Here is a 72,089-nt window from a genome sequence, read left to right as displayed (position 1 = left end):
ATGATTTCACAGAACACAAAGAATTTTCTCAGAAAGCTTCTTTCTCTTTGTTATCGGAGGATATTTCCTTTGGCCCTACAGTCTTCAAAGGGATCCGAAATATCTGGTCTCAGATTCCACAGAAATAAGGCTAGCAAAGAGATCCACGAAATACAGATGTAACTCTGTGACATGAATTAACAGAACACTAAGCAGTTTCTCAGAAAGCTTGTTTCCAGATTTCATCTGAGGATACTTCCTTTTTCACCATAGCCCTCTATGGGCTTCCAAATATCACTTTGCCAATTCCACAAGAACTGTCTTAGAGAAAGGCTTCTTGAGGGGAAAGCTGTAACTCTGTGAGATGATTTCACAGAACACAAAGAAGTTTCTCAGAAAGTTTCTTTCTCTTTGTTATCGGAGGATATTTCCTTTGGCCCTATAGTCTTCAAAGGGATCCGAAATATCTGTTCTCAGATTCCACAGAAATAAGGCTAGCAAAGAGGTCTACGAAATACAGATGTAATTCTGTCAGATGAATTAACAGAACACTAAGCAGTTTCTCAGAAAGCTTCTTTCCAGATTTCAACTGAGGATATTTCCTTTTTCACCATAGCCCTCTATGGCATTCCAAATATCACTTTGCCAATTCCACAAGAACTGTCTTAGCGAAAGGCTTTTTGAGCGGAAAGCTGTAACTCTGTGAGATGATTTCACAGAACACAAAGAAGTTTCTCAGAAAGCTTCTTTCTCTTTGTTATCGGAGGATATTTCCTTTGGCCCTATAGTCTTCAAAGGGATCCGAAATATCTGTTCTCAGATTCCACAGAAATAAGGCTAGCAAAGAGATCCACGAAACACAGATGTAACTCTGTGAGTGGAAGTCACATATAACAGAGCAGTTTCTCAGAAAGCTTCTTTCCAGATTTCATCTGAGGATATTTCCTTTTTCACCATAGCCTTCTATGGGCTTCCAAATATCACTTTTCCAATTCCACAAGAACTGTCTTAGCGAAAGGCTTCTTGAGGGGAAAGCTGTAACTCTGTGAGATGATTTCACAGACCACAAAGAAGTTTCTCAGAAATTTTCTTTCTCTTTGTTATCGGAGGATATTTCCTTTGGCCCTATAATCTTCAAAGGGATCAGAAATATCTGTTCTCAGGTTCCACAGAAATAAGGCTAGCAAAGAGATCCACGAAATACAGATGTAATTCTGTGAGATGAATTAACAGAACACAAAGCAGTTTCTCAGAAAGCTTCTTTCCAGATTTCATCTGAGGATATTTCCTTTTTCACCATAGCCCTCTATGGCCTTCCAAATATCACTTTGCCAATTCCACAAGAACTGTCTTAGCGAAAGACTTCTTGAGGGGAATGCTGTAACTCTGTGAGATGATTTCACAGAACACAAAGAAGTTTCTCAGAAAGCCTCTTTCTCTTTGTTATCGGAGGATATTTCCTTTGTACCTAGAGTCTTCAAAGGGATCCGAAATATCTGTTCTCAGATTCCACAGAAATAAGGCTAGCAAAGAGATCCACGAAATACAGATGTAACTGTGTGAGATGAATTAACAGAACACAAAGCAGTTTCTCAGAAAGCTTCTTTCCAGATTTCATCTGAGGATATTTCCTTTTTCACCATAGCCCTCTATGGCATTCCAAATATCACTTTGCCAATTCCACAAGAACTGTCTTAGCGAAAGGCTTTTTGAGCGGAAAGCTGTAACTCTGTGAGATGATTTCACAGAACACAAAGAAGTTTCTCAGAAAGCTTCTTTCTCTTTGTTATCAGAGGATATTTCCTTTGGCCCTATAGTCTTCAAAGGGATCCGAAATATCTGTTCTCAGATTCCACAGAAATAAGGCTAGCAAAGAGATCCACGAAACACAGATGTAACTCTGTGAGTGGAAGTCACATATAACAGAGCAGTTTCTCAGAAAGCTTCTTTCCAGATTTCATCTGAGGATATTTCCTTTTTCACCATACCCCTCTATGGCCTTCCAAATATCACTTTGCCAATTCCACAAGAACTGTCTTAGCGAAAGGCTTCTTGAGGGGATAGCTGTAACTCTGTGAGATGATTTCACAGAACACAAAGAAGTTTCTCAGAAAGCTTCTTTCTCTTTGTTATCGGAGGATATTTCCTTTGGCCCTGTAGTCTTCAAAGGGATACGAAATATCTGTTCTCAGATTCCACAGAAATAAAGCTAGCAAAGAGATCCACGAAATACAGATGTAACTCTCTGAGATGAATTAACAGAACACTAAGCAGTCTCTCAGAAAGCTTCCTTCCAGACTTCATCTGAGGATATTTCCTTTTTCACCATAGCCCTCTACGGCATTCCAAATATCTCTTTGCCAATTCCACAAGAACTGTCTTAGCGAAAGGCTTCTTGAGGGGAAAGCTGTAACTCTGTGAGATGATTTCACAGAACACAAAGAAGTTTCTCAGAAAGCTTCTTTCTCTTTGTTATCGGAGGATATTTCCTTTGGCCCTATAGTCTTCAAAGGGATCCGAAATATCTGTTCTCAGATTCCACAGAAATTAGGCTAGCAAAGTGATCCACGAAATACAGATGTAACTCTGTGAGATGAATTAACAGAACACTAAGCAGTTTCTCAGAAAGCTTCTTTCCAGATTTCATCTGAGGATATTTCCTTTTTCACCAAAGCCCTCTAATGGGCTTTCAAATATCACTTTGCCATTTCCACAAGAACTGTCTTAGCGAAAGTCTTCTTGAGGGGAAAGCTGTAACTGTGTGAGATGATTTCATATTACACAAAGAAGTTTCTCAGAAAGATTCTTTCTCTTTGTTATCGGAGGATATTTCCTTTGGCCCTATAGTCTTCAAAGGGATCCGAAATATCTGTTCTCAGATTCCACAGAAATTAGGGGAGCAAAGAGATCCACGAAATACAGATGTAACTCTGTGAGATGAATTAATAGAACACTAAGCAGTTTCTCAGAAAGCTTCTTTCCAGATTTCATCTGAGGATATTTCCTTTTTCACCGTAGCCCTCTATGGCATTCCAAATATCACTTTGCCAATTCCACAAGAACTGTCTTAGCGAAAGGCTTCTTGAGGGGAAAGCTGTAACTCTGTGAGATGATTTCACAAGTTTCTCAGAAAGATTCTTTCTCTTTGTTATCGGAGGATATTTCCTTTGGGCCTATAGTCTTCAAAGGGATCCGAAATATCTGTTCTCAGATTCCAGAGAAATTAGGCTACCAAAGAGATCCACGAAATAGAGATGTAACCCTGTGAGATGAATTAACAGAACACTAAGCAGTTTCTCAGAAAGCATCTTTCCAGATTTCATCTGAGGATATTTCCTTTTTCACCATAGCCCTCTATGGCCTTCCAAATATCACTTTGCCATTTCCACAAGAACTGTCTTAGCGAAAGGCTTCTTCAGGGGAAAGCTGTAACTCTGTGAGATGATTTCATAGAACACAAAGAAGTTTCTCAGAAAGATTCTTTCTCTTTGTTATCGGAGGATATTTCCTTTGGCCCTATAGTCTTCAAAGGGATCCGAAATATCTGTTCTCAGATTCCACAGAAATTAGGCTAGCAAAGAGATCCCCGAAATACAGATGTAACTCTGTGAGATGAATTAACAGAACACTAAGCAGTTTCTCAGAAAGCTTCTTACCAGATTTCTGCTGAGGATATTTCCTTTTTCACCATAGCCCTCTTTGGGCTTCCAAATATCACTTTGCCATTTCCACAAGAACTGTCTTAGCGAAAGGCATCTTGAGGGGAAAGCTGTAACTCTGTGAGATGATTTCATAGAACACAAAGAAGTTTCTCAGAAAGATTCTTTCTCTTTGTTATCGGAGGATATTTCCTTTGGCCCTACAGTCTTCAAAGGGATCCGAAATATCTGTTCTCAGATTCCACAGAAATAAGACTAGCAAAGAGGTCCACGAAATACAGTTGAAATTCTGTGAAATGAATTAACAGAACACTAAGCAGTTTCTCAGAAAGCTTCTTTGCAGATTTCATCTGAGGATATTTCCTTTTTCACCATAGCCCTCTATGGGCTTCCAAATATCACTTTGCCAATTCCACAAGAACTGTCTTAGCGAAAGGCTTCTTGAGGGGAAAGCTGTAACTCTGTGAGATGATTTCACAGAACACAAAGAAGTTTCTCAGAAAGCTTCTTTCTCTTTGTTATCGGAGGATATTTCCTTTGGCCCTATAGTCTTCAAAGGGATCCGAAATATCTGTTCTCAGATTCCACAGAAATAAGGCTAGCAAAGAGGTCCACGAAATACAGATGTAACTCTGTGAGTGGAAGTCACATATAACAGAGCTGTTTCTCAGAAAGCTTCTTTCCAGATTTCATCTGCGGATATTTCCTTTTTCAACATAGCCCTCTATGGCGTTCCAAATATCACTTTGGCAATTCCACAAGAACTGTCTTAGCGAAAGGCTTCTTGAGGGGAAAGCTGTAACTCTGTGAGATGATTTCACAGAACACAAAGAAGTTTCTCAGAAAGTTTCTTTATCTTTGTTATCGGAGGATATTTCCTTTGGCCCTATAGTCTTCAAAGGGATCCGAAATATCTGTTCTCAGATTCCACAGAAATAAGGCTAGCAAAGCGATCCACGAAATACAGATGTAACTCTGAGTGATGAATTAACAGACTACTAAGCAGTTTCTCAGAAAGCTTCTTTCCAGATTTCATCTGAGGATATTTCCTTTTTCACCATAGCCCTCTATGGTGTTCCAAATATCACTTTGCCAATTCCACAAGAACTATCTTAGTGAAAGACTTCTTGAGGGGAAAGCTGTAACTCTGTGAGATGATTTCACAGAACACAAAGAAGTTTCTCAGAAAGCTTCTTTCTCTTTGTTCTCGGAGGATATTTCCTTTGGCCCTATAGTCTTCAAAGGGATCCGAAATATCTATTCTCAGATTCCACAGAAATTAGGCTAGCAAAGAGATCCACGAAATACAGATGTAACTCTGTGAGATGAATTAACAGAACACTAAGCAGTTTCTCAGAAAGCTTCTTTCCAGATTTCATCTGAGGATATTTCCTTTTTCACCATAGCCCTCTATGGCGTTCCAAATATCACTTTGCCAAATCCACAAGAACTGTCTTAGCGAAAGGCTTCTTGAGGGGAAAGCTGTAACTCTGTGAGATGATATCACAGAACACAAAGAAGTTTCTCAGAAAGCTTCTTTCTCTTTGTTATCGGAGGATATTTCCTTTGGCCCTATAGTCTTCATAGGGATCCGAAATATCTGTTCTCAGATTCCACAGAAATAATTCGAGCAAAGAGATCCACGAAATACAGATATAACTCTGAGAGTGGAAGTCACATATCACAGAGCAGTTTCTCAGAAAGCTTCTTTCCAGATTTCATCTGAGGATATTTCCTTTTTCACCGTAGCCCTTTAGCGCCTTCCAAATATCACTTTGCCAATTCCACAAGAACTGTCTTAGCGAAAGGCTTCTTGAGGGGAAAGCTGTAACTCTGTGAGATGATTTCACAGAACACAAAGAAGTTTCTCAGAAAGCTTCTTTCTCTTTGTTATCGGAAGATATTTCCTTTGGCCCCATAGTCTTCAAAGGGATCCGAAATATCTGTTCTCAGATTCCACAGAAATAAGGCTAGCAAAGAGATCCACGAAATACAGATGTAACTCTGTGAGATGAATTAAAAGAACACTAAGCAGTTTCTCAGAAAGCTTCTTTCCAGATTTCATCTGAGGATATTTCCTTTTTCACCATTGCCCTCTATGGGCTTCCAAATATCACTTTGCCAATTCCACAAGAACTGTCTTAGCGAAAGGCTTCTTGAGGGGAAAGCTGTAACTCTGTGAGATGATTTCACAGAACACAAAGAAGTTTCTCAGAAAGCTTCTTTCTCCTTGTTATCGGAGGATATTTCCTTTGGCCCTATAGTCTTCAAAGCGATGGGAAATATCTGTTCTCAGATTCCATAAAAATTAGGCTAGCAAAGAGATCCACGAAATACAGATGTAACTCTGTGAGTGGAAGTCACATATAACAGAGCAGTTTCTCAGAAAGCTTCTTTCCAGGTTTCATCTGAGCATATTTCCTTTTTCACCATAGCCCTCTATGGCGTTCCAAATATCACTTTGCCAATTCCACAAGAACTGTCTTAGCGATAGGCTTCTTGAGGGGAAAGCTGTAACTCTGTGAGATGATTTCACAGAACACAAAGAAGTTTCTCAGAAAGCTTCTTTCTCTTTGTTATCGGAGGATATTTCCTTTGGCCCTATAGTCTTCAAAGGGATAGGAAATATCTGTTCTCTGATTCCACAGAAATTAGGCTAGCAAAGAGATCCACGAAATACAGATGTAACTCTGTGAGATGAATTAACAGAACACTAAGCAGTTTCTCAGAAAGCTTCTTTCCAGATTTCATCTGAGGATATTTCCTTTTTCACCATAGCCCTCTATGGGCTTCCACATATCACGTTACCAATTCCAAAAGAACTGTCTTAGCGAAAGGCTTCTTGAGGGGAAAGCTGTAACTCGGTGAGATGATTTCACAGAACACAAAGAAGTTTCTCAGAAAGTTTCTTTCTCTTTGTTATCGGAGGATATTTCCTTTGGCCCTATAGTCTTCAAAGGGATCCGAAATATCTCTTCTCAGATTCCACAGAAATAAGGCTAGCAAAGAGATCCACGAAATACAGATGTAATTCTGTCAGATGAATTAACAGAAACCTAAGCAGTTTCTCAGAAAGCTTTTTTCCAGATTTCATCTGAGGATATTTCCTTTTTCACCATAGCCCTCTATGGGCTTCCAAATATCACTTTGCCAATTCCACAAGAACTCTCTTAGCGAAAGTCTTCTTGAGGGGAAAGCTGTAACTCTGTGAGATGATTTCACAGAACACCAAGAAGTTTCTCAGAAAGCTTCTTTCTCTTTGTTATCGGAGGATATTTCCTTTGGCGCTATAATCTTCTAAGGGATGGGAAATATCTGTTCTCAGATTCCACAGAAATTAGGCTAGCAAAGAGATCCACGAAATACAGATGTAACTCTGTGAGTGGAAGTCACATATAACAGAGCAGTTTCTCAGAAAGCTTCTTTCCAGATTTCATCTGAGGATATTTCCTTTTTCACCATAGCCCTCTATGGCGTTCCAAATATCACTTTGCCAATTCCACAAGAACTATCTTAGCGAATGGCTTCTTGAGGGGAAAGCTGTAACTCTGTGCGATGATTTCACATAACACTAAGAAGTTTCTCAGAAATCTTCTTTCTCTTTGTTATCGGAGGATATTTCCTTTGCCCCTATAGTCTTCAAAGGGATCCGAAATATCTGTTCTCAGATTCCACAGAAATAAGGCTAGCAAAGAGATCCATGAAATACAGATGTAACTCTGTGAGATGAATTAACAGAACACTAAGCAGTTTCTCAGAAAGCTTCTTTCCGGATTTCATTTGAGGATATTTCCTTTTTCACCATAGCCCTCTATGGGCTTCCAAATATCACTTTGAAAATTCCACAAGAACTGTCTTAGCGAAAGGCTTCTTGAGGGGAAAGCTGTAACTCTGTGAGATGATTTCACAGAACACAAAGAAGTTTCTCAGAAAGTTTCTTTCTCTTTGTTATCGGAGGATATTTCCTTTGGCCCTATAGTCTTCAAAGGGATCCGAAATATCTGTTCTCAGATTCCACAGAAATAAGGCTAGCAAAGAGATCCACGAAATACAGAGGTAATTCTGTCAGATGAATTAAAAGAACCCTAAGCAGTTTCTCAGAAAGCTTCTTTCCAGATTTCATCTGAGGATATTTCCTTTTTCACCATAGACCTCTATGGCCTTCCAAATATCACTTTGCCAATTCCACAAGAACTGTCTTAGCGAAAGGCTTCTTGAGGGGAAAGCTGTAACTCTGTGAGATGATTTCACAGAACACAAAGAAGTTTCTCAGAAATCTTCTTTCTCTTTGTTATCGGAGGATATTTCCTTTGCCCCTATAGTCTTCAAAGGGATCCGAAATATCTGTTCTCAGATTCCACAGAAATAAGGCTAGCAAAGAGATCCACGAAATACAGATGTAACTCTGTGAGATGAATTAACAGAACACTAAGCAGTTTCTCAGAAAGCTTCTTTCCAGACTTCATCTGATGATATTTCCTTTTTCACCATAGCCCTCTACGGCGTTCCAAATATCACTTTGCGAATTCCACAAGAACTGTCTTAGCGAAAGGCTTCTTGAGGGGAAAGCTGTAACTCTGTGAGATGATTTCACAGAACACAAAGAAGTTTCTCAGAAAGCTTCTTTCTCTTTGTTTTCGGAGGATATTTCCTTTGGCCCTATAGTCCTCAAAGGGATCCGAAATATCTGTTCTCAGATTCCACAGAAATAAGGCAAGCAAAGAGATCCACGAAATACAGATGTAACTCTGTGAGTGGAAGTCACATATAACAGAGATGTTTCTCAGAAAGCTTCTTTCCAGATTTCATTTGAGGATATTTCCTTTTTCACCATAGCCCTCTATGGCGTTCCAAATATCACTTTGCCAATTCCACAAGAACTGTCTTAGCAAAAGGCTTCTTGAGGGGAAGCTGTAACTCTGTGAGATGATTTCACAGAACACAAAGAAGTTTCTCAGAAAGCTTCTTTCTCTTTATTATCAGAGGATATTTCCTTTGGCCCTATAGTCTTCAAAGGGATCCGAAATATCTGTTCTCAGATTCCACAGAAATAAGGCTAGCAACGAGATCCACGAAATACAGATGTAACTCTCTGAGATGAATTAACAGAACACTAAGCAGTTTCTCAGAAAGCTTCTTTCCAGATTTCATCTGAGGATATTTCCTTTTTCACCATAGCCCTCTATGGCCTTCCAAATATCACTTTGCCAAATCCACAAGAACTGTCTTAGCGAAAGGCTTCTTGAGGGGAAAGCTGTAACTCTGTGAGATGATTTGACAGAACACAAAGAAGTTTCTCAGAAATCTTCTTTCTCTTTGTTATCGGAGGATATTTCCTTTGGCCCTATAGTCTTCATAGGGATCCGAAATATCTGTTCTCAGATTCCACAGAAATAAGTCGAGCAAAGAGATCCACGAAATACAGATGTAACTCTGTGAGTGGAAGTCACATATCACAGAGCAGTTTCTCAGAAAGCTTCTTTCCAGATTTCATCTGAGGATATTTCCTTTTTCAGCGTAGCCCTGTAGCGCCTTCCAAATATCACTTTGCCAATTCCACAAGAACTGTCTTAGCGAAAGGCTTCTTGAGGGGAAAGCTGTAGCTCTGTGAGATGATTTCACAGAACACAAAGAAGTTTCTCAGATAGCTTCTTTCTCTTTGTTATCGGAAGATATTTCCTTTGGCCCTATAGTCTTCAAAGGGATCCGAAATATCTGTTCTCAGATTCCACAGAAATAAGGCTAGCAAAGAGATCCACGAAATACAGATGTAACTCTGTGAGATGAATTAAAAGAACACTAAGCAGTTTCTCAGAAAGCTTCTTTCCAGATTTCATCTGAGGATATTTCCTTTTTCACCATAGCCCTCTATGGGCTTCCAAATATCACTTTGCCAATTCCACAAGAACTGTCTTAGCGAAAGGCTTCTTGAGGGGAAAGCTGTAACTCTGTGAGATGATTTCACAGAACACAAAGAAGTTTCTCAGAAAGCTTCTTTCTCCTTGTTATCGGAGGATATTTCCTTTGGCCCTATAGTCTTCAAAGGGATGGGAAATATCAGTTCTCAGATTCCACAGAAATTAGGCTAGCAAAGAGATCCACGAAATACAGATGTAACTCTGTGAGTGGAAGTCACATATAACAGAGCAGTTTCTCAGAAAGCTTCTTTCCAGATTTCATCTGAGGATATTTCCTTTTTCACCATAGGCCTCTATGGCGTTCCAAATATCACTTTGCCAATTACACAAGAACTGTCTTAGCGAATGGCTTCTTGAGGGGAAAGCTGTAACTCTGTGAGATGATTTCACAGAACACAAAGAAGTTTCTCAGAAAGCTTCTTTCTCTTTGTTATCGGAGGATATTTCCTTTGGCCCTATAGTCTTCAAAGGGATCCGAAATATCTGTTCTCACATTCCACAGAAATAAGGCTAGCAAAGAGATCCATGAAATACAGATGTAACTCTGTGAGATGAATTAACAGAACACTAAGCAGTTTCTCAGAAAGCTTCTTTCCGGATTTCATCTGAGGATATTTCCTTTTTCACCATAGCCCTCTATGGGCTTCCAAATATCACTTTGAAAATTCCACAAGAACTGTCTTAGCGAAAGGCTTCTTGAGGGGAAAGCTGTAACTCTGTGAGATGATTTCACAGAACACAAAGAAGTTTCTCAGAAAGCTTCTTTCTCTTTGTTATCGGAGGATATTTCCTTTGGCCCTATAGTCTTCAAGGGGATGGGAAATATCTGTTCTCTGATTCCACAGAAATTAGGCTAGAAAAAAATCCACGAAATACAGATGTAACTCTGTGAGATGAATTAACAGAACACTAAGCAGTTTCTCAGAAAGCTTCTTTCCAGATTTCATCTGAGGATATTTCCTTTTTCACCCTAGCCCTCTATGGGCTTCCAAATATCACTTTGCCAATTCCACAAGAACTGTCTTAGGGAAAGGCTTCTTGAGGGGAAAGCTGTAACTCTGTGAGATGATTTCACAGAACACAGAGAAGTTTCTCAGAAAGTTTCTTTCTCTTTGTTATCGGAGGATATTTCCTTTGGCCCTATAGTCTTCAAAGGGATCCGAAATATCTGTTCTCAGATTCCACAGAAATAAGGCTAGCAAAGAGATCCACAAAATACAGATGTAATTCTGTCAGATGAATTAAAAGAACCCTAAGCAGTTTCTCAGAAAGCTTCTTTCCAGATTTCATCTGAGGATATTTCCTTTTTCACCATAGACCTCTATGGCCTTCCAAATATCACTTTGCCAATTCCACAAGAACTGTCTTAGCGAAAGGCTTCTTGAGGGGAAAGCTGTAACTCTGTGAGATGATTTCACAGAACACAAAGAAGTTTCTCAGAAAGCTTCTTTCTCTTTGTTATCGGAGGATATTTCCTTTGGCCCTATAGTCTTCAAAGGGATGGGAAATATCTGTTCTCAGATTCCACAGAAATTAGGCTAGCAAAGAGATCCACGAAATACAGATGTAACTCTGTGAGATGAATTAACAGAACACTAAGCAGTTTCTCAGAAAGCTTCTTTCCAGATATCATCTGAGGATATTTCCTTTTTCACCATAGCCCTCTATGGCGTTCCAAATATCACTTTGCCAATTCCACAAGAACTGTCTTAGCGAATGGCTTCTTGAGGGGAAAGCTGTAACTCTGTGAGATGATTTCACAGAACACAACGAAGTTTCTCAGAAAGCTTCTTTCTCTTTGTTATCGGAGGATATTTCCTTTGGCCCTATAGTCTTCAAAGGGATCTGAAATATCTGTTCTCAGATTCCACAGAAATAGGGCTAGCAAAGAGATCCACGAAATACAGATGTAACTCTGTGAGATGAATTAACAGAACACTAAGCAGTTTCTCAGAAAGCTTCTTTCCAGATTTCATCTGAGGATATTTCCTTTTTCACTATAGCCCTCTATGGGCTTCCAAATATCACTTTGGCAATTACACAAGAACTGTCTTAGCGAAAGGCTTCTTGAGGGGAAAGCTGTAAGTCTGTGAGATGATTTCACAGAACACAAAGAAGTTTCTCAGAAAGCTTCTTTCTCTTTGTTATCGGAGGATATTTCCTTTGGCCCTATAGTCTTCAAAGGGATCCGAAATATCTGTTCTCTGACTCCACAGAAATTAGGCTAGCAAAGAGATCCACGAAATACAGATGTAACTCTGTGAGATGAATTAACAGAACACTAAGCAGTTTCTCAGAAAGCTTCTTTCCAGATTTCATCTGAGGATATTTCCTTTTTCACCATAGCCCTCTATGGCCTTCCAAATATCACTTTGCGAATTCCACAAGAACTGTCTTAGCGAAAGGCTTCTTGAGGGGAAAGCTGTAATTCTGTGAGATGATTTCACAGAACACAAAGAAGTTTCTCAGAAAGCTTCTTTCTCTTTGTTATCGGAGGATATTTCCTTTGGCCCTATAGTCTTCAAAGGGATCCGAAATATCTGTTTTCAGATTCCACAGAAATAAAGCTAGCAAAGAGATCCACGAAATACCGATGTAACTCTGTGAGAGGAAGTCACATATAACAGAGATGTTTCTCAGAAAGCTTCTTTCCAGATTTCATTTGAGGATATTTCCTTTTTCACCATAGCCCTCTATGGCGTTCCAAATATCACTTTGCCAATTCCACAAGAACTGTCTTAGCGAAAGGCTTCTTGAGGGGAAGCTGTAACTCTGTGAGATGATTTCACAGAACACAAAGAAGTTTCTCAGAAAGCTTCTTTCTCTTTGTTATCGGAGGATATTTCCTTTGGCTCTATAGTCTTCAAAGGGATCCGAAATATCTGTTCTCAGATTCCACAGAAATAAGGCTAGCAAAGAGATCCACGAAATACATATGTAACTCTGTGAGATGAATTAACAGAACACTAAGCAGTTTCTCAGAAAGCTTCTTTCCAGATTTCATCAGGATACTTCCTTTTTCACCATAGCCCTCTATGGCGTTCCAAATATCACTTTGCCAATTCCACAAGAACTGTCTTAGCGAAAGGCTTCTTGAGGGGAAAGCTGTAACTCTGTGAGATGATTTCACAGAACACAAAGAAGTTTCTCAGAAAGCTTCTTTCTCTTTTTTTTTTTTTTTTTTTTTTTTAATTTATTATTATTATACTTTAAGTTGTAGGGTACATGTGCATAACGTGCAGGTTTGTTACATATGTATACTTGTGCCATGTTGCTGTGCTGCACCCATCAACCCGTCATCTACATCAGGTATAACTCCCAATGCAATCCCTCCCCCCTCCCCCCTCCCCATGATAGGCCCCTGTGTGTGATGTTCCCCTTCCTGAGTCCGAGTGATCTCATTGTTCAGTTCCCACCTATGAGTGAGAACATGCGGTGTTTGGTTTTCTGTTCTTGTGATAGTTTGCTAAGAATGATGGATTCCAGCTGCATCCAAGTCCCTACAAAGGACTCAAACTCATCCTTTTTTATGGCTGCATAGTATTCCATGGTGTATATGTGCCACATTTTCTTAATCCAATCTGTCACAAACAACAGGTGCTGGAGAGGATGTGGAGAAATAGGAACACTTTTACACTGTTGGTGGGATTGTAAACTAGTTCAACCATTATGGAAAACAGTATGGCGATTCCTCAAGGATCTAGAACTAGATGTACCATATGACCCAGCCATCCCATTACTGGGTATATACCCAAAGGATTACAAATTATGCTGCTATAAAGACACATGCACACGTATGTTTATTGCAGCACTATTCACAATAGCAAAGACTTGGAATCAACCCAAATGTCCATCAGAATGCTTCTTTCTCTTTGTTATCGGAGGATATTTCCATTGGCCCTATAGTCTTCAAAGGGATCCGAAATATCTGTTCTCAGATTCCACAGAAATAAGGCTAGCAAAGAGATCCACGAAATACAGATGTAACTCTGTGAGTGGAAGTCACATATCAAAGAGCAGTTTCTCAGAAAGCTTCTTTCCAGATTTCATCTGAGGATATTTCCTTTTTCACCATAGCCCTCTATGGCCTTCCAAATATCACTTTAACAATTCCACAAGAACTGTCTTAGCGAAAGGCTTCTTGAGGGGAAAGCTGTAACTCTGTGAGATGATTTCACAGAACACAAAGAAGTTTCTCAGAAAGCTTCTTTCTCTTTGTTATCGGAAGATATTTCCTTTGGCCCTATAGTCTTCAAAGGGATCCGAAATATCTGTTCTCAGATTCCACAGAAATAAGGCTAGCAAAGAGATCCACGAAATACAGATGTAACTCTGTGAGATGAATTAAAAGAACACTAAGCAATTTCTCAGAAAGCTTCTTTCCAGATTTCATCTGAGGATATTTCCTTTTTCACCATAGCCCTCTATGGGCTTCCAAATATCACTTTGCCAATTCCACAAGAACTGTCTTAGCGAAAGGCTTCTTGAGGGGAAAGGTGTAACTCTGTGAGATGATTTCACAGAACACAAAGTAGTTTCTCAGAAAGCTTCTTTCTCTTTGTTATCGGAGGATATTTCCTTTGGCCCTATAGTCTTCAAAGGGATCCGAAATATCTGTTCTCTGATTCCACAGAAATTAGGCTAGCAAAGAGATCCACGAAATACAGATGTAACTCTGTGAGATGAATTAACAGAACACTAAGCAGTTTCTCAGAAAGCTTCTTTCCAGATTTCATCTGAGGATATTTCCTTTTTCACCATAGCACTCTATGGCGTTCCAAATATCACTTTGCCAATTCCACAAGAACTGTCTTAGTGAAAGGCTTCTTGAGGCGAAAGCTGTATCTCTGTGAGATGATTTCACTGAACCCAAAGAAGTTTCTCAGAAAGCTTCTTTCTCTTTGTTATCGGAGGATATTTCCATTGGCCCTATAGTCTTCAAAGGGATCCGAAATATCTGTTCTCAGATTCCACAGAAATTAGGCTAGCAAAGAGATCCACGAAATACATATGTAACTCTGTGAGACGAATTGACAGAACACTAAGCAGTTTCTCAGAAAGCTTCTTTCCAGATTTCATCTGAGGATATTTCCTTTTTCACCATAGCCCTCTATGGCATTCCAAATATCACTTTGCCAATTCCACAAGAACTGTCTTAGTGAAAGGCTTCTTGAGGCGAAAGCTGTATCTCTGTGAGATGATTTCACAGAACACAAAGAAGTTTCTCAGAAAGCTTCTTTCTCTTTGTTATCGGAGGATATTTCCTTTGGCCCTATAGTCTTCAAAGGGATGGGAAATATCTGTTCTCAGATTCCACAGAAATTAGGCTAGCAAAGAGATCCACGAAATACATATGTAACTCTGTGAGACGAATTGACAGAACACTAAGCAGTTTCTCAGAAAGCTTCTTTCCAGATTTCATCTGAGGATATTTCCTTTTTCACCATAGCCCTCTATGGCATTCCAAATATCACTTTGCCAATTCCACAAGAACTGTCTTAGCGAAAGGCTTCTTGAGGGGAAAGCTGTAACTCTGTGAGATGATTTCACAGAACACAAAGAAGTTTCTCAGAAAGCTTCTTTCTCTTTGTTATCAGAGGATATTTCCTTTGGCCCTATAGTCTTCAAAGGGATCCGAAATATCTGTTCTCAGATTCCACAGAAATTAGGCTAGCAAAGAGATCCACGAAATACAGATGTAACTCTGTGAGATGAATTAACAGAACACAAAGCAGTTTCTCAGAAAGCTTCTTTCCAGATTTCATCTGAGGATATTTCCTTTTTCACCATAGCCCTCTATGGCCTTCCAAATATAACTTTGCAAATTCCACAAGAACAGTCTTGGCGGAAGGCTTCTTGAGGGGAAAGCTGTAACTCTGAGAGATGATTTCACAGAACACTAAGAAGTTTCTCAGAAAGCTTCTTTCTCTTTGTTATCGGAGGATATTTCCTTTGGCCCTATAGTCTTCAAAGGGATCCGAAATATCTGTTCTCATATTCCACAGAAATAAGGCTAGGAAAGAGATCCACGAAATACAGATGTAACTCTGTGAGATGAATTAACAGAACACTAAGCAGTTTCTCAGAAAGCTTCTCTCCAGATTTCATCTGAGGATATTTCCTTTTTCACCATAGCCCTCTATGGCCTTCCAAATATCACTTTGCCAATTCCACAAGAACTGTCTTCGTGAAAGGCTTCTTGAGGGGAAAGCTGTAATTCTGTGAGATGATTTCACAGAACACAAAGAAGTTTCTCAGAAAGCTTCTTTCTCTTTGTTATCGGAGGATATTTCCTTTGGCCCTACAGTCTTCAAAGGGATCCGAAATATCTGTTCTCAGATTCCATAGAAATAAGGCTAGCAAAGAGATACACGAAATACGGATGTAACTCTGTGAGTGGAAGTCACATATCACAGAGCAGTTTCTCAGAAAGCTTCTTTCCAGATTTCATCTGAGGATATTTCCTTTTTCACCATAGCCCTCTATGGCGTTCCAAATATAACTTTGCCAATTCCACAATAACTGTTTTAGCGAAAGTCTTCTTGAGGGGAAAGCTGTAACTCTGTGAGATGATTTCACAGAACACAAAGAAGTTTCTCAGAAAGCTTCTTTCTCTTTGTTATCGGAGGATATTTCCTTTGGCCCTATAGTCTTCAAAGGGATCCGAAATATCTGTTCTCAGATTCCACAGAAATAAGGCTAGCAAAGAGATCCACGAAATACAGATGTAACTCTGTGAGATGAATTAAAAGAACACATAGCAGTTTCTCAGAAAGCTTCTTTCCAGATTTCATCTGAGGATATTTCCTTTTTCACCATAGCCCTCTATGGGCTTCCAAATATCACTTTGCCAATTCCACAAGAACTGTCTGAGCTAAAGGCTTCCTGAGGGGAAAGCTGTAACTCTGTGAGATGATTTCACAGAACACAAAGAAGTTTCTCAGAAAGCTTCTTTCTCTTTGTTATCGGAGGATATTTCCTTTGGCCCTATAGTCTTCAAAGGGATGTTAAATATCTGTTCTCAGATTCCACAGAAATAAGGCTAGCAAAGAGATCCACGAAATACAGATGTAACTCTGTGAGTGGAAGTCACATATAACAGAGCTGTTTCTCAGAAAGCTTCTTTCCAGATTTCATCTGAGGATATTTCCTTTTTCACCATAGAACTCTATGGCCTTCCAAATATCACTTTGCGAATTCCACAAGAACTGTCTTAGCGAAAGGCTTCTTGAGGGGAAAGCTGTAATTCTGTGAGATGATTTCACAGAACACAAAGAAGTTTCTCAGAAAGCTTCTTTCTCTTTGTTATCGGAGGATATTTCCTTTGGCCCTATAGTCTTCAAAGGGATCCGAAATATCTGTACTCAGATTCCATAGAAATAAGGCTAGCAAAGAGATCCACGAAATACGGATGTAACTCTGTGAGTGGAAGTCACATATAACAGAGCAGTTTCTCAGAAAGCCTCTTTCCAGATTTCATCTGAGGATATTTCCTTTTTCACCATAGCCCTCTATGGCGTTCCAAATATCACTTTGCCAATTCCACAAGAACTGTCTTAGCGAAAGGCTATTGGAGGGGAAAGCTGTAACTCTGTGAGATGATTTCACAGAACACAAAGAAGTTTCTCAGAAAGCTTCTTTCTCTTTGTTATCGGAGGATATTTCCTTTGGCCCTATAGTCTTCAAAGGGATCCGAAATATCTGTTCTCAGATTCCACAGAAATAAGGCTAGCAAAGAGATCCACGAAATACAGATGTAACTCTGTGAGATGAATTGTAAGAACACTAAGCAGTTTCTCATAAAGCTTCTTTCCAGATTTCATCTGAGGATATTTCCTTTTTCACCATAGCCCTCTATGGGCTTCCAAATATCACTTTGCCAATTCCACAAGAACTGTCTTAGCGAAAGGCTTCTTGAGGGGAAAGCTGTAACTCTGTGAGATGATTTCACAGAACACAAAGAAGTTTCTCAGAAAGCTTCTTTCTCTTTGTTTTCGGAGGATATTTCCTATGGCCCTATAGTCTTCAAAGGAATCCGAAATATCTGTTCTCAGATTGCACAGAAATAAAGCTAGCAAAGAGATCCACGAAATACCGATGTAACTCTGTGAGAGGAAGTCACATATAACAGAGATGTTTCTCAGAAAGCTTCTTTCCAGATTTCATTTGAGGATATTTCCTTTTTCACCATAGCCCTCTATGGCGTTCCAAATATCACTTTGCCAATTCCACAAGAACTGTCTTAGCGAAAGGCTTCTTGAGGGGAAGCTGTAACTCTGTGAGATGATTTCACAGAACACAAAGAAGTTTCTCAGAAAGCTTCTTTCTCTTTGTTATCGGAGGATATTTCCTTTGGCTCTATAGTCTTCAAAGGGATCCGAAATATCTGTTCTCAGATTCCACAGAAATAAGGCTAGCAAAGAGATCCACGAAATGCATATGTAACTCTGTGAGATGAATTAACAGAACACTAAGCAGTTTCTCAGAAAGCTTCTTTCCAGATTTCATCAGGATACTTCCTTTTTCACCATAGCCCTCTATGGCGTTCCAAATATCACTTTGCCAATTCCACAAGAACTGTTTTAGCGAAAGGCTTCTTGAGGGGAAAGCTGTAACTCTGTGAGATGATTTCACAGAACACAAAGAAGTTTCTCAGAAAGCTTCTTTCTCTTTGTTATCGGAGGATATTTCCATTGGCCCTATAGTCTTCAAAGGGATCCGAAATATCTGTTCTCAGATTCCACAGAAATAAGTCGAGAAAAGAGATCCACGAAACACAGATGTAACTCTGTGAGTGGAAGTCACATATCAAAGAGCAGTTTCTCAGAAAGCTTCTTTCCAGATTTCATCTGAGGGTATTTCCTTTTTCACCATAGCCCTCTATGGCCTTCCAAATATCACTTTGCCAATTCCACAAGAACTGTCTTAGCGAAAGGCTTCTTGAGGGGAAAGCTGTAACTCTGTGAGATGATTTCACAGAACACAAAGAAGTTTCTCAGAAAGCTTCTTTCTCTTTGTTATCGGAGGATATTTCCTTTGGCCCTATAGTCTTCAAGGGGATGGGAAATATCTGTTCTCTGATTCCACAGAAATTAGGCTAGAAAAAAATCCACGAAATACAGATGTAACTCTGTGAGATGAATTAACAGAACACTAAGCAGTTTCTCAGAAAGCTTCTTTCCAGATTTCATCTGAGGATATTTCCTTTTTCACCCTAGCCCTCTATGGGCTTCCAAATATCACTTTGCCAATTCCACAAGAACTGTCTTAGGGAAAGGCTTCTTGAGGGGAAAGCTGTAACTCTGTGAGATGATTTCACAGAACACAGAGAAGTTTCTCAGAAAGTTTCTTTCTCTTTGTTATCGGAGGATATTTCCTTTGGCCCTATAGTCTTCAAAGGGATCCGAAATATCTGTTCTCAGATTCCACAGAAATAAGGCTAGCAAAGAGATCCACAAAATACAGATGTAATTCTGTCAGATGAATTAAAAGAACCCTAAGCAGTTTCTCAGAAAGCTTCTTTCCAGATTTCATCTGAGGATATTTCCTTTTTCACCATAGACCTCTATGGCCTTCCAAATATCACTTTGCCAATTCCACAAGAACTGTCTTAGCGAAAGGCTTCTTGAGGGGAAAGCTGTAACTCTGTGAGATGATTTCACAGAACACAAAGAAGTTTCTCAGAAAGCTTCTTTCTCTTTGTTATCGGAGGATATTTCCTTTGGCCCTATAGTCTTCAAAGGGATGGGAAATATCTGTTCTCAGATTCCACAGAAATTAGGCTAGCAAAGAGATCCACGAAATACAGATGTAACTCTGTGAGATGAATTAACAGAACACTAAGCAGTTTCTCAGAAAGCTTCTTTCCAGATATCATCTGAGGATATTTCCTTTTTCACCATAGCCCTCTATGGCGTTCCAAATATCACTTTGCCAATTCCACAAGAACTGTCTTAGCGAATGGCTTCTTGAGGGGAAAGCTGTAACTCTGTGAGATGATTTCACAGAACACAACGAAGTTTCTCAGAAAGCTTCTTTCTCTTTGTTATCGGAGGATATTTCCTTTGGCCCTATAGTCTTCAAAGGGATCTGAAATATCTGTTCTCAGATTCCACAGAAATAGGGCTAGCAAAGAGATCCACGAAATACAGATGTAACTCTGTGAGATGAATTAACAGAACACTAAGCAGTTTCTCAGAAAGCTTCTTTCCAGATTTCATCTGAGGATATTTCCTTTTTCACCATAGCCCTCTATGGGCTTCCAAATATCACTTTGGCAATTACACAAGAACTGTCTTAGCGAAAGGCTTCTTGAGGGGAAAGCTGTAAGTCTGTGAGATGATTTCACAGAACACAAAGAAGTTTCTCAGAAAGCTTCTTTCTCTTTGTTATCGGAGGATATTTCCTTTGGCCCTATAGTCTTCAAAGGGATCCGAAATATCTGTTCTCTGACTCCACAGAAATTAGGCTAGCAAAGAGATCCACGAAATACAGATGTAACTCTGTGAGATGAATTAACAGAACACTAAGCAGTTTCTCAGAAAGCTTCTTTCCAGATTTCATCTGAGGATATTTCCTTTTTCACCATAGCCCTCTATGGCCTTCCAAATATCACTTTGCGAATTCCACAAGAACTGTCTTAGCGAAAGGCTTCTTGAGGGGAAAGCTGTAATTCTGTGAGATGATTTCACAGAACACAAAGAAGTTTCTCAGAAAGCTTCTTTCTCTTTGTTATCGGAGGATATTTCCTTTGGCCCTATAGTCTTCAAAGGGATCCGAAATATCTGTTTTCAGATTCCACAGAAATAAAGCTAGCAAAGAGATCCACGAAATACCGATGTAACTCTGTGAGAGGAAGTCACATATAACAGAGATGTTTCTCAGAAAGCTTCTTTCCAGATTTCATTTGAGGATATTTCCTTTTTCACCATAGCCCTCTATGGCGTTCCAAATATCACTTTGCCAATTCCACAAGAACTGTCTTAGCGAAAGGCTTCTTGAGGGGAAGCTGTAACTCTGTGAGATGATTTCACAGAACACAAAGAAGTTTCTCAGAAAGCTTCTTTCTCTTTGTTATCGGAGGATATTTCCTTTGGCTCTATAGTCTTCAAAGGGATCCGAAATATCTGTTCTCAGATTCCACAGAAATAAGGCTAGCAAAGAGATCCACGAAATACATATGTAACTCTGTGAGATGAATTAACAGAACACTAAGCAGTTTCTCAGAAAGCTTCTTTCCAGATTTCATCAGGATACTTCCTTTTTCACCATAGCCCTCTATGGCGTTCCAAATATCACTTTGCCAATTCCACAAGAACTGTCTTAGCGAAAGGCTTCTTGAGGGGAAAGCTGTAACTCTGTGAGATGATTTCACAGAACACAAAGAAGTTTCTCAGAAAGCTTCTTTCTCTTTTTTTTTTTTTTTTTTTTTTTAATTTATTATTATTATACTTTAAGTTGTAGGGTACATGTGCATAACGTGCAGGTTTGTTACATATGTATACTTGTGCCATGTTGCTGTGCTGCACCCATCAACCCGTCATCTACATCAGGTATAACTCCCAATGCAATCCCTCCCCCCTCCCCCCTCCCCATGATAGGCCCCTGTGTGTGATGTTCCCCTTCCTGAGTCCGAGTGATCTCATTGTTCAGTTCCCACCTATGAGTGAGAACATGCGGTGTTTGGTTTTCTGTTCTTGTGATAGTTTGCTAAGAATGATGGATTCCAGCTGCATCCAAGTCCCTACAAAGGACTCAAACTCATCCTTTTTTATGGCTGCATAGTATTCCATGGTGTATATGTGCCACATTTTCTTAATCCAATCTGTCACAAACAACAGGTGCTGGAGAGGATGTGGAGAAATAGGAACACTTTTACACTGTTGGTGGGATTGTAAACTAGTTCAACCATTATGGAAAACAGTATGGCGATTCCTCAAGGATCTAGAACTAGATGTACCATATGACCCAGCCATCCCATTACTGGGTATATACCCAAAGGATTACAAATTATGCTGCTATAAAGACACATGCACACGTATGTTTATTGCAGCACTATTCACAATAGCAAAGACTTGGAATCAACCCAAATGTCCATCAGAATGCTTCTTTCTCTTTGTTATCGGAGGATATTTCCATTGGCCCTATAGTCTTCAAAGGGATCCGAAATATCTGTTCTCAGATTCCACAGAAATAAGGCTAGCAAAGAGATCCACGAAATACAGATGTAACTCTGTGAGTGGAAGTCACATATCAAAGAGCAGTTTCTCAGAAAGCTTCTTTCCAGATTTCATCTGAGGATATTTCCTTTTTCACCATAGCCCTCTATGGCCTTCCAAATATCACTTTAACAATTCCACAAGAACTGTCTTAGCGAAAGGCTTCTTGAGGGGAAAGCTGTAACTCTGTGAGATGATTTCACAGAACACAAAGAAGTTTCTCAGAAAGCTTCTTTCTCTTTGTTATCGGAAGATATTTCCTTTGGCCCTATAGTCTTCAAAGGGATCCGAAATATCTGTTCTCAGATTCCACAGAAATAAGGCTAGCAAAGAGATCCACGAAATACAGATGTAACTCTGTGAGATGAATTAAAAGAACACTAAGCAATTTCTCAGAAAGCTTCTTTCCAGATTTCATCTGAGGATATTTCCTTTTTCACCATAGCCCTCTATGGGCTTCCAAATATCACTTTGCCAATTCCACAAGAACTGTCTTAGCGAAAGGCTTCTTGAGGGGAAAGGTGTAACTCTGTGAGATGATTTCACAGAACACAAAGTAGTTTCTCAGAAAGCTTCTTTCTCTTTGTTATCGGAGGATATTTCCTTTGGCCCTATAGTCTTCAAAGGGATCCGAAATATCTGTTCTCTGATTCCACAGAAATTAGGCTAGCAAAGAGATCCACGAAATACAGATGTAACTCTGTGAGATGAATTAACAGAACACTAAGCAGTTTCTCAGAAAGCTTCTTTCCAGATTTCATCTGAGGATATTTCCTTTTTCACCATAGCACTCTATGGCGTTCCAAATATCACTTTGCCAATTCCACAAGAACTGTCTTAGTGAAAGGCTTCTTGAGGCGAAAGCTGTATCTCTGTGAGATGATTTCACTGAACCCAAAGAAGTTTCTCAGAAAGCTTCTTTCTCTTTGTTATCGGAGGATATTTCCATTGGCCCTATAGTCTTCAAAGGGATCCGAAATATCTGTTCTCAGATTCCACAGAAATTAGGCTAGCAAAGAGATCCACGAAATACATATGTAACTCTGTGAGACGAATTGACAGAACACTAAGCAGTTTCTCAGAAAGCTTCTTTCCAGATTTCATCTGAGGATATTTCCTTTTTCACCATAGCCCTCTATGGCATTCCAAATATCACTTTGCCAATTCCACAAGAACTGTCTTAGTGAAAGGCTTCTTGAGGCGAAAGCTGTATCTCTGTGAGATGATTTCACAGAACACAAAGAAGTTTCTCAGAAAGCTTCTTTCTCTTTGTTATCGGAGGATATTTCCTTTGGCCCTATAGTCTTCAAAGGGATGGGAAATATCTGTTCTCAGATTCCACAGAAATTAGGCTAGCAAAGAGATCCACGAAATACATATGTAACTCTGTGAGACGAATTGACAGAACACTAAGCAGTTTCTCAGAAAGCTTCTTTCCAGATTTCATCTGAGGATATTTCCTTTTTCACCATAGCCCTCTATGGCATTCCAAATATCACTTTGCCAATTCCACAAGAACTGTCTTAGCGAAAGGCTTCTTGAGGGGAAAGCTGTAACTCTGTGAGATGATTTCACAGAACACAAAGAAGTTTCTCAGAAAGCTTCTTTCTCTTTGTTATCAGAGGATATTTCCTTTGGCCCTATAGTCTTCAAAGGGATCCGAAATATCTGTTCTCAGATTCCACAGAAATTAGGCTAGCAAAGAGATCCACGAAATACAGATGTAACTCTGTGAGATGAATTAACAGAACACAAAGCAGTTTCTCAGAAAGCTTCTTTCCAGATTTCATCTGAGGATATTTCCTTTTTCACCATAGCCCTCTATGGCCTTCCAAATATAACTTTGCAAATTCCACAAGAACAGTCTTGGCGGAAGGCTTCTTGAGGGGAAAGCTGTAACTCTGAGAGATGATTTCACAGAACACTAAGAAGTTTCTCAGAAAGCTTCTTTCTCTTTGTTATCGGAGGATATTTCCTTTGGCCCTATAGTCTTCAAAGGGATCCGAAATATCTGTTCTCATATTCCACAGAAATAAGGCTAGGAAAGAGATCCACGAAATACAGATGTAACTCTGTGAGATGAATTAACAGAACACTAAGCAGTTTCTCAGAAAGCTTCTCTCCAGATTTCATCTGAGGATATTTCCTTTTTCACCATAGCCCTCTATGGCCTTCCAAATATCACTTTGCCAATTCCACAAGAACTGTCTTCGTGAAAGGCTTCTTGAGGGGAAAGCTGTAATTCTGTGAGATGATTTCACAGAACACAAAGAAGTTTCTCAGAAAGCTTCTTTCTCTTTGTTATCGGAGGATATTTCCTTTGGCCCTACAGTCTTCAAAGGGATCCGAAATATCTGTTCTCAGATTCCATAGAAATAAGGCTAGCAAAGAGATACACGAAATACGGATGTAACTCTGTGAGTGGAAGTCACATATCACAGAGCAGTTTCTCAGAAAGCTTCTTTCCAGATTTCATCTGAGGATATTTCCTTTTTCACCATAGCCCTCTATGGCGTTCCAAATATAACTTTGCCAATTCCACAATAACTGTTTTAGCGAAAGTCTTCTTGAGGGGAAAGCTGTAACTCTGTGAGATGATTTCACAGAACACAAAGAAGTTTCTCAGAAAGCTTCTTTCTCTTTGTTATCGGAGGATATTTCCTTTGGCCCTATAGTCTTCAAAGGGATCCGAAATATCTGTTCTCAGATTCCACAGAAATAAGGCTAGCAAAGAGATCCACGAAATACAGATGTAACTCTGTGAGATGAATTAAAAGAACACATAGCAGTTTCTCAGAAAGCTTCTTTCCAGATTTCATCTGAGGATATTTCCTTTTTCACCATAGCCCTCTATGGGCTTCCAAATATCACTTTGCCAATTCCACAAGAACTGTCTGAGCTAAAGGCTTCCTGAGGGGAAAGCTGTAACTCTGTGAGATGATTTCACAGAACACAAAGAAGTTTCTCAGAAAGCTTCTTTCTCTTTGTTATCGGAGGATATTTCCTTTGGCCCTATAGTCTTCAAAGGGATGTTAAATATCTGTTCTCAGATTCCACAGAAATAAGGCTAGCAAAGAGATCCACGAAATACAGATGTAACTCTGTGAGTGGAAGTCACATATAACAGAGCTGTTTCTCAGAAAGCTTCTTTCCAGATTTCATCTGAGGATATTTCCTTTTTCACCATAGAACTCTATGGCCTTCCAAATATCACTTTGCGAATTCCACAAGAACTGTCTTAGCGAAAGGCTTCTTGAGGGGAAAGCTGTAATTCTGTGAGATGATTTCACAGAACACAAAGAAGTTTCTCAGAAAGCTTCTTTCTCTTTGTTATCGGAGGATATTTCCTTTGGCCCTATAGTCTTCAAAGGGATCCGAAATATCTGTACTCAGATTCCATAGAAATAAGGCTAGCAAAGAGATCCACGAAATACGGATGTAACTCTGTGAGTGGAAGTCACATATAACAGAGCAGTTTCTCAGAAAGCTTCTTTCCAGATTTCATCTGAGGATATTTCCTTTTTCACCATAGCCCTCTATGGCGTTCCAAATATCACTTTGCCAATTCCACAAGAACTGTCTTAGCGAAAGGCTATTGGAGGGGAAAGCTGTAACTCTGTGAGATGATTTCACAGAACACAAAGAAGTTTCTCAGAAAGCTTCTTTCTCTTTGTTATCGGAGGATATTTCCTTTGGCCCTATAGTCTTCAAAGGGATCCGAAATATCTGTTCTCAGATTCCACAGAAATAAGGCTAGCAAAGAGATCCACGAAATACAGATGTAACTCTGTGAGATGAATTGTAAGAACACTAAGCAGTTTCTCATAAAGCTTCTTTCCAGATTTCATCTGAGGATATTTCCTTTTTCACCATAGCCCTCTATGGGCTTCCAAATATCACTTTGCCAATTCCACAAGAACTGTCTTAGCGAAAGGCTTCTTGAGGGGAAAGCTGTAACTCTGTGAGATGATTTCACAGAACACAAAGAAGTTTCTCAGAAAGCTTCTTTCTCTTTGTTTTCGGAGGATATTTCCTATGGCCCTATAGTCTTCAAAGGAATCCGAAATATCTGTTCTCAGATTGCACAGAAATAAAGCTAGCAAAGAGATCCACGAAATACCGATGTAACTCTGTGAGAGGAAGTCACATATAACAGAGATGTTTCTCAGAAAGCTTCTTTCCAGATTTCATTTGAGGATATTTCCTTTTTCACCATAGCCCTCTATGGCGTTCCAAATATCACTTTGCCAATTCCACAAGAACTGTCTTAGCGAAAGGCTTCTTGAGGGGAAGCTGTAACTCTGTGAGATGATTTCACAGAACACAAAGAAGTTTCTCAGAAAGCTTCTTTCTCTTTGTTATCGGAGGATATTTCCTTTGGCTCTATAGTCTTCAAAGGGATCCGAAATATCTGTTCTCAGATTCCACAGAAATAAGGCTAGCAAAGAGATCCACGAAATGCATATGTAACTCTGTGAGATGAATTAACAGAACACTAAGCAGTTTCTCAGAAAGCTTCTTTCCAGATTTCATCAGGATACTTCCTTTTTCACCATAGCCCTCTATGGCGTTCCAAATATCACTTTGCCAATTCCACAAGAACTGTTTTAGCGAAAGGCTTCTTGAGGGGAAAGCTGTAACTCTGTGAGATGATTTCACAGAACACAAAGAAGTTTCTCAGAAAGCTTCTTTCTCTTTGTTATCGGAGGATATTTCCATTGGCCCTATAGTCTTCAAAGGGATCCGAAATATCTGTTCTCAGATTCCACAGAAATAAGTCGAGAAAAGAGATCCACGAAACACAGATGTAACTCTGTGAGTGGAAGTCACATATCAAAGAGCAGTTTCTCAGAAAGCTTCTTTCCAGATTTCATCTGAGGGTATTTCCTTTTTCACCATAGCCCTCTATGGCCTTCCAAATATCACTTTGCCAATTCCACAAGAACTGTCTTAGCGAAAGGCTTCTTGAGGGGAAAGCTGTAACTCTGTGAGATGATTTCACAGAACACAAAGAAGTTTCTCAGAAAGCTTCTTTCTCTTTGTTATCGAAAGATATTTCCTTTGGCCCTATAGTCTTCAAAGGGATCCGAAATATCTGTTCTCAGATTCCACAGAAATAAGGCTAGCAAAGAGATCCACGAAATACAGATGTAACTCTGTGAGATGAATTAACAGAACACTAAGCAGTTTCTCAGAAAGCTTCTTTCCAGATTTCATCTGAGGATATTTCCTTTTTCACCATAGCCCTCTAAGGGCTTCCAAATATCACTTTGCCAATTCCACAAGAACTGTCTTAGCGAAAGGCTTCTTGAGGGGAAAGGTGTAACTCTGTGAGATGATTTCACAGAACACAAAGTAGTTTCTCAGAAAGCTTCTTTCTCTTTGTTATCGGAGGATATTTCCTTTGGCCCTATAGTCTTCAAAGGGATCCGAAATATCTGTTCTCTGATTCCACAGAAATTAGGCTAGCAAAGAGATCCACGAAATACAGATGTAACACTGTGAGATGAATTAAGAGAACACTAAGCAGTTTCTCAGAAAGCTTCTTTCCAGATTTCATCTGAGGATATTTCCTTTTTCACCATAGCACTCTATGGCGTTCCCAATATCACTTTGCCAATTCCACAAGAACTGTCTTAGTGAAAGGCTTCTTGAGGCGAAAGCTGTATCTCTGTGAGATGATTTCACAGAACACAAAGAAGTTTCTCAGAAAGCTTCTTTCTCTTTGTTATCGGAGGATATTTCCTTTGGCCCTGTAGTCTTCAAAGGGATGGGAAATATCTGTTCTCAGATTCCACAGAAATTAGGCTAGCAAAGACATCCACGAAATACAGATGTAACTCTGTGAGACGAATTGACAGAACACTAAGCAGTTTCTCAGAAAGCTTCTTTCCAGAATTCATCTGAGGATATTTCCTTTTTCACCATAGCCCTCTATGGCCTTCCAAATATCACTTTGCCAATTCCACAAGAACTGTCTTAGCGAAAGGCTTCTTGAGGGGAAAGCTGTAACTCTGTGAGATGATTTCACAGAACACAAAGAAGTTTCTCAGAAAGCTTCTTTCTCTTTGTTATCGGAGGATATTTCCTTTGGCCCTATAGTCTTCAAAGGGATCCGAAATATCTGTTCTCAGATTCCACAGAAATTAGGCTAGCAAAGAGATCCACGAAATACAGATGTAACTCTGTGAGATGAATTAACAGAACACTAAGCAGTTTCTCAGAAAGCTTCTTTCCAGATTTCATCTGAGGATATTTCCATTTTCAACATAGCCCTCTATGGGCTTCCAAATATCACTTTGCCATTTCCATGAGAACTGTCTTAGCGAAAGGCTTCTTGAGGGGAAAGCTGTAACTCTGTGAGATGATTTCATAGAACACAAAGAAGTTTCTCAGAAAGCTTCTTTCTCTTTGTTATCGGAGGATATTTCCTTTGGCCCTATAGTCTTCAAAGGGATCCGAAATATCTGTTCTCAGATTCCACAGAAATTAGGCTAGCAAAGAGATCCACGAAATACAGATGTAACTCTGTGAGATGAATTAACAGAACACTAAGCAGTTTCTCAGAAAGCATCTTTCCAGATTTCATCTGAGGATATTTCCTTTTTCACCATAGCCCTCTATGGCCTTCCAAATATAACTTTGCAAATTCCACAAGAACTGTCTTGGCGGAAGGCTTCTTGAGGGGAAAGCTGTAACTCTGTGAGATGATTTCACAGAACACTAAGAAGTTTCTCAGAAAGCTTCTTTCTCTTTGTTATCGGAGGATATTTCCTTTGGCCCTATAGTCTTCAAAGGGATCCGAAATATCTGTTCTCATATTCCACAGAAATAAGGCTAGCAAAGAGATCCACGAAATACAGATGTAACTCTGTGAGATGAATTAACAGAACACTAAGCAGTTTCTCAGAAAGCTTCTCTCCAGATTTCATCTGAGGATATTTCCTTTTTCACCATAGCCCTCTATGGCCTTCCAAATATCACTTTGCCAATTCCACAAGAACTGTCTTCGCGAAAGGCTTCTTGAGGGGAAAGCTGTAATTCTGTGAGATGATTTCACAGAACACAAAGAAGTTTCTCAGAAAGCTTCTTTCTCTTTGTTATCGGAGGATATTTCCTTTGGCCCTATAGTCTTCAAAGGGATCCGAAATATCTGTTCTCAGATTCCATAGAAATAAGGCTAGCAAAGAGATCCACGAAATACGGATGTAACTCTGTGAGTGGAAGTCACATATCTCAGAGCAGTTTCTCAGAAAGCTTCTTTCCAGATTTCATCTGAGGATATTTCCTTTTTCACCATAGCCCTCTATGGCGTTCCAAATATCACTTTGCCAATTCCACAAGAACTGTCTTAGCGAAAGGCTTCTTGAGGGGAAAGCTGTAACTCTGTGAGATGATTTCACAGAACACAAAGAAGTTTCTCAGAAAGCTTCTTTCTCTTTGTTATTGGAGGATATTTCCTTTGGCCCTATAGTCTTCAAAGGGATTCGAAATATCTGTTCTCAGATTCCACAGAAATAAGGCTAGCAAAGAGATCCACGAAATACAGATGTAACTCTGTGAGATGAATTAAAAGAACACATAGCAGTTTCTCAGAAAGCTTCTTTCCAGATTTCATCTGAGGATATTTCCTTTTTCACCATAGCCCTCTAAGGGCTTCCAAATATCACTTTGCCAATTCCACAAGAACTGTCTGAGCTAAAGGCTTCTTGAGGGGAAAGCTGGAACTCTGTGAGATGATTTCACAGAACACAAAGAAGTTTCTCAGAAAGCTTCTTTCTCTTTGTTATCGGAGGATATTTCCTTTGGCCCTATAGTCTTCAAAGGGATGTTAAATATCTGTTCTCAGATTCCACAGAAATAAGGCTAGCAAAGAGATCCACGAAATACAGATGTAACTCTGTGAGTGGAAGTCACATATAACAGAGCTGTTTCTCAGAAAGCTTCTTTCCAGATTTCATCTGAGGATATTTCCTTTTTCAGCATAGCCCTCTATGGCCTTCCAAATATCACTTTGCGAATTCCACAAGAACTGTCTTAGCGAAAGGCTTCTTGAGGGGAAAGCTGTAATTCTGTGAGATGATTTCACAGAACACAAAGAAGTTTCTCAGAAAGCTTCTTTCTCTTTGTTATCGGAGGATATTTCCTTTGGCCCTATAGTCTTCAAAGGGATCCGAAATATCTGTACTCAGATTCCATAGAAATAAGGCTAGCAAAGAGATCCACGAAATACGGATGTAACTCTGTGAGTGGAAGTCACATATCACAGAGCAGTTTCTCAGAAAGCTTCTTTCCAGATTTCATCTGAGGATATTTCCTTTTTCACCATAGCCCTCTATGGCGTTCCAAATATCACTTTGCCAATTCCACAAGAACTGTCTTAGCGAAAGGCTACTGGAGGGGAAAGCTGTAACTCTGTGAGATGATTTCAGGGAACACAAAGATGTTTCTCAGAAATCTTCTTTCTCTTTGTTATCGGAGGATATTTCCTTTGGCCCTATAGTCTTCAAAGGGATCCGAAATATCTGTTCTCAGATTCCACAGAAATAAGGCTAGCAAAGAGATCCACGAAATACAGATGTAACTCTGTGAGATGAATTGAAAGAACACTAAGCAGTTTCTCAGAAAGCTTCTTTCCAGATTTCATCTGAGGATATTTCCTTTTTCACCATAGCCCTCTATGGCCTTCCAAATATCACTTTGCCAATTCCACAAGAACTGTCTTAGCGAAAGGCTTCTTGAGGGGAAAGCTGTAACTCTGTGAGATGATTTCACAGAACACAAAGAAGTTTCTCAGAAAGCTTCTTTCTCTTTGTTATCGGAGGATATTTCCATTGGCCCTATAGTCTTCAAAGGGATCCGAAATATCTGTTCTCAGATTCCACAGAAATAAGGCTAGCAAAGAGATCCACGAAATACAGATGTAACTCTGTGAGTGGAAGTCACATATCACAGAGCAGTTTCTCAGAAAGCTTCTTTCCAGATTTCATCTGAGGATATTTCCTTTTTCACCATAGCCCTCTATGGCCTTCCAAATATCACTTTGCCAATTCCACAATAACTGTCTTAGCGAAAGGCTTCTTGAGGGGAAAGCTGTAACTCTGTGAGATGATTTCACAGAACACAAAGAAGTTTCTCAGAAAGCTTCTTTCTCTTTGTTATCGGAGGATATTTCCTTTGGCCCTATAGTCTTCAAAGGGATCCGAAATATCTGTTCTCTGATTCCACAGAAATTAGGCCAGCAAAGAGATCCACGAAATACAGATGTAACTATGTGACATGAATTAACAGAACACTAAGCAGTTTCTCAGAAAGCTTCTTTCCAGATTTCATCTGAGGATATTTCCTTTTTCACCATAGCACTCTATGGCGTTCCAAATATCACTTTGCCAATTCCACAAGAACTGTCTTAGTGAAAGGCTTCTTGAGGCGAAAGCTGTATCTCTGTGAGATGATTTCACAGAACGCAAAGAAGTTTCTCAGAAAGCTTCTTTCTCTTTGTTATCGGAGGATATTTCCTTTGGCCCTATAGTCTTCAAAGGGATGGGAAATATCTGTTCTCAGATTCCACAGAAATTAGGCTAGCAAAGAGATCCACGAAATACAGATGTAACTCTGTGAGACGAATTGACAGAACACTAAGCAGTTTCTCAGAAAGCTTCTTTCCAGATTTCATCTGAGGATATTTCCTTTTTCACCATAGCCCTCTATGGCATTCCAAATATCACTTTGTCAATTCCACAAGAACTGTCTTAGCGAAAGGCTTCCTGAGGGGAAAGCTGTAACTCTGTGAGATGATTTCACAGAACACAAAGAAGTTTCTCAGAAAGCTTCTTTCTCTTTGTTATCGGAGGATATTTCCTTTGGCCCTATAGTCTTCAAAGGGATCCGAAATATCTGTTCTCAGATTCCACAGAAATTAGGCTAGCAAAGAGATCCACGAAATACAGATGTAACTCTGTGAGATGAATTAACAGAACACTAAGCAGTTTCTCAGAAAGCTTCTTTCCAGATTTCATCTGAGGATATATCCTTTTTCACCATAGCCCTCTATGGGCTTCCAAATATCACTTTGCCATTTCCACGAGAACTGTCTTCGCGAAAGGCTTCTTGAGGGGAAAGCTGTAACTCTGTGAGATGATTTCATAGAACACAAAGAAGTTTCTCAGAAAGCTTCTTTCTCTTTGTTATCGGAGGATATTTCCTTTGGCCCTATAGTCTTCAAAGGGATCCGAAATATCTGTTCTCAGATTCCACAGAAATTAGGCTAGCAAAGAGATCCACGAAATACAGATGTAACTCTGTGAGATGAATTAACAGAACACTAAGCAGTTTCTCAGAAAGCTTCTTTCCAGATTTCATCTGAGGATATTTCCTTTTTCACCATAGCCCTCTATGGCCTTCCAAATATCACTTTGCCAATTCCACAAGAACTGTCTTGGTGGAAGGCTTCTTGAGGGAAAAGCTGTAACTCTGTGAGATGATTTCACAGAACACTAAGAAGTTTCTCAGAAAGCTTCTTTCTCTTTGTTATCGGAGGATATTTCCTTTGGCCCTATAGTCTTCAAAGGGATCCGAAATATCTGTTCTCAGATTCCATAGAAATAAGGCTAGCAAAGAGATCCACGAAATACGGATGTAACTCTGTGAGTGGAAGTCACATATCACAGAGCAGTTTCTCAGAAAGCTTCTTTCCAGATTTCATCTGAGGATATTTCCTTTTTCACCATAGCCCTCTATGGCCTTCCAAATATCACTTTGCCAATTCCACAAGAACTGTCTTAGCGAAAGGCTTCTTGAGGGGAAAGCTGTAACTCTGTGAGATGATTTCACGGAACACAAAGAAGTTTCTCAAAAAGCTTCTTTCTCTTTGCTATCGGAGGATATTTCCTTTGGCCCTATAGTCTTCAAAGGGATCCGAAATATCTGTTCTCAGATTCCACAGAAATAAGGCTAGCAAAGAGATCCACGAAATACAGATGTAACTCTGTGAGATGAATTAAAAGAACACAAAGCAGTTTCTCAGAAAGTTTCTTTCCAGATTTCATCTGAGGATGTTTCCTTTTTCAGCAGAGCCCTCTATGGGCTTCCAAATATCACTTTGCCAATTCCACAAGAACTGTCTTAGCGAAAGGCTTCTTGAGGGGAAATCTGTAACTCTGTGAGATGATTTCACAGAACACAAAGAAGTTTCTCAGAAAGCTTCTTTCTCTTTGTTATCGGAGGATATTTCCTTTGGCCCTATAGTCTTCAAAGGGATCCGAAATATCTGTTCTCAGATTCCACAGAAATAAGGCTAGCACAGAGATCCACGAAATACAGATGTAACTCTGTGAGTGGAAGTCACATATAACAGAGCTGTTTCTCAGAAAGATTCTTTCCAGATTTCATCTGAGGATATTTCCTTTCTCACCATAGACCTCTATGGCGTTCCAAATATCACTTTGCCAATTCCACAAGAACTGTCTTAGCGAAAGGCTTCTTGAGGGGAAAGCTGTAACTCTGTGAGATGATTTCACAGAACACAAAGAAATTTCTCAGAAACCTTCTTTCTCTTTGTTATCGGAGGATATTTCCTTTGGCCCTATAGTCTTCAAAGGGATCCGAAATATCTGTTCTCAGATTCCACAGAAATTAGGCTAGCAAAGAGGTCCACGAAATACAGATGTAACTCTGTGAGATAAATAAAGAGAACACTAAGCAGTTTCTCAGAAAGCTTCTTTCCAGATTTCATCTGAGGATATTTCGTTTTTCACCATAGCCCTCTATGGCATTCCAAATATCAGTTTGCCAATTCCACAAGAACTGTCTTAGCGAAAGGCTTCTTGAGGGGAAAGCTGTAACTCTGTGAGATGATTTCACAGAACACAAAGAAGTTTCTCAGAAAGCTTCATTCTCTTTGTTATCGGAGGATATTTCCTTTGGCCCTATAGTCTTCAAAGGGAACCGAAATATCTGTTCTCAGATTCCACAGAAATAAGGCTAGCAAAGAGATCCACGAAATACAGATGTAACTCTGTGAGTGGAAGTCACATATAACAGAGCAGTTTCTCAGAAAGCTTCTTTCCAGATTTCATCTGAGGATATTTCCTTTTTCACCATAGCCCTCTAGGGCGTTCCAAATATCACTTTGCCAATTCCACAAGAACTGTCTTAGTGAAAGGCTTCTTGAGGGCAAAGCTGTAACTCTGTGAGATGATTTCACAGAGCACAAAGAAGTTTCTCAGAAAGCTTCTTTCTCTTTGTTATCGGAGGATATTTCCCTTGGCCCTATAGTCTTCAAAGGGATCCGAAATATCTGTTCTCAGATTCCACAGAAATTAGGCTAGCAAAGAGATCCACGAAATACAGATGTAACTCTGTGAGATGAATAAACAGAACACTAAGCAGTTTCTCAGAAAGCTTCTTTCCAGATTTCATCTGAGGATATTTCGTTTTTCACCATAGCCCTCTATGGCATTCCAAATATCAGTTTGCCAATTCCACAAGAACTGTCTTAGCGAAAGGCTTCTTGAGGGGAAAGCTGTAACTCTGTGAGATGATTTCACAGAACACAAAGAAGTTTCTCAGAAAGCTTCATTCTCTTTGTTATCGGAGGATATTTCCTTTGGCCCTATAGTCTTCAAAAGGATGGGAATTATCTGTTCTCAGATTCCACAGAAATTAGGCTAGCAATGAGATCCACGAAATACCGATGTAACTCTGTGAGATGAATTAACAGAACACTAAGCAGTTTCTCAGAAAGCTTCTTTCCAGATTTCATCTGAGGATATTTCCTTTTTCACCATAGCCCTCTATGGGCTTCCAAATATCACTTTGCCATTTCCACAAGAACTGTCTTAGCGAAAGGCTTCTTGAGGGGAAAGCTGTAACTCTGTGAGATGATTTCATAGAACACAAAGAAGTTTCTCAGAAAGATTCTTTCTCTTTGTTATCGGAGAATATTTCCTTTGGCCCTATAGTCTTCAAAGGGTTCCGAAATATCTGTTCTCATATTCCACAGAAATAAGGCTAGCAAAGAGATCCACGAAATACAGATGTAATTCCGTGAGATGAATTAACAGAACTCTAAGCAGTTTCTCAGAAAGCTTCTTTCCAGGTTTCATCTGAGGATATTTCCTTTTTCACCATAGCCCTCTATGGCCTTCGAAATATCACTTTGCCAATTCCACAATAACTGTCTTAGCGAAAGGCTTCTTGAGGGGAAAGCTGTAACTCTGTGAGATGATTTCACAGAACACAAAGAAGTTTCTCAAAAAGCTTCTTTCTCTTTGTTATCGGAGGATATTTCCTTTGGCCCTATAGTCTTCAAAGGGATCCGAAATATCTTTTCTCAGATTCCACAGAAATAAGGTTAGCAAAGAGATCCACGAAATGCAGATTTAACTCTGTGAGTGTAAGTCACATATAACAGAGCAGTTTCTCAGAAAGCTTCTTTCCAGATTTCATCTGAGGATATTTCCATTTTCACCATAGCCCTCTATGGCGTTCCAAATATCACTTTGCCAATTCCACAAGAACTGTCTTAGCGAAAGGCTTCTTGAGGGGAAAGCTGTAACTCCGTGAAATGATTTCACAGAACACAAAGAAGTTTCTCAGAAAGCTTCTTTCTCTTTGTTATCGGAGGATATTTCCTTTGGCCCTATAGTCTTCAAAGGGATCCGAAATATCTGTTCTCAGATTCCACAGAAATAAGGCTAGCAAAGAGATCCACGAAATAGAGATGTAACTCTGTGAGATGAATTAACAGAACACTAAGCAGTTTCTCAGAAAGCTTCTTTCCAGATTTCATCTGAGGATATTTCCTTTTTCACCATAGCCCTCTATGGCCTTCGAAATATCACTTTGCCAATTCCACAAGAACTGTCTTGGTGGAAGGCTTCTTGAGGGGAAAGCTGTAACTCTGTGAGATGATTTCACAGAACACAAAGAAGTTTCTCAGAAAGCTTCTTTCTCTTTGTTATCGGAGGATATTTCCTTTGCCCCTATAGTCTTCAAAGGGATGGGAAATATCTGTTCTCAGATTCCACAGAAATAAGGCTAGCAAAGAGATCCACGAAATACAGTTGTAACTCTGTGAGATGAATTAACAGAACACTAAGCAGTTTCTCAGAAAGCTTCTTTCCAGATTTCATCTGAGGATATTTCCTTTTTCACCATAGCCCTCTATGGCGTTCCAAATATCACTTTGCCAATTCCACAAGAACTGTCTTAGCGAAAGTCTTCTTGAGGGGAAAGCTATAACTCTGTGAGATGATTTCAAAGAACACAAAGAAGTTTCTCAGAAAGCTTCTTTCTCTTTGTTATCGGAGGATATTTCCTTTGGCCCAGTAGTCTTCAAAGGGATCCGAAATATCTGTTCTCAGATTCCACAGAAATTAGGCTAGCAAAGAGATCCACGAAATACAGATGTAACTCTGTGAGATGAATTAACAGAACACTAAGCAGTTTCTCAGAAAGCTTCTTTCCAGATTTCATCTGAGGATATTTCGTTTTTCAACCTAGCCCTCTATGGCATTCCAAATATCAGTTTGCCAATTTCACAAGAACTGTCTTAGCGAAAGGCTTCTTGAGGGGAAAGCTGTAACTCTGTGAGATGATTTCACAGATCACAAAGGAGTTTCTCAGAAAGCTTCATTCTCTTTGTTATCGGAGGATATTTCCTTTGGCCCTATAGTCTTCAAAGGGATGGGAAATATCTGTTCTCAGATTCCACAGAAATTAGGCTAGCAAAGAGATCCACGAAATACAGATGTAACTCTGTGAGATGAATTAACAGAACACTAAGCAGTTTCTCAGAAAGCTTCTTTCCAGATTTCATCTGAGGATATTTCCTTTTTCACCATAGCCCTCTATGGGCTTCCAAATATCACTTTGCCAATTCCACAAGAACTGTCTCAGCGAAAGGCTTCTTGAAGGGAAAGCTGTAACTCTGTGAGATGATTTCACAGAACACAAAGAAGTTTCTTAGAAAGCTTCTTTCTCTTTGTTATCGGAGGATATTTCCTTTGGCCCTATAGTCTTCAAAGGGATGGGAAATATCTGTTCTCAGATTCCACAGAAATTAGGCTAGCAAAGAGATCCACGAAATACAGTTGTAACTCTGTGAGATGAATTAACAGAACACTAAGCAGTTTCTCAGAAAGCTTCTTTCCAGATTTCATCTGAGGATATTTACTTTTTCACCATAGCCCTCTATGGCATTCCAAATATCAGTTTGCCATTTCCACAAGAACTGTCTTAGCGAAAGGCTTCTTGAGGGGAAAGATGTAACTCTGTGAGATGATTTCACAGAACACAAAGAAGTTTCTCAGAAAGCTTCTTTCTCTTTGTTATCGGAGGATATTTCCTTTGGCCCTATAGTCTTCAAAGGGATGGGAAATATCTGTTCTCAGATTCCACAGAAATAAGGCTAGCAAAGAGATCCACGAAATACAGATGTAACTCTGTGAGTGGAAGTCACATATAACAGAGCTGTTTCTCAGAAAGCTTCTTTCCAGATTTCATCTGAGGATATTTCCTTTTTCACCATAGCCCTCTAGGGCGTTCCAAATATCACTTTGCCAATTCCACAAGAACTGTCTTAGCGAATGGCTTCTTGAGGGGAAAGCTGTAACTGTGTGAGATGATTTCACAGAACACAAAGAAGTTTCTCAGAAGGCTTCTTTCTCTTTGTTATCGGAGGATATTTCCTTTGGCCCTATAGTCTTCAAAGGGATCCGAAATATCTGTTCTCAGATTCCACAGAAATAAGGCTAGCAAAGAGATCCACGAAACACAGATGTAACTCTGTGAGATGAATTAACAGAACACTAAGCAGTTTCTCAGAAAGCTTCTTTCCAGATTTCATCTGAGGATATTTCCTTATTCACCATTGCCCTCTATGGCGTTCCAAATATCACTTTGCCAATTCCACAAGAACTGTCTTAGTGAAAGGCTTCTTGAGGGGAAAGCTGTAACTCTGTGAGATGATTTCACAGAACACTAAGAAGTTTCTCAGAAAGCTTCTTTCTCTTTGTTATCGGACGATATTTCCTTTGGCCCTGTAGTCTTCAAAGGGATCCGAAATATCTGTTCTCAGATTCCACAGAAATTAGGCTAGCAAAGAGATCCACGAAATACAGATGTAACTCTGTGAGATGAATTAACAGAACACTAAGCAGTTTCTCAGAAGGCTTCTTTCCAGATTTCATCTGAGGATATTTCGTTTTTCACCATAGCCCTCTATGGCATTCCAAATATCACTTTGCCAATTCCACAAGAACTGTCTTAGCGAAAGGCTTCTTGAGGGGAAAGCTGTAACTCTGTGAGATGATTTCACAGAACACAAAGAAGTTTCTCAGAAAGCTTCATTCTCTTTGTTATCGTAGGATATTTCCTTTGGCCCTATAGTCTTCAAAGGGATGGGAAATATCTGTTCTCAGATTCCACAGAAATTAGGCTAGCAAAGAGATCCACGAAATACAGATGTAACTCTGTGAGATGAATAAACAGAACACTAAGCAGTTTCTCAGAAAGCTTCTTTCCAGATTTCATCTGAGGATATTTCGTTTTTCACCATAGCCCTCTATGGCATTCCAAATATCAGTTTGCCAATTCCACAAGAACTGTCTTAGCGAAAGGCTTCTTGAGCGGAAAGCTGTAACTCTGTGAGATGATTTCACAGAACACAAAGAAGTTTCTCAGAAAGCTTCATTCTCTTTGTTATCGGAGGATATTTCCTTTGGCCCTATAGTCTTCAAAGGGATGGGAAATATCTGTTCTCAGATTCCACAGAAATTAGGCTAGCAAAGAGATCCACGAAATACAGATGTAACTCTGTGAGATGAATTAACAGAACACTAAGCAGTTTCTCAGAAAGCTTCTTTCCAGATTTCATCTGAGGATATTTCCTTTTTCACCATAGCCCTCTATGGGCTTCCAAATATTACTTTGCCAAATCCACAAGAACGGTCTTAGTGAAAGGCTTCTTGAGGGGAAAGCTGTAACTCTGTGAGATGATTTCACAGAACACAAAGAAGTTTCTCAGAAAGCTTCCTTCTCTTTGTTATCGGAGGATATTTCCTTTGGCCCTATAGTCATCAAAGGGAACCGAAATATCTGCTCTCAGATTCCACAGGAATAAGGCTAGCAAAGAGATCCACGAAATACAGATGTAACTCTGTGAGTGGAAGTCACATATAACAGAGCAGTTTCTCAGAAAGCTTCTTTCCAGATTTCATCTGAGGATATTTCCTTTTTCACCATAGCCCTCTAGGGCGTTCCAAATATCACTTTGCCAATTCCACAAGAACTGTCTTAGCGAAAGTCTTCTTGAGGGGAAAGCTGTAACTCTGTGAGATGATTTCACAGAACACAAAGAAGTTTCTCAGAAAGCTTCTTTCTCTTTGTTATCGGAGGATATTTCCTTTGGCCCAGTAGTCTTCAAAGGGATCCGAAATATCTGTTCTCAGATTCCACAGAAATAAGGCTAGCAAAGATATCCACGAAATACAGATGTAACTCTGTGAGATGAATTAACAGAACACTAAGCAGTTTCTCAGAAAGCTTCTTTCCAGATTTCATCTGAGGATATTTCCTTTTTCACCTTAGCCTTCTATGGCGTTCCAAATATCACTTTGCCAATTCCACAAGAACTGTCTTAGCGAATGGCTTCTTGAGGGGAAAGCTGTAACTCTGTGAGAAGATTTTACAGAACACAAAGAAGTTTCTCAGAAAGCTTCTTTCTCTTTGTTATCGGAGGATATTTCCTTTGGCCCTATAGTCTTCAAAGGGATCCGAAATATCTGTTCTCAGATTCCACAGAAATTAGGCTAGCAAAGAGATCCACGAAATACAGATGTAACTCTGTGAGATGAATTAACAGAACACTAAGCAGTTTCTCAGAAAGCTTCTTTCCAGATTTCATCTGAGGATATTTCGTTTTTCACCATTGCCCTCTATGGCATTCCAAATATCACTTTGCCAATTCCACAAGAACTGTCTTAGCGAAAGGCTTCTTGAGGGGAAAGCTGTAACTCTGTGAGATGATTTCAGAGAACACAAAGAAGTTTCTCAGAAAGCTTCATTCTCTTTGTTATCGGAGGATATTTCCTTTGGCCCTATAGTCTTCAAAGGGATGGGAAATATCTGTTCTCAGATTCCACAGAAATTAGGCTAGCAAAGAGATCCACGAAATACAGATGTAACTCTGTGAGATGAATTAACAGAACACTAAGCAGTTTCTCAGAAAGCTTCTTTCCAGATTTCATCTGAGGATATTTCCTTTTTCACCATAGCACTCTATGGGCTTCCAAATATCACTTTGCCATTTCCACAAGAACTGTCTTAGCGAAAGGCTTCTTGAGGGGAAAGCTGTAACTCTGTGAGATGATTTCATAGAACACAAAGAAGTTTCTCAGAAAGATTCTTTCTCTTTGTTATCGGAGGATATTTCCTTTGGCCCTATAATCTTCAAAGGGATCCGAAATATCTGTTCTCAGATTCCACAGAAATAAGGCTAGCAAAGAGATCCACGAAATACAGATGTAATTCTGTGAGATGAATTAACAGAACTCTAAGCAGTTTCTCAGAAAGCTTCTTTCCAGATTTCATCTGAGGATAATTCCTTTTTCACCATAGCCCTCTATGGCCTTCCAAATATCACTTTGCCAATTCCACAAGAACTGTCTTAGCGAAAGGCTTCTTGAGGGGAAAGCTGTAACTCTGTGAGATGATTTCACAGAACACAAAGAAGTTTCTCAGAAAGCTTCTTTCTCTTTGTTATCGGAGGATATTTCCTTTGGCCCTATAGTCTTCAAAGGGATCCGAAATATCTGTTCTCAGATTCCACAGAAATAAGGCTAGCAAAGAGATCCACGAAATACAGATGTAATTCTGTGAGATGAATTAACAGAACTCTAAGCAGTTTCTCAGAAAGCTTCTTTCCAGATTTCATCTGAGGATAATTCCTTTTTCACCATAGCCCTCTATGGTCTTCCAAATATCACTTTGCCAATTCCACAAGAACTGTCTTAGCGAAAGGCTTCTTGAGGGGAAAGCTGTAACTCTGTGAGATGATTTCACAGAACACAAAGAAGTTTCTCAGAAAGCTTCTTTCTCTTTGTTATCGGAGGATATTTCCTTTGGCCCTATAGTCTTCAAAGGCATCCGAAATATCTGTTCTCAGATTCCACAGAAATAAGGCTAGCAAAGAGATCCACGAAATACAGATGTAATTCTGTGAGATGAATTAACAGAACACTAAGCAGTTTCTCAGAAAGCTTCTTTCCAGATTTCATCTGAGGATATTTCGTTTTTCACCATAGCCCTCTATGGGCTTCCAAATATCACTTTGCCAATTCCACAAGAACTGTCTCAGCGAAAGGCTTCTTGAGGGGAAAGCTGTAACTCTGTGAGATGATTTCACAGAACACAAAGAAGTTTCTCAGAAAGCTTCTTTCTCTTTGTTATCGGAGGATATTTCCTTTGGCCCAATAGTCTTCAAAGGGATGGGAAATATCTGTTCTCAGATTCCACAGAAATTAGGCTAGCAAAGAGATCCACGAAATACAGTTGTAACTCTGTGAGATGAATTAACAGAACACTAAGCAGTTTCTCAGAAAGCTTCTTTCCAGATTTCATCTGAGGATATTTCCTTTTTCACGATAGCCCTCTATGGCGTTCCAAATATCACTTTGCCAATTCCACAAGAACTGTCTTAGCGAAAGGCTTCTTGAGGGGAAAGCTGTAACTCTGTGAGATGATTTCACAGAACACAAAGAAGTTTCTCAGAAAGCTTCTTTCTCTTTGTTATCGGAGGATATTTCCTTTGGCCCTATAGTCTTCAAAGGGATCCGAAATATCTGCTCTCAGATTCCACAGAAATAAGGCTAGCAAAGAGATCCACGAAATACAGATGTAACTCTGTGAGTGGAAGTCACATATAACAGAGCAGTTTCTCAGAAAGTTTCTTTCCAGATTTCATCTGAGGATATTTCCTTTTTCACCATAGAACTCTATGGCCTTAAATATCACTTTGCCAATTCCACAAGAACTGTCTTAGCGAAAGGCTTCTTGAGGGGAAAGCTGTAACTCTGTGAGATGATTTCAGAGAACACAAAGAAGTTTCTCAGAAAGCTTCATTCTCTTTGTTATCGGAGGATATTTCCTTTGGCCCTATAGTCTTCAAAGGGATGGGAAATATCTGTTCTCAGATTCCACAGAAATTAGGCTAGCAAAGAGATCCACGAAATACAGATGTAACTCTGTGAGATGAATTAACAGAACACTAAGCAGTTTCTCAGAAAGCTTCTTTCCAGATTTCATCTGAGGATATTTCCTTTTTCACCATAGCACTCTATGGGCTTCCAAATATCACTTTGCCATTTCCACAAGAACTGTCTTAGCGAAAGGCTTCTTGAGGGGAAAGCTGTAACTCTGTGAGATGATTTCATAGAACACAAAGAAGTTTCTCAGAAAGATTCTTTCTCTTTGTTATCGGAGGATATTTCCTTTGGCCCTATAGTCTTCAAAGGGATCCGAAATATCTGTTCTCAGATTCCACAGAAATTAGGCTAGCAAAGAGATCCACGAAATGCAGATGTAACTCTGTGAGATGAATTAACAGAACACTAAGCAGTTTCTCAGAAAGCTTCTTTCCAGATTTCATCTGAGGATATATCCTTTTTCACCATAGCCCTCTATGGGCTTCCAAATATCACTTTGCCATTTCCACGAGAACAGTCTTCGCGAAAGGCTTCTTGAGGGGAAAGCTGTAACTCTGTGAGATGATTTCATAGAACACAAAGAAGTTTCTCAGAAAGCTTCTTTCTCTTTGTTATCGGAGGATATTTCCTTTGGCCCTATAGTCTTCAAAGGGATCCGAAATATCTGTTCTCAGATTCCACAGAAATTAGGCTAGCAAAGAGATCCACGAAATACAGATGTAACTCTGTGAGATGAATTAACAGAACACTAAGCAGTTTCTCAGAAAGCTTCTTTCCAGATTTCATCTGAGGATATTTCCTTTTTCACCATAGCCCTCTATGGCCTTCCAAATATCACTTTGCCAATTCCACAAGAACTGTCTTGGTGGAAGGCTTCTTGAGGGGAAAGCTGTAACTCTGTGAGATGATTTCACAGAACACTAAGAAGTTTCTCAGAAAGCTTCTTTCTCTTTGTTATCGGAGGATATTTCCTTTGGCCCTATAGTCTTCAAAGGGATCCGAAATATCTGTTCTCAGATTCCACAGAAATAAGGCTAGCAAAGAGATCCACGAAATACAGATGTAACTCTGTGAGATGAATTAACAGAACACTAAGCAGTTTCTCAGAAAGCTTCTTTCCAGATTTCATCTGAGGATATTTCCTTTTTCACCATAGCCCTCTATGGCCTTCCAAATATCACTTTTCCAATTCCACAAGAACTGTCTTAGCGAAAGGCTTCTTGAGGGGAAAGCTGTAATTCTGTGAGATGATTTCACAGAACACAAAGAAGTTTCTCAGAAAGCTTCTTTCTCTTTGTTATCGGAGGATATTTCCTTTGGCCCTATAGTCTTCAAAGGGATCCGAAATATCTGTTCTCAGATTCCATAGAAATAAGGCTAGCAAAGAGATCCACGAAATACGGATGTAACTCTGTGAGTGGAAGTCACATATCACAGAGCAGATTCTCAGAAAGCTTCTTTCCAGATTTCATCTGAGGATATTTCCTTTTTCACCATAGCCCTCTATGGCGTTCCAAATATCACTTTGCCAATTCCACAAGAACTGTCTTAGCGAAAGGCTTCTTGAGGGGAAAGCTGTACCTCTGTGAGATGATTTCACGGAACACAAAGAAGTTTCTCAAAAAGCTTCTTTCTCTTTGCTATCGGAGGATATTTCCTTTGGCCCTATAGTCTTCAAAGGGATCCGAAATATCTGTTCTCAGATTCCACAGAAATTAGGCTAGCAAAGAGGTCCACGAAATACAGATGTAACTCTGTGAGATGAATAAACAGAACACTAAGCAGTTTCTCAGAAAGCTTCTTTCCAGATTTCATCTGAGGATATTTCGTTTTTCACCATAGCCCTCTATGGCATTCCAAATATCAGTTTGCCAATTCCACAAGAACTGTCTTAGCGAAAGGCTTCTTGAGGGGAAAGCTGTAACTCTGTGAGATGATTTCACAGAACACAAAGAAGTTTCTCAGAAAGCTGCTTTCTCTTTGTTATCGGAGGATATTTCCTTTGGCCCTATAGTCTTCAAAGGGAACCGAAATATCTGTTCTCAGATTCCACAGAAATAAGGCTAGCAAAGAGATCCACGAAATACAGATGTAACTCTGTGAGTGGAAGTCACATATAACAGAGCAGTTTCTCAGAAAGCTTCTTTCCAGATTTCATCTGAGGATATTTCCTTTTTCACCATAGCCCTCTAGGGCGTTCCAAATATCACTTTGCCAATTCCACAAGAACTGTCTTAGTGAAAGGCTTCTTGAGGGCAAAGCTGTAACTCTGTGAGATGATTTCACAGAGCACAAAGAAGTTTCTCAGAAAGCTTCTTTCTCTTTGTTATCGGAGGATATTTCCCTTGGCCCTATAGTCTTCAAAGGGATCCGAAATATCTGTTCTCAGATTCCACAGAAATTAGGCTAGCAAAGAGATCCACGAAATACAGATGTAACTCTGTGAGATGAATAAACAGAACACTAAGCAGTTTCTCAGAAAGTTTCTTTCCATATTTCATCTGAGGATATTTCGTTTTTCACCATAGCCCTCTATGGCATTCCAAATATCAGTTTGCCAATTCCACAAGAACTGTCTTAGCGAAAGGCTTCTTGAGGGGAAAGCTGTAACTCTGTGAGATGATTTCACAGAACACAAAGAAGTTTCTCAGAAAGCTTCATTCTCTTTGTTATCGGAGGATATTTCCTTTGGCCCTATAGTCTTCAAAGGGATGGGAATTATCTGTTCTCAGATTCCACAGAAATTAGGCTAGCAATGAGATCCACGAAATACCGATGTAACTCTGTGAGATGAATTAACAGAACACTAAGCAGTTTCTCAGAAAGCTTCTTTCCAGATTTCATCTGAGGATATTTCCTTTTTCACCATAGCCCTCTATGGGCTTCCAAATATCACTTTGCCATTTCCACAAGAACTGTCTTAGCGAAAGGCTTCTTGAGGGGAAAGCTGTAACTCTGTGAGATGATTTCATAGAACACAAAGAAGTTTCTCAGAAAGATTCTTTCTCTTTGTTATCGGAGAATATTTCCTTTGGCCCTATAGTCTTCAAAGTGTTCCAAAATATCTGTTCTCAGATTCCACAGAAATAAGGCTAGCAAAGAGATCCACGAAATACAGATGTAATTCCGTGAGATGAATTAACAGAACTCTAAGCAGTTTCTCAGAAAGCTTCTTTCCAGGTTTCATCTGAGGATATTTCCTTTTTCACCATAGCCCTCTATGGCCTTCGAAATATCACTTTGCCAATTCCACAATAACTGTCTTAGCGAAAGGCTTCTTGAGGGGAAAGCTGTAACTCTGTGAGATGATTTCACAGAACACAAAGAAGTTTCTCAAAAAGCTTCTTTCTCTTTGTTATCGGAGGATATTTCCTTTGGCCCTATAGTCTTCAAAGGGATCCGAAATATCTGTTCTCAGATTCCACAGAAATAAGGTTAGCAAAGAGATCCACGAAATGCAGATTTAACTCTGTGAGTGTAAGTCACATATAACAGAGCAGTTTCTCAGAAAGCTTCTTTCCAGATTTCATCTGAGGATATTTCCATTTTCACCATAGCCCTCTATGGCGTTCCAAATATCACTTTGCCAATTCCACAAGAACTGTCTTAGCGAAAGGCTTCTTGAGGGGAAAGCTGTGACTCCGTGAGATGATTTCACAGAACACAAAGAAGTTTCTCAGAAAGCTTCTTTCTCTTTGTTATCGGAGGATATTTCCTTTGGCCCTATAGTCTTCAAAGGGATCCGAAATATCTGTTCTCAGATTCCACAGAAATAAGGCTAGCAAAGAGATCCACGAAATAGAGATGTAACTCTGTGAGATGAATTAACAGAACACTAAGCAGTTTCTCAGAAAGCTTCTTTCCAGATTTCATCTGAGGATATTTCCTTTTTCACCATAGCCCTCTATGGCCTTCGAAATATCACTTTGCCAATTCCACAAGAACTGTCTTGGTGGAAGGCTTCTTGAGGGGAAAGCTGTAACTCTGTGAGATGATTTCACAGAACACAAAGAAGTTTCTCAGAAAGCTTCTTTCTCTTTGTTATCGGAGGATATTTCCTTTGCCCCTATAGTCTTCAAAGGGATGGGAAATATCTGTTCTCAGATTCCACAGAAATAAGGCTAGCAAAGAGATCCACGAAATACAGTTGTAACTCTGTGAGATGAATTAACAGAACACTAAGCAGTTTCTCAGAAAGCTTCTTTCCAGATTTCATCTGAGGATATTTCCTTTTTCACCATAGCCCTCTATGGCGTTCCAAATATCACTTTGCCAATTCCACAAGAACTGTCTTAGCGAAAGACTTCTGGAGGGGAAAGCTGTAACTCTGTGAGATGATTTCACAGAACACAAAGAAGTTTCTCAGAAAGCTTCTTTCTCTTTGTTATCGGAGGATATTTCCTTTGTCCCTATAGTCTTCAAAGGGATCCGAAATATCTGCTCTCAGATTCCACAGAAATAAGGCTAGCAAAGAGATCCACGAAATACAGATATAACTCTGTGAGTGGAAGTCACATATAACAGAGCAGTTTCTCAGAAAGCTTCTTTCCAGATTTCATCTGAGGATATTTCCTTTTTCACCATAGAACTCTATGGCCTTGGAAATATCACTTTGCCAATTCCACAAGAACTGTCTTAGCGAAAGTCTTCTTGAGGGGAAAGCTGTAACTCTGTGAGATGATTTCAAAGAACACAAAGAAGTTTCTCAGAAAGCTTCTTTCTCTTTGTTATCGGAGGATATTTCCTTTGGCCCAGTAGTCTTCAAAGGGATCCGAAATATCTGTTCTCAGATTCCACAGAAATAAGGCTAGCAAAGAGATCCACGAAATACAGATGTAACTCTGTGAGATGAATTAACAGAACACTAAGCAGTTTCTCAGAAAGCTTCTTTCCAGATTTCATCTGAGGATATTTCCTTTTTAACCTTAGCCCTCTATGGCGTTCCAAATATCACTTTGCCAATTCCACAAGAACTGTCTTAGCGAAAGGCTTCTTGAGGGGAAAGCTGTAACTCTGTGAGAAGATTTTACAGAACACAAAGAAGTTTCTCAGAAAGCTTCTTTCTCTTTGTTATCGGAGGATATTTCCTTTGGCCCTATAGTCTTCAAAGGGATCCGAAATATCTGTTCTCAGATTCCACAGAAATTAGGCTAGCAAAGAGATCCACGAAATACAGATGTAACTCTGTGAGATGAATTAACAGAACACTAAGCAGTTTCTCAGAAAGCTTCTTTCCAGATTTCATCTGAGGATATTTCGTTTTTTAACCTAGCCCTCTATGGCATTCCAAATATCAGTTTGCCAATTTCACAAGAACTGTCTTAGCGAAAGGCTTCTTGAGGGGAAAGCTGTAACTCTGTGAGATGATTTCACAGAACACAAAGAAGTTTCTCAGAAAGCTTCATTCTCTTTGTTATCGGAGGATATTTCCTTTGGCCCTATAGTCTTCAAAGGGATGGGAAATATCTGTTCTCAGATTCCACAGAAATTAGGCTAGCAAAGAGATCCACGAAATACAGATGTAACTCTGTGAGATGAATTAACAGAACACTAAGCAGTTTCTCAGAAAGCTTCTTTCCAGATTTCATCTGAGGATATTTCCTTTTTCACCATAGCCCTCTATGGGCTTCCAAATATCACTTTGCCAATTCCACAAGAACTGTCTCAGCGAAAGGCTTCTTGAGGGGAAAGCTGTAACTCTGTGAGATGATTTCACAGAACACAAAGAAGTTTCTTAGAAATCTTCTTTCTCTTTGTTATCGGAGGATATTTCCTTTCGCCCTATAGTCTTCAAAGGGATGGGAAATATCTGTTCTCAGATTCCACAGAAATTAGGCTAGCAAAGAGATCCACGAAATACAGTTGTAACTCTGTGAGATGAATTAACAGAACACTAAGCAGTTTCTCAGAAAGCTTCTTTCCAGATTTCATCTGAGGATATTTACTTTTTCACCATAGCCCTCTATGGCATTCCAAATATCAGTTTGCCATTTCCACAAGAACTGTCTTAGCGAAAGGCTTCTTGAGGGGAAAGCTGTAACTCTGTGAGATGATTTCATAGAACACAAAGAAGTTTCTCAGAAAGATTCTTTCTCTTTGTTATCGGAGGATATTTCCTTTGGCCCTATAGTCTTCAAATGGATCCGAAATATCTGTTCTCAGATTCCACAGAAATAAGGCTAGCAAAGAGATCCACGAAATACAGATGTAATTCTGTGAGATGAATTAACAGAACTCTAAGTAGTTTCTCAGAAAGCTTCTTTCCAGATTTCTTCTGAGGATATTTCCTTTTTCACCATAGCCCTCTATGGCCTTCGAAATATCACTTTGCCAATTCCACAATAACTGTCTTAGCGAAAGGCTTCTTGAGGGGAAAGCTGTAACTCTGTGAGATGATTTCACAGAACACAAAGAAGTTTCTCAGAAAGCTTCTTTCTCTTTGTTATCGGAGGATATTTCCTTTGGCCCTATAGTCTTCAAAGGGATGGGAAATATCTGTTCTCAGATTCCACAGAAATAAGGCTAGCAAAGAGATCCACGAAATACAGATGTAACTCTGTGAGTGGAAGTCACATATAACAGAGCTGTTTCTCAGAAAGCTTCTTTCCAGATTTCAACTGAGGATATTTCCTTTTTCACCATAGCCCTCTAGGGCGTTCCAAATATCACTTTGCCAATTCCACAAGAACTGTCTTAGCGAATGGCTTCTTGAGGGGAAAGCTGTAACTGTGTGAGATGATTTCACAGAACACAAAGAAGTTTCTCAGAAGGCTTCTTTCTCTTTGTTATCGGAGGATATTTCCTTTGGCCCTATAGTCTTCAAAGGGATGGGAAATATCTGTTCTCAGATTCCACAGAAATTAGGCTAGCAAAGAGATCCACGAAATACAGATGTAACTCTGTGAGATGAATTAACAGAACACTAAGCAGTTTCTCAGAAAGCTTCTTTCCAGATTTCATCTGAGGATATTTCCTTTTTCACCATAGCACTCTATGGGCTTCCAAATATCACTTTGCCATTTCCACAAGAACTGTCTTAGCGAAAGGCTTCTTGAGGGGAAAGCTGTAACTCTGTGAGATGATTTCATAGAACACAAAGAAGTTTCTCAGAAAGATTCTTTCTCTTTGTTATCGGAGGATATTTCCTTTGGCCCTATAGTCTTCAAAGGGATCCGAAATATCTGTTCTCAGATTCCACAGAAATTAGGCTAGCAAAGAGATCCACGAAATACAGATGTAACTCTGTGAGATGAATTAACAGAACACTAAGCAGTTTCTCAGAAAGCTTCTTTCCAGATTTCATCTGAGGATATATCCTTTTTCACCATAGCCCTCTATGGGCTTCCAAATATCACTTTGCCATTTCCACGAGAACTGTCTTCGCGAAAGGCTTCTTGAGGGGAAAGCTGTAACTCTGTGAGATGATTTCATAGAACACAAAGAAGTTTCTCAGAAAGCTTCTTTCTCTTTGTTATCGGAGGTATTTCCTTTGGCCCTATAGTCTTCAAAGGGATCCGAAATATCTGTTCTCAGATTCCACAGAAATTAGGCTAGCAAAGAGATCCACGAAATACAGATGTAACTCTGTGAGATGAATTAACAGAACACTAAGCAGTTTCTCAGAAAGCTTCTTTCCAGATTTCATCTGAGTATATTTCTTTTTCACCATAGCCCTCTATGGCCTTCCAAATATCACTTTGCCAATTCCACAAGAACTGTCTTGGTGGAAGGCTTCTTGAGGGGAAAGCTGTAACTCTGTGAGATGATTTCACAGAACACTAAGAAGTTTCTCAGAAAGCTTCTTTCTCTTTGTTATCGGAGGATATTTCCTTTGGCCCTATAGTCTTCAAAGGGATCCGAAATATCTGTTCTCAGATTCCACAGAAATAAGGCTAGCAAAGAGATCCACGAAATACAGATGTAACTCTGTGAGATGAATTAACAGAACACTAAGCAGTTTCTCAGAAAGCTTCTTTCCAGATGTCATCTGAGGATATTTCCTTTTTCACCATAGCCCTCTATGGCCTTCCAAATATCACTTTGCCAATTCCACAAGAACTGTCTTAGCGAAAGGCTTCTTGAGGGGAAAGCTGTAATTCTGTGAGATGATTTCACAGAACACAAAGAAGTTTCTCAGAAAGCTTCTTTCTCTTTGTTATCGGAGGATATTTCCTTTGGCCCTATAGTCTTCAAAGGGATCCGAAATATCTGTTCTCAGATTCCATAGAAATAAGGCTAGCAAAGAGATCCACGAAATACGGATGTAACTCTGTGAGTGGAAGTCACATATCACAGAGCAGATTCTCAGAAAGCTTCTTTCCAGATTTCATCTGAGGATATTTCCTTTTTCACCATAGCCCTCTATGGCGTTCCAAATATCACTTTGCCAATTCCACAAGAACTGTCTTAGCGAAAGGCTTCTTGAGGGGAAAGCTGTAACTCTGTGAGATGATTTCACGGAACACAAAGAAGTTTCTCAAAAAGCTTCTTTCTCTTTGCTATCGGAGGATATTTCCTTTGGCCCTATAGTCTTCAAAGGGATCCGAAATATCTGTTCTCAGATTCCACAGATAAAGGCTAGCAAAGAGATCCACGAAATACAGATGTAACTCTGTGAGATGAATTAAAAGAACACTAAGCAGTTTCTCAGAAAGTTTCTTTCCAGATTTCATCTGAGGATGTTTCCTTTTTCACCATAGCCCTCTATGGGCTTCCAAATATCACTTTGCCAATTCCACAAGAACTGTCTTAGCGAAAGGCTTCTTGAGGGGAAAGCTGTAACTCTGTGAGATGATTTCACAGAACACAAAGAAGTTTCTCAGAAAGCTTCTTTCTCTTTGTTATCGGAGGATATTTCCTTTGGCCCTATAGTCTTCAAAGGGATCCGAAATATCTGTTCTCAGATTCCACAGAAATTAGGCTAGCAAAGAGGTCCACGAAATACAGATGTAACTCTGTGAGATGAATAAACAGAACACTAAGCAGTTTCTCAGAAAGCTTCTTTCCAGATTTCATCTGAGGATATTTCGTTTTTCACCATAGCCCTCTATGGCATTCCAAATATCAGTTTGCCAATTCCACAAGAACTGTCTTAGCGAAAGGCTTCTTGAGGGGAAAGCTGTAACTCTGTGAGATGATTTCACAGAACACAAAGAAGTTTCTCAGAAAGCTTCATTCTCTTTGTTATCGGAGGATATTTCCTTTGGCCCTATAGTCTTCAAAGGGAACCGAAATATCTGTTCTCAGATTCCACAGAAATAAGGCTAGCAAAGAGATCCACGAAATACAGATGTAACTCTGTGAGTGGAAGTCACATATAACAGAGCAGTTTCTCAGAAAGCTTCTTTCGAGATTTCATCTGAGGATATTTCCTTTTTCACCATAGCCCTCTAGGGCGTTCCAATATCACTTTGCCAATTCCACAAGAACTGTCTTAGTGAAAGGCTTCTTGAGGGCAAAGCTGTAACTCTGTGAGATGATTTCACAGAGCACAAAGAAGTTTCTCAGAAAGCTTCTTTCTCTTTGTTATCGGAGGATATTTCCCTTGGCCCTATAGTCTTCAAAGGGATCCGAAATATCTGTTCTCAGATTCCACAGAAATAAGGCTAGCAAAGAGATCCACGAAATACAGATGTAACTCTGTGAGATGAATAAACAGAACACTAAGCAGTTTCTCAGAAAGCTTCTTTCCAGATTTCATCTGAGGATATTTCGTTTTTCACCATAGCCCTCTATGGCATTCCAAATATCAGTTTGCCAATTCCACAAGAACTGTCTTAGCGAAAGGCTTCTTGAGCGGAAAGCTGTAACTCTGTGAGATGATTTCACAGAACACAAAGAAGTTTCTTAGAAAGCTTCATTCTCTTTGTTATCGGAGGATATTTCCTTTGGCCCTATAGTCTTCAAAGGGATGGGAATTATCTGTTCTCAGATTCCACAGAAATTAGGCTAGCAATGAGATCCACGAAATACCGATGTAACTCTGTGAGATGAATTAACAGAACACTAAGCCGTTTCTCAGAAAGCTTCTTTCCAGATTTCATCTGAGGATATTTCCTTTTTCACCATAGCCCTCTATGGGCTTCCAAATATCACTTTGCCATTTCCACAAGAACTGTCTTAGCGAAAGGCTTCTTGAGGGGAAAGCTGTAACTCTGTGAGATGATTTCATAGAACACAAAGAAGTTTCTCAGAAAGATTCTTTCTCTTTGTTATCGGAGAATATTTCCTTTGGCCCTATAGTCTTCAAAGGGTTCCGAAATATCTGTTCTCAGATTCCACAGAAATAAGGCTAGCAAAGAGATCCACGAAATACAGATGTAATTCCGTGAGATGAATTAACAGAACTCTAAGCAGTTTCTCAGAAAGCTTCTTTCCAGGTTTCATCTGAGGATATTTCCTTTTTCACCATAGCTCTCTATGGCCTTCGAAATATCACTTTGCCAATTCCACAATAACTGTCTTAGCGAAAGGCTTCTTGAGGGGAAAGCTGTAACTCCGTGAGATGATTTCACAGAACACAAAGAAGTTTCTCAAAAAGCTTCTTTCTCTTTGTTATCGGAGGATATTTCCTTTGGCCCTATAGTCTTCAAAGGGATCCGAAATATCTGTTCTCAGATTCCACAGAAATAAGGTTAGCAAAGAGATCCACGAAATGCAGATTTAACTCTGTGAGTGTAAGTCACATATAACAGAGCAGTTTCTCAGAAAGCTTCTTTCCAGATTTCATCTGAGGATATTTCCATTTTCACCATAGCCCTCTATGGCGTTCCAAATATCACTTTGCCAATTCCACAAGAACTGTCTTAGCGAAAGGCTTCTTGAGGGGAAAGCTGTAACTCCGTGAGATGATTTCACAGAACACAAAGAAGTTTCTCAGAAAGCTTCTTTCTCTTTGTTATCGGAGGATATTTCCTTTGGCCCTATAGTCTTCAAAGGGATCCGAAATATCTGTTCTCAGATTCCACAGAAATAAGGCTAGCAAAGAGATCCACGAAATAGAGATGTAACTCTGTGAGATGAATTAACAGAACACTAAGCAGTTTCTCAGAAAGCTTCTTTCCAGATTTCATCTGAGGATATTTCCTTTTTCACCATAGCCCTCTATGGCGTTCCAAATATCACTTTACCAATTCCACAAGAACTGTCTTAGCGAAAGGCTTCTGGAGGGGAAAGCTGTAACTCTGTGAGATGATTTCACAGAACACAAAGAAGTTTCTCAGAAAGCTTCTTTCTCTTTGTTATCGGAGGATATTTCCTTTGGCCCTATAGTCTTCAAAGGGATCCGAAATATCTGCTCTCAGATTCCACAGAAATAAGGCTAGCAAAGAGATCCACGAAATACAGATATAACTCTGTGAGTGGAAGTCACATATAACAGAGCAGTTTCTCAGAAAGCTTCTTTCCAGATTTCATCTGAGGATATTTCCTTTTTCACCATAGAACTCTATGGCCTTGGAAATATCACTTTGCCAATTCCACAAGAACTGTCTTAGCGAAAGGCTTCTTGAGGGGAAAGCTGTAACTCTGTGAGATGATTTCAAAGAACACAAAGAAGTTTCTCAGAAAGCTTCTTTCTCTTTGTTATCGGAGGATATTTCCTTTGGCCCAGTAGTCTTCAAAGGGATCCGAAATATCTGTTCTCAGATTCCACAGAAATAAGGCTAGCAAAGAGATCCACGAAATACAGATGTAACTCTGTGAGATGAATTAACAGAACACTAAGCAGTTTCTCAGAAAGCTTCTTTCCAGATTTCATCTGAGGATATTTCCTTTTTAACCTTAGCCCTCTATGGCGTTCCAAATATCACTTTGCCAATTCCACAAGAACTGTCTTAGCGAAAGGCTTCTTGAGGGGAAAGCTGTAACTCTGTGAGAAGATTTTACAGAACACAAAGAAGTTTCTCAGAAAGCTTCTTTCTCTTTGTTATCGGAGGATATTTCCTTTGGCCCTATAGTCTTCAAAGGGATCCGAAATATCTGTTCTCAGATTCCACAGAAATTAGGCTAGCAAAGAGATCCACGAAATACAGATGTAACTCTGTGAGATGAATTAACAGAACACTAAGCAGTTTCTCAGAAAGCTTCTTTCCAGATTTCATCTGAGGATATTTCGTTTTTCAACCTAGCCCTCTATGGCATTCCAAATATCAGTTTGCCAATTTCACAAGAACTCTCTTAGCGAAAGGCTTCTTGAGGGGAAAGCTGTAACTCTGTGAGATGATTTCACAGAACACAAAGAAGTTTCTCAGAAAGCTTCATTCTCTTTGTTATCGGAGGATATTTCCTTTGGCCCTATAGTCTTCAAAGGGATGGGAAATATCTGTTCTCAGATTCCACAGAAATTAGGCTAGCAAAGAGATCCACGAAATACAGATGTAACTCTGTGAGATGAATTAACAGAACACTAAGCAGTTTCTCAGAAAGCTTCTTTCCAGATTTCATCTGAGGATATTTCCTTTTTCACCATAGCCCTCTATGGGCTTCCAAATATCACTTTGCCAATTCCACAAGAACTGTCTCAGCGAAAGGCTTCTTGAGGGGAAAGCTGTAACTCTGTGAGATGATTGCACAGAACACAAAGAAGTTTCTTAGAAAGCTTCTTTCTCTTTGTTATCGGAGGATATTTCCTTTGGCCCTATAGTCTTCAAAGGGATGGGAAATATCTGTTCTCAGATTCCACAGAAATTAGGCTAGCAAAGAGATCCACGAAATACAGTTGTAACTCTGTGAGATGAATTAACAGAACACTAAGCAGTTTCTCAGAAAGCTTCTTTCCAGATTTCATCTGAGGATATTTCCTTTTTCACCATAGCCCTCTATGGCATTCCAAAAATCAGTTTGCCATTTCCACAAGATCTGTCTTAGCGAAAGGCTTCTTGAGGGGAAAGCTGTAACTCTGTGAGATGATTTCATAGAACACAAAGAAGTTTCTCAGAAAGATTCTTTCTCTTTGTTATCGGAGGATATTTCCTTTGGCCCTATAGTCTTCAAATGGATCCGAAATATCTGTTCTCAGATTCCACAGAAATAAGGCTAGCAAAGAGATCCACGAAATACAGATGTAATTCTGTGAGATGAATTAACAGAACTCTAAGTAGTTTCTCTCGAAAGCTTCTTTCCAGATTTCTTCTGAGGATATTTCCTTTTTCACCATAGCCCTCTATGGCCTTCGAAATATCACTTTGCCAATTCCACAATAACTGTCTTAGCGAAAGGCTTCTTGAGGGGAAAGCTGTAACTCTGTGAGATGATTTCACAGAACACAAAGAAGTTTCTCAGAAAGCTTCTTTCTCTTTGTTATCGGAGGATATTTCCTTTGGCCCTATAGTCTTCAAAGAGATCCTAAATATCTTTTCTCAGATTCCACAGAAATAAGGCTAGCAAAGAGATCCACGAAATACAGATGTAACTCTGTGAGATGAATTAACAGAACACTAAGCAGTTTCTCAGAAAGCTTCTTTCCAGATTTCATCTGAGGATATTTCCTTATTCACCATAGCCCTCTATGGCGTTCCAAATATCACTTTGCCAATTCCACAAGAACTGTCTTAGTGAAAGGCTTCTTGAGGGGAAAGCTGTAACTCTGTGAGATGATTTCACAGAACACAAAGAAGTTTCTCAGAAAGCTTCTTTCTCTTTGTTATCGGACGATATTTCCTTTGGCCCTGTAGTCTTCAAAGGGATCCGAAATATCTGTTCTCAGATTCCACAGAAATTAGGCTAGCAAAGAGATCCACGAAATACAGATGTAACTCTGTGAGATGAATTAACAGAACACTAAGAAGTTTCTCAGAAAGCTTCTTTCCAGATTTCATCTGAGGATATTTCGTTTTTCACCATAGCCCTCTATGGCATTCCAAATATCAGTTTGCCAATTCCACAAGAACTGTCTTAGCGAAAGGCTTCTTGAGGGGAAAGCTGTAACTCTGTGAGATGATTTCACAGAACACAAAGAAGTTTCTCAGAAAGCTTCATTCTCTTTGTTATCGTAGGATATTTCCTTTGGCCCTATAGTCTTCAAAGGGATGGGAAATATCTGTTCTCAGATTCCACAGAAATTAGGCTAGCAAAGAGATCCACGAAATACAGATGTAACTCTGTGAGATGAATAAACAGAACACTAAGCAGTTTCTCAGAAAGCTTCTTTCCAGATTTCATCTGAGGATATTTCGTTTTTCACCATAGCCCTCTATGGCATTCCAAATATCAGTTTGCCAATTCCACAAGAACTGTCTTAGCGAAAGGCTTCTTGAGCGGAAAGCTGTAACTCTGTGAGATGATTTCACAGAACACAAAGAAGTTTCTCAGAAAGCTTCATTCTCTTTGTTATCGGAGGATATTTCCTTTGGCCCTATAGTCTTCAAAGGGATGGGAAATATCTGTTCTCAGATTCCACAGAAATTAGGCTAGCAAAGAGATCCACGAAATACAGATGTAACACTGTGAGATGAATTAACAGAACACTAAGCAGTTTCTCAGAAAGCTTCTTTCCAGATTTCATCTGAGGATATTTCCTTTTTCACCATAGCCCTCTATGGGCTTCCAAATATTACTTTGCCAATTCCACAAGAACGGTCTTAGTGAAAGGCTTCTTGAGGGGAAAGCTGTAACTCTGTGAGATGATTTCACAGAACACAAAGAAGTTTCTCAGAAAGCTTCCTTCTCTTTGTTATCGGAGGATATTTCCTTTGGCCCTATAGTCTTCAAAGGGAACCGAAATATCTGTTCTCAGATTCCACAGGAATAAGGCTAGCAAAGAGATCCACGAAATACAAATGTAACTCTGTGAGTGGAAGTCACATATAACAGAGCAGTTTCTCAGAAAGCTTCTTTCCAGATTTCATCTGAGGATATTTCCTTTTTCACCATAGCCCTCTAGGGCGTTCCAAATATACTTTGCCAATTCCACAAGAACTGTCTTAGCGAAAGGCTTCTTGAGGGGAAAGCTGTAACTCTGTGAGATGATTTCACAGAACACAAAGAAGTTTCTCAGAAAGCTTCTTTCTCTTTGTTATCGGAGGATATTTCCTTTGGCCCTATAGTCTTCAAAGGGATCCGAAATATCTGTTCTCAGATTCCACAGAAATAAGGCTAGCAAAGAGATCCACGAAATACAGATGTAACTCTGTGAGATGAATTAACAGAACACTAAGCAGTTTCTCAGAAAGCTTCTTTCCAGATTTCATCTGAGGATATTTCCTTATTCACCATAGCCCTCTATGGCGTTCCAAATATCACTTTGCCAATTCCACAAGAACTGTCTTAGTGAAAGGCTTCTTGAGGGGAAAGCTGTAACTCTGTGACATGATTTCACAGAACACAAAGAAGTTTCTCAGAAAGCTTCTTTCTCTTTGTTATCGGAGGATATTTCCTTTGGCCCTGTAGTCTTCAAAGGGATCCGAAATATCTGTTCTCAGATTCCACAGAAATTAGGCTAGCAAAGAGATCCACGAAATACAGATGTAACTCTGTGAGATGAATTAACAGAACCCTAAGCAGTTTCTCAGAAAGCTTCTTTCCAGATTTCATCTGAGGATATTTCGTTTTTCACCGTAGCCCTCTATGGCATTCCAAATATCAGTTTGCCAATTCCACAAGAACTGTCTTAGCGAAAGGCTTCTTGAGGGGAAAGCTGTAACTCTGTGAGATGATTTCACAGAACACAAAGAAGTTTCTCAGAAAGCTTCATTCTCTTTGTTATCGTAGGATATTTCCTTTGGCCCTATAGTCTTCAAAGGGATGGGAAATATCGGTTCTCAGATTCCACAGAAATTAGGCTAGCAAAGAGATCCACGAAATACAGATGTAACTCTGTGAGAAAAATAAACAGAACACTAAGCAGTTTCTCAGAAAGCTTCTTTCCAGATTTCATCTGAGGATATTTCGTTTTTCACCATAGCCCTCTATGGCATTCCAAATATCAGTTTGCCAATTCCACAAGAACTGTCTTAGCGAAAGGCTTCTTGAGGGGAAAGCTGTAACTCTGTGAGATGATTTCACAGAACACAAAGAAGTTTCTCAGAAAGCTTCATTCTCTTTGTTATCGGAGGATATTTCCTTTGGCCCTATAGTCTTCAAAGGGATGGGAAATATCTGTTCTCAGATTCCACAGAAATTAGGCTAGCAAAGAGATCCACGAAATACAGATGTAACTCTGTGAGATGAATTAACAGAACACTAAGCAGTTTCTCAGAAAGCTTCTATCCAGATTTCATCTGAGGATATTTCCTTTTTCACCATAGCCCTCTATGGGCTTCCAAATATTACTTTGCCAATTCCACAAGAACGGTCTTAGTGAAAGGCTTCCTGAGGGGAAAGCTGTAACTCTGTGAGATGATTTCACAGAACACAAAGAAGTTTCTCAGAAAGCTTCCTTCTCTTTGTTATCGGAGGATATTTCCTTTGGCCCTATAGTCTTCAAAGGGAACCGAAATATCTGTTCTCAGATTCCACAGGAATAAGGCTAGCAAAGAGATCCACGAAATACAGATGTAACTCTGTGAGTGTAAGTCACATATAACAGAGCAGTTTCTCAGAAAGCTTCTTTCCAGATTTCATCTGAGGATATTTCCTTTTTCACCATAGCCCTCTAGGGCGTTCCAAATATCACTTTGCCAATTCCACAAGAACTGTCTTAGCGAAAGGCTTCTTGAGGGGAAAGCTGTAACTCTGTGAGATGATTTCACAGAACACAAAGAAGTTTCTCAGAAAGCTTCTTTCTCTTTGTTATCGGAGGATATTTCCTTTGGCCCTATAGTCTTCAAAGGGATCCGAAATATCTGTTCTCAGATTCCACAGAAATAAGGCTAGCAAAGAGATCCACGAAATACAGATGTAACTCTGTGAGATGAATTAACAGAACACTAAGCAGTTTCTCAGAAACCTTCTTTCCAGATTTCATCTGAGGATATTTCCTTATTCACCATAGCCCTCTATGGCGTTCCAAATATCACTTTGCCAATTCCACAAGAACTGTCTTAGTGAATGGCTTCTTGAGGGGAAAGCTGTAACTCTGTGAGATGATTTCACAGAACACAAAGAAGTTTCTCAGAAAGCTTCTCTCTCTTTGTTATCGGAGGATATTTCCTTTGGCCCTATAGTCTTCAAAGGGATCCGAAATATCTGCTCTCAGATTCCACAGAAATAAGGCTAGCAAAGAGATCCACGAAATACAGATGTAACTCTGTGAGTGGAAGTCACATATAACAGAGCAGTTTCTCAGAAAGCTTCTTTCCAGATTTCATCTGAGGATATTTCCTTTTTCACCATAGAACTCTATGGCCTTGCAAATATCACTTTGCCAATTCCACAAGAACTGTCTTAGCGAAAGGCTTCTTGAGGGGAAAGCTGTAACTCTGTGAGATGATTTCAAAGAACACAAAGAAGTTTCTCAGAAAGCTTCTTTCTCTTTGTTATCGGAGGATATTTCCTTTGGCCCAGTAGTCTTCAAAGGGATCCGAAATATCTGTTCTCAGATTCCACAGAAATAAGGCTAGCAAAGAGATCCACGAAATACAGATGTAACTCTGTGAGATGAATTAACAGAACACTAAGCAGTTTCTCAGAAAGCTTCTTTCCAGATTTCATCTGAGGATATTTCCTTTTTCACCTTAGCCTTCTATGGCGTTCCAAATATCACTTTGCCAATTCCACAAGAACTGTCTTAGCGAATGGCTTCTTGAGGGGAAAAGTGTAACTCTGTGAGAAGATTTTACAGAACACAAAGAAGTTTCTCAGAAAGCTTCTTTCTCTTTGTTATCGGAGGATATTTCCTTTGGCCCTATAGTCTTCAAAGGGATCCGAAATATCTGTTCTCAGATTCCACAGAAATTAGGCTAGCAAAGAGATCCACGAAATACAGATGTAACTCTGTGAGATGAATTAACAGAACACTAAGCAGTTTCTCAGAAAGCTTCTTTCCAGATTTCATCTGAGGATATTTCGTTTTTCACCATAGCCCTCTATGGCATTCCAAATATCACTTTGCCAATTCCACAAGAACTGTCTTAGCGAAAGGCTTCTTGAGGGGAAAGCTGTAACTCTGTGAGATGATTTCAGAGAACACAAAGAAGTTTCTCAGAAAGCTTCATTCTCTTTGTTATCGGAGGATATTTCCTTTGGCCCTATAGTCTTCAAAGGGATGGGAAATATCTGTTCTCAGATTCCACAGAAATTAGGCTAGCAAAGAGATCCACGAAATACAGATGTAACTCTGTGAGATGAATTAACAGAACACTAAGCAGTTTCTCAGAAAGCTTCTTTCCAGATTTCATCTGAGGATATTTCCTTTTTCACCATAGCACTCTATGGGCTTCCAAATATCACTTTGCCATTTCCACAAGAACTGTCTTAGCGAAAGGCTTCTTGAGGGGAAAGCTGTAACTCTGTGAGATGATTTCATAGAACACAAAGAAGTTTCTCAGAAAGATTCTTTCTCTTTGTTATCGGAGGATATTTCCTTTGGCCCTGTAGTCTTCAAAGGGATCCGAAATATCTGTTCTCAGATTCCACAGAAATAAGGCTAGCAAAGAGATCCACGAAATACAGATGTAATTCTGTGAGATGAATTAACAGAACTCTAAGCAGTTTCTCAGAAAGCTTCTTTCCAGATTTCATCTGAGGATAATTCCTTTTTCACCATAGCCCTCTATGGCCTTCCAAATATCACTTTGCCAATTCCACAAGAACTGTCTTAGCGAAAGGCTTCTTGAGGGGAAAGCTGTAACTCTGTGAGATGATTTCACAGAACACAAAGAAGTTTCTCAGAAAGCTTCTTTCTCTTTGTTATCGGAGGATATTTCCTTTGGCCCTATAGTCTTCAAAGGGATCCGAAATATCTGTCCTCAGATTCCACAGAAATAAGGCTAGCAAAGAGATCCACGAAATACAGATGTAATTCTGTGAGATGAATTAACAGAACTCTAAGCAGTTTCTCAGAAAGCTTCTTTCCAGATTTCATCTGAGGATAATTCCTTTTTCACCATAGCCCTCTATGGTCTTCCAAATATCACTTTGCCAATTCCACAAGAACTGTCTTAGCGAAAGGCTTCTTGAGGGGAAAGCTGTAACTCTGTGAGATGATTTCACAGAACACAAAGAAGTTTCTCAGAAAGCTTCTTTCTCTTTGTTATCGGAGGATATTTCCTTTGGCCCTATAGTCTTCAAAGGCATCCGAAATATCTGTTCTCAGATTCCACAGAAATAAGGCTAGCAAAGAGATCCACGAAATACAGATGTAATTCTGTCAGTTGAATTAACAGAACACTAAGCAGTTTCTCAGAAAGCTTCTTTCCAGATTTCATCTGAGGATATTTCGTTTTTCACCATAGCCCTCTATGGGCTTCCAAATATCACTTTGCCAATTCCACAAGAACTGTCTCAGCGAAAGGCTTCTTGAGGGGAAAGCTGTAACTCTGTGAGATGATTTCACAGAACACAGAGAAGTTTCTCAGAAAGCTTCTTTCTCTTTGTTATCGGAGGATATTTCCTTTGGCCCTATAGTCTTCAAAGGGATGGGAAATATCTGTTCTCAGATTCCACAGAAATTAGGCTAGCAAAGAGATCCACGAAATACAGTTGTAACTCTGTGAGATGAATTAACAGAACACTAAGCAGTTTCTCAGAAAGCTTCTTTCCAGATTTCATCTGAGGATATTTCCTTTTTCACGATAGCCCTCTATGGCGTTCCAAATATCACTTTGCCAATTCCACAAGAACTGTCTTAGCGAAAGGCTTCTTGAGGGGAAAGCTGTAACTCTGTGAGATGATTTCACAGAACACAAAGAAGTTTCTCAGAAAGCTTCTTTCTCTTTGTTATCGGAGGATATTTCCTTTGGCCCTATAGTCTTCAAAGGGATCCGAAATATCTGCTCTCAGATTCCACAGAAATAAGGCTAGCAAAGAGATCCACGAAATACAGATGTAACTCTGTGAGTGGAAGTCACATATAACAGAGCAGTTTCTCAGAAAGTTTCTTTCCAGATTTCATCTGAGGATATTTCCTTTTTCACCATAGAACTCTATGGCCTTAAATATCACTTTGCCAATTCCACAAGAACTGTCTTAGCGAAAGGCTTCTTGAGGGGAAAGCTGTAACTCTGTGAGATGATTTCAGAGAACACAAAGAAGTTTCTCAGAAAGCTTCATTCTCTTTGTTATCGGAGGATATTTCCTTTGGCCCTATAGTCTTCAAAGGGATGGGAAATATCTGTTCTCAGATTCCACAGAAATTAGGCTAGCAAAGAGATCCACGAAATACAGATGTAACTCTGTGAGATGAATTAACAGAACACTAAGCAGTTTCTCAGAAAGCTTCTTTCCAGATTTCATCTGAGGATATTTCCTTTTTCACCATAGCACTCTATGGGCTTCCAAATATCACTTTGCCATTTCCACAAGAACTGTCTTAGCGAAAGGCTTCTTGAGGGGAAAGCTGTAACTCTGTGAGATGATTTCATAGAACACAAAGAAGTTTCTCAGAAAGATTCTTTCTCTTTGTTATCGGAGGATATTTCCTTTGGCCCTATAGTCTTCAAAGGGATCCGAAATATCTGTTCTCAGATTCCACAGAAATAAGGCTAGCAAAGAGATCCACGAAATACAGATGTAATTCTGTGAGATGAATTAACAGAACTCTAAGCAGTTTCTCAGAAAGCTTCTTTCCATATTTCATCTGAGGATAATTCCTTTTTCACCATAGCCCTCTATGGCCTTCCAAATATCACTTTGCCAATTCCACAAGAACTGTCTTAGCGAAAGGCTTCTTGAGGGGAAAGCTGTAACTCTGTGAGATGATTTCACAGAACACAAAGAAGTTTCTCAAAAAGCTTCTTTCTCTTTGTTATCGGAGGATATTTCCTTTGGCCCTATAGTCTTCAAAGGGATGGGAAATATCTGTTCTCAGATTCCACAGAAATTAGGCTAGCAAAGAGATCCACGAAATACAGATGTAACTCTGTGAGATGAATTAACAGAACACTAAGCAGTTTCTCAGAAAGCTTCTTTCCAGATTTCATCTGAGGATATTTCCTTTTTCACCATAGCACTCTATGGGCTTCCAAATATCACTTTGCCATTTCCACAAGAACTGTCTTAGCGAAAGGCTTCTTGAGGGGAAAGCTGTAACTCTGTGAGATGATTTCATAGAACACAAAGAAGTTTCTCAGAAAGATTCTTTCTCTTTGTTATCGGAGGATATTTCCTTTGGCCCTATAGTCTTCAAAGGGATCCGAAATATCTGTTCTCAGATTCCACAGAAATAAGGCTAGCAAAGAGATCCACGAAATACAGATGTAATTCTGTGAGATGAATTAACAGAACTCTAAGCAGTTTCTCAGAAAGCTTCTTTCCAGATTTCATCTGAGGATAATTCCTTTTTCACCATAGCCCTCTATGGCCTTCCAAATATCACTTTGCCAATTCCACAAGAACTGTCTTAGCGAAAGGCTTCTTGAGGGGAAAGCTGTAACTCTGTGAGATGATTTCACAGAACACAAAGAAGTTTCTCAGAAAGCTTCTTTCTCTTTGTTATAGGAGGATATTTCCTTTGGCCCTATAGTCTTCAAAGGGATCCGAAATATCTGTTCTCAGATTCCACAGAAATAAGGCTAGCAAAGAGATCCACGAAATACAGATGTAATTCTGTGAGATGAATTAACAGAACTCTAAGCAGTTTCTCAGAAAGCTTCTTTCCAGATTTCATCTGAGGATAATTCCTTTTTCACCATAGCCCTCTATGGTCTTCCAAATATCACTTTGCCAATTCCACAAGAACTGTCTTAGCGAAAGGCTTCTTGAGGGGAAAGCTGTAACTCTGTGAGATGATTTCACAGAACACAAAGAAGTTTCTCAGAAAGCTTCTTTCTCTTTGTTATCGGAGGATATTTCCTTTGGCCCTATAGTCTTCAAAGGCATCCGAAATATCTGTTCTCAGATTCCACAGAAATAAGGCTAGCAAAGAGATCCACGAAATACAGATGTAATTCTGTCAGATGAATTAACAGAACACTAAGCAGTTTCTCAGAAAGCTTCTTTCCAGATTTCATCTGAGGATATTTCGTTTTTCACCATAGCCCTCTATGGGCTTCCAAATATCACTTTGCCAATTCCACAAGAACTGTCTCAGCGAAAGGCTTCTTGAGGGGAAAGCTGTAACTCTGTGAGATGATTTCACAGAACACAAAGAAGTTTCTCAGAAAGCTTCTTTCTCTTTGTTATCGGAGGATATTTCCTTTGGCCCTATAGTCTTCAAAGGGATGGGAAATATCTGTTCTCAGACTCCACAGAAATTAGGCTAGCAAAGAGATCCACGAAATACAGATGTAACTCTGTGAGATGAATTAACAGAACACTAAGCAGTTTCTCAGAAAGCTTCTTTCCAGATTTCATCTGAGGATATTTCCTTTTTCACCATAGCCCTCTATGGGCTTCCAAATATCACTTTGCCATTTCCACAAGAACTGTCTTAGCGAAAGGCTTCTTGAGGGGAAAGCTGTAACTCTGTGAGATGATTTCATAGAATACAAAGAAGTTTCTCAGAAAGATTCTTTCTCTTTGTTATCGGAGGATATTTCCTTTGGTCCTATAGTCTTCAAAGGGATCCGAAATATCTGTTCTCAGATTCCACAGAAATAAGGCTAGCAAGGAGATCCACGAAATACAGATGTAATTCTGTGAGATGAATTAACAAAACTCTAAGCAGTTTCTCAGAAAGCTTCTTTCCAGATTTCATCTGAGGATAATTCCTTTTTCACCATAGCCCTCTATGGCCTTCCAAATATCACTTTGCCAATTCCACAAGAACTGTCTTAGCGAAAGGCTTCTTGAGGGGAAAGCTGTAACTCTGTGAGATGATTTCACAGAACACGAAGAAGTTTCTCAGAAAGCTTCTTTCTCTTTGTTATCGGAGGATATTTCCTTTGGCCCTATAGTCTTCAAAGGCATCCGAAATATCTGTTCTCAGATTCCACAGAAATAAGGCTAGCAAAGAGATCCACGAAATACAGATGTAATTCTGTCAGATGAATTAACAGAACACTAAGCCGTTTCTCAGAAAGCTTCTTTCCAGTTTTCATCTGAGGATATTTCCTTTTTCACCTTAGCCCTCTACGGCCTTCCAAATATCACTTTGCCAATTCCACAAAACTGTCTTAGCGAAAGGCTTATTGAGGGGAAAGTTGTAACTCTGTGAGATGATTTCAAAGAACACAAAGAAGTTTCTCAGAAAGCTTCTTTCTCTTTTTTATCGGAGGATATTTCCTTTGGCCCTGTAGTCTTCAAAGGAATCCGAAATATCTGTTCTCAGATTCCACAGAAATAAGGCTAGCAAAGAGATCCACGAAATACATATGTAACTCTGTGAGATGAATTAACAGAACACTAAGCAGTTTCTCAGAAAGCTTCTTTCCAAACTTCATCTGAGGATATTTCCTTTTTCACTATAGCCCTCTATGGCGTTCCAAATATCACTTTGCCAATTCCACAAGAACTGTCTTAGCGAAAGGCTTCTTGAGGGGAAAGCTGTAACTCTGTGAGATGATTTCACAGAACACAAAGAAGTTTCTCAGAAAGCTTCTTTCTCTTTGTTATCGGAGGATATTTCCCTTGGCCCTATAGTCTTCAAAGGGAACCGAAATATCTGTTCTCAGATTCCACAGAAATAAGGCTAGCAAAGAGATCCACGAAATACAGATGTAACTCTTTGAGTGGAAGTCACATAAACAGAGCAGTTTCTCAGAAAGCTTCTTTCCAGATTTCATCTGAGGATATTTCCTTTTTCACCATAGCCCTCTAGGGCGTTCCAAATATCACTTTGCCAATTCCACAAGAACTGTCTTAGCGAAAGGCTTCTTGATGGGAAAGCTGTAACTCTGTGAGATGATTTCACAGAACCCAAAGAAGTTTCTCAGAAAGCTTCTTTCTCTTTGTTATCGGAGGATATTTCCTTTGGCCCTATAGTCTTCAAAGGGATGGGAAATATCTGTTCTTAGACTCCACAGAAATTAGGCTAGCAAAGAGATCCACGAAATACAGATGTAACTCTGTGAGATGAATTAACAGAACACTAAGCAGTTTCTCAGAAAGCTTCTTTCCAGATTTCATCTGAGGATATTTCCTTTTTCACCTTAGCACTCTATGGGCTTCCAAATATCACTTTGCCATTTCCACAAGAACTGTCTCAGCGAAAGGCTTCTTGAGGGGAAAGCTGTAACTCTGTGAGATGATTTCACAGAACACAAAGAAGTTTCTCAGAAAGCTTCTTTCTATTTGTTATCGGAGGATATTTCCTTTGGCCCTATAGTCTTCAAAGGCATCCGAAATATCTGTTCTCAGATTCCACAGAAATAAGGCTAGCAAAGAGATCCACGAAATACAGATGTAATTCTGTCAGATGAATTAACAGAACACTAAGCAGTTTCTCAGAAAGCTTCTTTCCAGATTTCATCTGAGGATATTTCGTTTTTCACCATAGCCCTCTACGGCCTTCCATATATCACTTTGCCAATTCCACAAGAACTGTCTTAGCGAAAGGCTTCTTGAGGGGAAAGCTGTAACTCTGTGAGATGATTTCAAAGAACACAAAGAAGTTTCTCAGAAAGCTTCTTTCTCTTTGTTATCGGAGGATATTTCCTTTGGCCCTGTAGTCTTCAAAGGGATCCGAAATATCTGTTCTCAGATTCCACAGAAATAAGGCTAGCAAAGAGATCCACGAAATACATATGTAACTCTGTGAGATGAATTAACAGAACACTAAGCAGTTTCTCAGAAAGCTTCTTTCCAAACTTCATCTGAGGATATTTCCTTTTTCACCATAGCCCACTATGGCGTTCCAAATATCACTTTGCCAATTCCACAAGAACTGTCTTAGCGAAAGGCTTCTTGAGGGGAAAGCTGTAACTCTGTGAGATGATTTCACAGAACACAAAGAAGTTTCTCAGAAAGCTTCTTTCTCTTTGTTATCGGAGGATATTTCCTTTGGCCCTATAGTCTTCAAAGGGAACCGAAATATCTGTTCTCAGATTCCACAGAAATAAGGCTAGCAAAGAGATCCACGAAATACATATGTAACTCTTTGAATGGAAGTCACATATAACAGAGCAGTTTCTCAGAAAGCTTCTTTCCAGATTTCATCTGAGGATATTTCCTTTTTAACCATAGCCCTCTAGAGCGTTCCAAATATCACTTTGCCAATACCACAAGAACTGTCTTAGCGAAAGGCTTCTTGATGGGAAAGCTGTAACTCTGTGAGATGATTTCACAGAACCCAAAGAAGTTTCTCAGAAAGCTTCTTTCTCTTTGTTATCGGAGGATATTTCCTTTGGCCCTATAGTCTTCAAAGGGATCCGAAATATCTGTTCTCAGATTCCACAGAAATTAGGCTAGCAAAGTGATCCTCGAAATACAGATGTTACTCTGTGAGATGAATTAACAGAACACTAAGCAGTTTCCCAGAAAGCTTCTTTCCAGATTTCATCTGAGGATATTTCCTTTTTCACCATAGCCCTCTATGGGCTTCCACATATCACTTTGCCAATTCCACAAGAACTGTCTTAGCGAAAGGCTACTTGAGGGGAAAGCTGTAACTCTGTGAGATGATTTCACAGAACACAAAGAAGTTTCTCAGAAAGTTTCTTTCTCTTTGTTATCGGAGGATATTTCCTTTGGCCCTATAGTCTTCAAAGGGATCCGAAATATCTCTTCTCAGATTCCACAGAAATAAGGCTAGCAAAGAGATCCACGAAATACAGATGTTATTCTGTCAGATGAATTAACAGAACACTAAGCAGTTTCTCAGAAAGCTTCTTTCCAGATTTCATCTGTGGATATTCCTTTATCACCATAGCCCTCTATGGGCTTCCACATATCACGTTGCCAATTCCACAAGAACTGTCTTAGCGAAAGGCTTCTTGAGGGGAAAGCTGTAACTCTGTGAGATGATTTCACAGAACACAAAGAAGTTTCTCAGAAAGCTTCTTTCTCTTTGTTATCGGAGGATATTTCCTTTGGCCCTATAGTCTTCAAAGGGATCCGAAATATCTGTTCTCAGATTCCACAGAAATAAGGCTAGCAAAGAGATCCACGAAATACAGATGTAACTCTGTGAGTGGAAGTCACATATCACAGAGCAGTTTCTCAGAAAGCTTCTTTCCAGATTTCATCTGAGGATATTTCCTTTTTCACCATAGCCCTCTATGGCGTTCCAAATATCACTTTGCCAATTCCACAAGAACTGTCTTAGCGAAAGGCTTCTTGAGGGGAAAGCTGTAACTCTGTGAGATGATTTCACAGAACACAAAGAAGTTTCTCAGAAAGCTTCTTTCTCTTTGTTATCGGAGGATATTTCCTTTGGCCCTATAGTCTTCAAAGGGATCCGAAATATCTGTTCTCAGATTCCACAGAAATAAGGCTAGCAAAGAGATCCACGAAATACAGATGTAATTGTATGAGATGAATTAACAGAACACTAAGCAGTTTCTCAGAAAGCTTCTTTCCAGATTTCATCTGAGGATATTTCCTTTTTCACCATAGCCCTCTATGGCCTTCCAAATATCACTTTGCCAATTCCACAAGAACTGTCTTAGCGAAAGGCTTCTTGAGGGGAAAGCTGTAACTCTGTGAGATGATTTCACAGAACACAAAGAAGTTTCTCAGAAAGCTTCTTTCTCTTTGTTATCGGAGGATATTTCCTTTGGCCCTATAGTCTTCAAAGGCATCCGAAATATCTGTTCTCAGATTCCACAGAAATAAGGCTAGCAAAGAGATCCACGAAATACAGATGTAATTCTGTCAGATGAATTAACAGAACACTAAGCAGTTTCTCAGAAAGCTTCTTTCCAGATTTCATGTGAGGATATTTCCTATTTCACCATAGCCCTCTACGGCCTTCCAAATATCACTTTGCCAATTCCACAAGAACTGTCTTAGCGAAAGGCTTCTTGAGGGGAAAGCGGTAACTCTGTGAGATGATTTCAAAGAACACAAAGAAGTTTCTCAGAAAGCTTCTTTCTCTTTGTTATCGGAGGATATTTCCTTTGGCCCTGTAGTCTTCAAAGGGATCCGAAATATCTGTTCTCAGATTCCACAGAAATAAGGCTAGCAAAGAGATCCACGAAATACATATGTAACTGTGTGAGATGAATTAACAGAACACTAAGCAGTTTCTCAGAAAGCTTCTTTCAAAACTTCATCTGAGGATATTTCCTTTTTCACCATAGCCCTCTATGGCGTTCCAAATATCACTTTGCCAATTCCACAAGAACTGTCTTAGCGAAAGGCTTCTTGAGGGGAAAGCTGTAACTCTGTGAGATGATTTCACAGAACACAAAGAAGTTTCTCAGAAAGCTTCTTTCTCTTTGTTATCGGAGGATATTTCCTTTGGCCCTATAGTCTTCAAAGGGATACGAAATATCTGTTCTCAGATTCCACAGAAATAAGGCTAACAAAGAGATCCACGAAATACAGATGTAACTCTGTGAGATGAAATAACAAAACACTAAGCAGTTTCTCAGAAAGCTTCTTTCCAGATTACATCTGAGGATATTTCCTTTTTCACCATAGCCCTCTGTGGCGTTCCAAATATCACTTTGCCAATTCCACAAGAACTGTCTTAGCGAATGGCTTCTTGAGGGGAAAGCTGTAACTCTGTGAGATGATTTCACAGAACACAAAGAAGTTTCTCAGAAATCTTCTTTCTCTTTGTTATCGGAGGATATTTCCTTTGCCCCTATAGTCTTCAAAGGGATCCGAAATATCTGTTCTCAGATTCCACAGAAATAAGGCTAGCAAAGGGATCCACGAAATACAGGTGTAACTCTGTGAGATGAATTAACAGAACACTAAGCAGTTTCTCAGAAAGCTTCTTTCCAGATTTCATCTGAGGATATTTCTTTTTTCACCATAGCCCTCTATGGGCTTCTAAATATCACTTTGCCAATTCCACAAGAACTGTCTAAGCGAAAGGCTTCTTGAGGGGAAGGCTGTAACTCTGTGAGATGATTTCACAGAACACAAAGAAGTTTCTAAGAAAGCTTCTTTCTCTTTGTTATCGGAGGATATTTCCTTTGGCCCTATAGTCTTCAAAGGGATGGGAAATATCTGTTCTCTGATTCCACAGAAATTAGGCTAGCAAAGAGATTCACGAAATACAGATGTTACTCTGTGAGATGAATTAACAGAACACTAAGCAGTTTCTCAGAAAGCTTCTTTCCAGATTTCATCTGAGGATATTTCCTTATTCACCATAGCCCTCTATGGCGTTCCAAATATCACTTTGCCAATTCCACAAGAACTGTCTTAGTGAATGGCTTCTTGAGGGGAAAGCTGTAACTCTGTGAGATGATTTCACAGAACACAAAGAAGTTTCTCAGAAAGCTTCTCTCTCTTTGTTATCGGAGGATATTTCCTTTGGCCCTAAAGTCTTCAAAGGGATCCGAAATATCTGCTCTCAGATTCCACAGAAATAAGGCTAGCAAAGAGATCCACGAAATACAGATGTAACTCTGTGAGTGGAAGTCACATATAACAGAGCAGTTTCTCAGAAAGTTTCTTTCCAGATTTCATCTGAGGATATTTCCTTTTTCACCATAGAACTCTATGGCCTTAAATATCACTTTGCCAATTCCACAAGAACTGTCTTAGCGAAAGGCTTCTTGAGGGGAAAGCTGTAACTCTGTGAGATGATTTCAAAGAACACAAAGAAGTTTCTCAGAAAGCTTCTTTCTCTTTGTTATCGGAGGATATTTCCTTTGGCCCTATAGTCTTCAAAGGGATCCGAAATATCTGTTCTCAGATTCCACAGAAATTAGGCTAGCAAAGAGGTCCACGAAATACAGATGTAACTCTGTGAGATGAATTAACAGAACACTAAGCAGTTTCTCAGAAAGCTTCTTTCCAGATTTCATCTGAGGATATTTCCTTTTTCACCATAGCCCTCTATGGCATTCCAAATATCACTTTGCCAATTCCACAAGAACTGTCTTAGCGAAAGGCTTCTTGAGGGGAAAGCTGTAACTCTGTGAGATGATTTCACAGAACACAAAGAAGTTTCTCAGAAAGCTTCATTCTCTTTGTTATCGGAGGATATTTCCTTTGGCCCTATAGTCTTCAAAGGGATGGGAAATATCTGTTCTCAGACTCCACAGAAATTAGGCTAGCAAAGAGATCCACGAAATACAGATGTAACTCTGTGAGATGAATTAACAGAACACTAAGCAGTTTCTCAGAAAGCTTCTTTCCAGATTTCATCTGAGGATATTTCCTTTTTCACCTTAGCCCTCTATGGCGTTCCAAATATCACTTTGCCAATTCCACAAGAACTGTCTTAGCGAAAGGCTTCTTGAGGGGAAAGCTGTAACTCTGTGAGAAGATTTTACAGAACACAAAGAAGTTTCTCAGAAAGCTTCTTTCTCTTTGTTATCGGAGGATATTTCCTTTGGCCCTATAGTCTTCAAAGGGATCCGAAATATCTGTTCTCAGATTCCACAGAAATTAGGCTAGCAAAGAGGTCCACGAAATACAGATGTAACTCTGTGAGATGAATTAACAGAACACTAAGCAGTTTCTCAGAAAGCTTCTTTCCAGATTTCATCTGAGGATATTTCCTTTTTCACCATAGCCCTCTATGGCATTCCAAATATCACTTTGCCAATTCCACAAGAACTGTCTTAGCGAAAGGCTTCTTGAGGGGAAAGCTGTAACTCTGTGAGATGATTTCACAGAACACAAAGAAGTTTCTCAGAAAGCTTCATTCTCTTTGTTATCGGAGGATATTTCCTTTGGCCCTATAGTCTTCAAAGGGATGGGAAATATCTGTTCTCAGACTCCACAGAAATTAGGCTAGCAAAGAGATCCACGAAATACAGATGTAACTCTGTGAGATGAATTAACAGAACACTAAGCAGTTTCTCAGAAAGCTTCTTTCCAGATTTCATCTGAGGATATTTCCTTTTTCACCATAGCACTCTATGGGCTTCCAAATATCACTTTGCCATTTCCACAGGAACTGTCTTAGCGAAAGGCTTCTTGAGGGGAAAGCTGTAACTCTGTGAGATGATTTCATAGAACACAAAGAAGTTTCTCAGAAAGATTCTTTCTCTTTGTTATCGGAGG

The sequence above is a fragment of the Macaca mulatta genome, chromosome 13 (assembly GCF_049350105.2).
Source record: "Macaca mulatta isolate MMU2019108-1 chromosome 13, T2T-MMU8v2.0, whole genome shotgun sequence".
NCBI lineage: Eukaryota > Metazoa > Chordata > Mammalia > Primates > Cercopithecidae > Macaca > Macaca mulatta.
Note: the sequence above shows the minus strand (reverse complement) of the source record.